General features: G+C 34.4%; 2 protein-coding genes across 5 annotated transcripts; one reads left to right on the top strand and one right to left on the bottom strand.

Moving 5' to 3' along the window:
• Positions 1-30,849: 30,849 nt before the first annotated feature.
• On the top strand, positions 30,850-36,739 carry LOC132171155 (RING/U-box superfamily protein). 3 transcript variants are annotated; one of them, XM_059582395.2, is made up of 4 exons: positions 30,850-30,977; positions 31,297-31,912; positions 33,640-34,400; positions 36,003-36,739. In XM_059582395.2, exons 2-4 carry the CDS (start codon positions 31,505-31,507, stop codon positions 36,379-36,381), a joined length of 1,548 nt encoding a protein of 515 aa, XP_059438378.1. In that variant the 5' UTR covers positions 30,850-30,977; positions 31,297-31,504; the 3' UTR covers positions 36,382-36,739. The 3 variants fall into 3 exon arrangements, with proteins under 3 accessions (XP_059438378.1, XP_059438380.1, XP_059438379.1); XM_059582397.2 differs by having other exon boundaries at positions 30,851-30,957; XM_059582396.2 differs by lacking the exon at positions 30,850-30,977 and adding an exon at positions 31,008-31,185.
• A 4,048-nt stretch (positions 36,740-40,787) lies between these two features.
• Positions 40,788-43,420, bottom strand: LOC132170863 (O-fucosyltransferase family protein). Of its 2 annotated transcripts, none has more exons than XM_059581994.2 (2): positions 42,654-43,420; positions 40,788-42,569 (listed from the first exon to the last, which is right to left on the bottom strand). In XM_059581994.2, exon 2 carries the CDS (start codon positions 42,355-42,357, stop codon positions 41,017-41,019), a length of 1,341 nt encoding a protein of 446 aa, XP_059437977.1. In that variant the 5' UTR covers positions 42,358-42,569; positions 42,654-43,420; the 3' UTR covers positions 40,788-41,016. The 2 variants fall into 2 exon arrangements, with proteins under 2 accessions (XP_059437977.1, XP_059437978.1); XM_059581995.2 differs by having other exon boundaries at positions 40,788-42,534.
• Between the last annotated feature and the right edge of the window lie 28,669 nt (positions 43,421-72,089).

The raw sequence follows: 72,089 nt of genomic DNA, 5'->3' as shown, positions 1-72,089 counted from the left end.
CCCCAAACACTGCGATCGATCACAGGTTCCCTACGATAGAGCGCAGTACCAGAGAAGACAAAGCACAAATTAGGCCATGAGCGATCGAGCGCACAACAAAAGAGGCTCAATCGCAGACCTGTGATCGAGCACACACGGGTTGCGATCGATCGCCCCTGTGCGCAAGAGACACATCAAGCTGCGGCCATGATACTAATATTTCCATATTAAGGTTTTTCAACTCCCACTTGTAAAAGGTTTTGAAACCCTATGAAATTCCTAGGTTTACTAGTTTGTCAAGGACTTCTAAAGCCCATAAATAGACCTCTAAGCCTCACAATTCAAGACATCCTTAGAAGAGGCACAACTTGGGGAGAGGAATTTGGAGGCTACTTCTAGGAGCGGTTTTCGGTTCTTTCTTTCTCTTCTCTTTTCTTTTTATTTTAATTATATATAACTAACTCTTAAGGAGGGCTAGATTGAAACCCTAATTATGTTTATGTAATATTTCAATATTGGCGCCTTTGTGATAATCATGTTGTGATATTTAACTTGATTAATTCCTGTTTTCATGAATTCCTCATATGTATGTGACTGGCCATTATATGCATGTGGTATGGAATAGTTAGTTAAATCAATTTGGATGACCGAGTCCTGGGTTTAACATAAGTAACAAAAGTAATCCACACCGGGTTCTTGGGTTAATCAACATGGGGAACCGGGAGTATACACCTATGCCCTAGGCCTCAAGTGTTTGTCGATTTCCACAGAATATATGTTTCCCTAAAGAACAACTTAGTATACACACATACTAAATCCTTTAGGAAAGAAAAGAGTTAGAGTATACACTCATGCCTAACTTGTTGCTTAGGGAAATCTATAGCTTAAGGAGTATACACCCATGCCCTTAGGTTGACAAACATTACATAGATATAACATGATCAAAGCATTGGCATATTGTTATATTATCTAAGTATGATTAGTGGTGGATATCAAAGCCCTACCTTTAGCTTTTCATTTATCTTTATTATCTTTATATTTCTTTTTCACAATATCAATTCAGTGACAAGTTGATATTTTTAATTAATTCTAAATAAAATCACAATCCTCGTGGTAACGATCTCGCACTTGCTGCACTATACTATTGTTTTAATCTTGTGCACTTGGGAGTTAAAATGTACTAAATATTATCTATTAATTTAGGTAGTATTTGGCACAACACGCTCTGCCATGCAAATGGAATTTAATGCTTTCCTAAGCAACCGAACATGGACTCTAGTCCATTCTAATGCCGCCAAGAACGTCGTTGGATGTAAATGGGTGTTCAGATTGAAACAAAAAGCATATGGAACACTGGAAAGACACAAAGCAAGGCTAGTTGCTAAGGGATTTCATCAACAGGCAAGAGTTGATTTTGGTGAAACATTTAGCCCAGTTGTAAAACCCACCACAATTCAAACAGTCCTCTCAGTGGCTTACTCAAGTGGCTAGCCCATGCAACAAATCGACATCCAAAATGCTTTTCTCCATGGGCTCTTAACCAAAAAGGTCTACATGTCTCAACCCCCAGGGTTCATGCATCCCTCTTATCCTCAGCACATTTGCAAGCTTAACAAAGCTATCTATGGACTAAAGTAGGCCCCTCGGGTCATGGTTCTCACGACTCACCAACAAGTTGCTCTCTATTGGGTTTACAGCTTCAAAGGCAGATTCTTCTCTTTTTTTGTTCAAGTCTATCATTGTGAATGTTTTCATTCTCATCTATGTAGATGATATAATTATCACAGCATCTAAACCTTCAGCAATTTCAGAATTACTACAGCTCCTTCGCATGAACTTCGCAGTGAAGGATCTCGGCAATCTTCATTATTTTCTTGGGGAAGAAATTCAACATCTTGATTCAGGCCTCCTTCTCTCCCAACGTAGGTATATAGTAGACTTATTGAAACGAATAAATATGCATGAAGGCTAGTCTATTTCATCTCCCATGTCCTCTTCGATTGCACTGTTGGCATTCATAGGTGATCCAATGGAAGATCCTTCCCTCTACCACAGTACAGTTGGATCGCTTCAATACTTATCTCTAACACGACCAAATCTGGCCTTCTCTGTCAATTGTGTATGCCAATTTATGCATCGCCCTACAAAGCTGCATTGGCAAGCCGTGAAGCGGATCTTAAGGTATCTCGAGCACACCATAACACATGGTCTCTTGCTGAAACGCACCCCATCTTCCACCATTCAAGCCTACTCAGATGAGGATTGGGCAAGTTGTCCGGATGATCGCAAGTCTACTGGTGCTTATTGTGTATTCATTGGTTCGAATCTTGTCTTATGGAGCTCACGAAAACAACCCACTGTCTCTAGGTCTAGCACGGAAGCGGAGGTCTTATGGCTTAAGGTTCTCCTACGTGATCTTGGAGTCCCAATTACAGCCACACCTATCCTATGGTATGATAATATTAGTGCAACCTACCTCTTGGTCAATCCCGTGTTTCATGCTCGCACAAAGCACGTAGAAATTGATTTTCACTTTGTATGTGATCGAGTAGCTGACAAGACACTTCAAATTCGTTTTATTCCCAGCAAAGACCAGCTTGTTGACGTCCTCACAATACCTATTGTGGCCACACGGTTTCAGTATTTTATTACCAAGCTCAACGTTGCTTCACCCCCGTTGAGCTTGCGGGGGATGTTAAAGCACCTAATCTATCGGTAATTCAAACCCTTCAAGATAAGAGTGATCAAGAACAAATACAAGAGGAGAGGTGTGATAAGGACTCTACAGTACAAGATGAGAACAAACACAAAAATAAGAGATAAGAGTTCTCATGCAATGTATATCCAAGTATATAACTTACAATAGGTTTCTACTTGTAAATGATTATCCTTTTGTACATGATTATCTAGACTACTTGTAATTCTATATATATACAATGAAAGCCAGGTTAAGTGGTACTTGAGCATTATCAATTTTAGCCAATAGTTTTATAGATCTTATACAAACGGTCTTTTCCCATCGCAAAAAGGACTCAAGTTGGGATTGTCACATGCAAAAGAAGGCGTATTAGTTAATGTTTGGGATTATTGAGATGACGCAATTTAGTGAAAGTAAAAATAAATTGGAGAGAAAATAGGAAACAAAAAAAATTTATGTGATTTGAACTAGTGACCTTCGTTTCATGAGGCATGGTCTCCAACCAATTGAGTTACCCATTAGGGACCAATGTGCATACAGTTTAAAGAAATAGTAATGCTTAATTATCAGCACCTATATTTTGTTAGAAGTTATATTATTTATATAGTAGATGAATGTTTCCTATAAGTAACAATTTATTGAACTATGGCATACGTAGGCTTTGTTTTTTTTTGTTTTTTTTTTTTTTTTAACAAATGTAAAATCAATTTGGAGTAAAATGCTCCATCATTCAATGCCAAAGATACAGGTTGAAAACTCTACAGCCCCAACACTATCTATGATATGCCCAATAACCAATTGGGTTATTACAAAACAACACCTTAAAAATGTCATCATCACAATCAGTATATAGATCTACAACATAAACCAACAAATCACGTCTCTAGTCTCTAGTCGCTGTCTCTTTCATTAGTGACAATTCTTCCATAAACTTGATAACTCCTCCATTATCCGTCAATAGTTTGCTCCCAGAAAAGAACTAGAAAAAACAAAAGACCTACCAAAAACCATTATATTATTCTTAAGCAAAACCTGAGAAAACAACAAATCCAAGACTTGCAGCAACCAGAGCAACATCAGACTTGTCTTATTCAAAAGCAAAAACGAAAATACAGAATAAAAAAAAAAACAATAATTAACACCCCACTCCCAGTAGCGGCATAGCTAACACGCGGGTACGTGGCCAATAGATTGATGCATGAAGGTTGGCGGCTAGAAAGAAGGTGGTCGGTGAGCACGGTGAGCGGTAGTGTGAATGACCGGAACTGGTGTACAAAGCCAGATCTGATTCTGAAGAAAATAGATCTATAAATCCCATCAAATCAGATGGAATGGCGGTGCGTAGAACATGACATGCAGGTAAAGAGTCTAGACAACGGATCTAAGCATAGCAGGAAAGAAGAGAGGGGAGAAGAGAAAGGAAGAGGGGCGCAGGAGGAGTGTTTCCCTCCTTCCCTGTCGTCTAGGTCTTTGTTAGTTACCTATATTGATAGATTTTTGTCTATGAATTTTAATTGTTTAGAATTTTTCATTATCTTATTAACTAGTTATAATTATAAAACCCCTATATGTATATTATTCGATTACGTTTATAAATTGTTGTCAAACATCATAAAAATTCTCACATAAATTAAATCCCCTTGGTTGTAGAAAGTGAAATGCTAGGTGCTTTTCTAGCGTTCTTTAGTGTCGTCCTAGTCCTAGATGAATATTATTTTTTAAAAATTAAGTGAGAGAAATAAATACTACTTTCTTTTTTGTTTTTTTCTTTTTAAAAATATATATATATATATATATATATATATATATATATATATATATATATATACTTAGGACTAGGATAACAGCAGGAGAGCACCAAGTATTCTCTTTGTAGAAATGATCTCTTATCTTTTTTCAATTTTCCTTATTTTCGTATGAGCACTGAAAATTAATACTTTGATATTCTTATGCTTATTTTCATTTTTCAACAATCTCAAAGAGATACAAAATTCTGTTAAAACAGTGTTGTCTTTTTTTGTTCTTTAATGCAATTTTAATGATACAATGTATGTTTTAATATATCAAATTAAATATTTTTAATTTGATGTTAGTCTAATATGGAAAAAGTGGTTTCTCACAGGATTGATTGGCCAACTGATAAAGGGATCTGACTTCCATGCGGTAGAAAAATAATCACACCATCTGCTGTTATTTTAATTTACAGTCAAGATTAAAACTCCCTTATTTTCAACTTAAACCACATAGCTTTAAAAAGAATTAACTGAAGTTTTCTAAACACCGTTTTTGCTTGTCCCCCTCTTCCTTCTCCACCCACTGTCACACTCTCTCTCTCTCTCTCTGTGCAAACTCTTCATAACCATGTTCAGCAAAACAACAACAAATGACTCCAAATTAATAAAACAAATGAGTTCGAGCTTCTTCATGAGTTACTCAAATGTCGGAATGTTTAATTTTTTTTAATAAATTCATACTAGTTATTAGTTATTTAATTATTGTTATGATTTATTATTTGAATAATTAGATAAATTAACTATAATCTTAAACTCATGTTTATATATTTATCTTATAATATGTATATACATTTATACACATGTAAATACGTACACATAAACCCACGTATTTATGTACAAATACACATATATCTATATCAAGGCTCACAAGTAAAACTTGCAACAACGAAAAAAAAAAAAAAAAAAAAAGGGCTCACAAGTACAATAATTTAAGTTAAATCTATTACATTACGAATAAAATTATGGGATAAATGCAAAATTGGTCCCTATAATTGGCCTAAATTACAAATTATTCCCTGTGGTATAAAAAAATAATTTATAAGTATCTGTAATTGGCCTAAATTGCAAATCATTCTCTATGGTATAAAATATAATTTATAGGTCTTTAGGGTATTCCAAAATGACAGTTTACTTCCTAAAATCAATTTTCGCTAAGTAACTTAATAAAATCTATTATTGTGCTACGTCATACCCAATTAAAAATGCGACATGTGTTATTATTAATTTTCGACTTTAAAAAATGATAACTAGGGTTTTTCGCATAATTTTAGGATGCTAGTTAAGATTATATATTAGTCATCACTCCACGTCATACTGTTACAGTAAATTAACCTAATGTACTCAGCCAATTCACAGAATGCGACTGTCAAATTCTCGCAAAATGCTCTCGAATCGGGGCCAAGAAGATAAAAATGAAAGAGGGTTACGCACAGAGTAAAATTTTGAGAATAGAAGATAATAGGTTAATTTACTGTAGCAGTATGACGTGGAGTGATGGCTGATATGTAATCTTAGTTAATGTCTTAAAAGAGATATGTTATTGTGCAATAAAAAGACCATTTTTTGCCCATAAAAGTCTTAAGTGGCAAGAAGGCCCATCAGTGAGTGGGGCCACAGCAACTACAGATGGAGCCCATGGCCTCTTGCCACCTAAGACTTTTACGAGCCAAAAAATGGTCTTTTATTGCACTATAGCATTTCTCGTCCTAAAATGATATAGAAAATACTAGTTGTCATTTTTTAAAGTTAGAAATTCATAAGAACACGTGTCGCTTTTTAGTGGGTATGATGTGACAAAATAATGAATTTTGTTATGTTATTTAATGAAAATTGATTTCAGGTAGTAAATTGTTATTTTTGCCTACCCTAAGGACCTATAAATTATTTTTTATACCACAGATAGTGATTTGTCATTTAGGCCAACTACAGGGACCTATAAATTATTTGTTATACTACAGAGAGTCATTTGTAGTTTAGGCCAACCACAATGACTAATTTTATATTTATCCCTAAAATTATTTTTTATCTTTTTAATTCTCATTACAAAGTTAAAATAAATTAAAGTTATACAAGCGGAATGGAGTTTATACAAGTTCGACTCACTTACTAAAGAACATAATTTTTTCTTCAAGCTAGGCTTGTTTAATAAATAAACCAATCTCAAACCAAACACAAACTTATCTAAACATCATCCCCATGTCAAAGATGCATCATTTGTACAAATTTAAAATAAACATTATAAAAATAATAAAAATGAAATTATATGAACTTATACATAAATTTTTCTTCCAACCACGCTTCTTTAATAAATAAATCAATCTCAAACCGAACACAAACTTGTTAGCTATTTATTTATCTACCTTTGCAAATCACTCACCCTATTGCAAACATCACCACAATGTCAAAGTAGTGTATTTTTTTTTTTCAAAAAAAAAAAAAAAAAAGTAATATTATATTAATGATATAATAAGTAAACGAATTGATGTTTGGTGGCCGGCTGCTATATAATATAATATCACTTCTTGTGCCCTGTGAACCCAAAGAGGGATGAATTTTGCTCGTGTGTTGTGTTTCCATGTGTTTAGAATGCTTTTGAAGTTGGTGGCTTGTGGAGTGTCAATAACAGGTTGCCAAAGGGTTGGAGACTTTTTTTTTCTTCTTCTTAATAATATGGTTTTGTAATGCCTTTTAGAAAAGGATTTTACTTTTTAACAAAAAAATAAAAAATAAATAAATTAACAAACAACTCAACTTAATTTTTTTACTCTTTATTGACATTGGTGCTGCATAAAATTAATAGTGATTACACATATCAGGTCTCGATTCAAGATTCTTGAAAGACAACTAAACGTTAGAGTGGCGCGTCGCAAAGGAGAGAGGGGGCGCCGGCACCATCTCTTATACTTAAGTCAATAAATGTGTGGGATAAAAATGAAAAAAATAGATAAAAATTAGAGGACGATAGCCTACCTAAATCTAGCCTTCTATTGACCTTATATTAGCTAAGTACCATTTATGTTGTGTGCCTTCACAAGGAAATTGTTATCAAGTAGCCATTAATTTAGCATTCAGTTGTGCGTGTGATTTTGATCCACATTCCTTTAGTGAATTACCTTTCTTAAACAGGTACATTCATTGCTTTTCATAAATGATAATTTCCTGATATAGTGTTTCCCTCTTGGACATGTGCTTCAAGCAATGTTAGGTTTTAGTGAGCTCGCCGAGCCGTGTTTAGGCTAGCCATAGTGTGGGTTTGGTAAGTTGTCATATAGGCCTATCGTGTACGTACATTCTCTGATTCTCATTAGGATATAGTAAAGACTATTAGCTGTAAAGAAATTATGAAGTGATTTCAAAATATAAGGACTTATTGAGAAAATTGAATAACTTAATGTTAGGTACATTTATATATTTAAATAATTATTATTATTATTTTTTAATCAAGACCTCTTCAAACCAGAATCATGTGTACTGCATGAAAGTTATTATCTATTATTCGATTTGACTAACTCTTGTACTTATCTTTTTGGTTCTCTATTACTATCTCAATCTGCCGTCAACTGTTCTAAGAACAATATAATAAAAGATGAATGTTAAACTTATAAACTAATTTTATTAAAAAAGAAAATTATAAACTGTTGTGACATAACATAATTAAAAAATAGATCAATTTAAATTTTAAAAAATCTAATCATATTGTGCTATATCAATTTATTAAAAAAATAATTATAAAATTAGTTTACAAACGTAGCATTATTCGTAATAAAAAAAGCCATTTATAGTATCACTTGTACGTTACATTGTACTGCATTTAGGTACGGACCTGATGTAAAGTATTTAAATATTTAAATTAGCATAAGTAGGACATAACATTCGTAGCTGACATATTAGACCAAGTCAAATAATCTTCCCCCATCAGTGACATCACCAATCCTATACAATAAGATCTAATATTGTTTATTGTAAATGATTTTTTTAACAAAATATTCACTTCTTTCAAGAGGAGTTTAAAATCATGATTCAAAGATCTGTTAAAGACTTTTTTTTTTCCTTTTTTTTTTTTTTTAATTTCAAACAACCCAAAATATAATGCAATTAACAAATAAAAGCCCACTAAACTAGATTTTCATTGGGCCAATACCATAACACAAGGGAATAGCATATTACTAGAATGAATCTTAGACAGGCCCACTAAACCAAGCCGAACCAGTGGTATTGGATCCACAAGTAGTAGCCCAAAGTAGGGGTGTCAAAAAATACAAGGAAACCGGGACCAAAATCGAGAAACTGGAAAATCGAGGGACCTGTTCCAGTTCCGGTTGGAAAAAACCAAAAACCGGGGACTTTAGTTCCGATTCCCCTTTTTGACACCTAGTTATAACCAGGTGCATATATATATATATATATATAGTTTACCTTCTTTACCTGATATAGTTAATAAAGAAGAATATAACATTCTTAAAATAAATGTAGATTCACATGATTGGAACATACCCAAGGTCCCAACTAAAAAAATTTATAAATCAAGCTTTTCACCCCTATCTTTTAGCAATAATTACAGCGTAAAAACAGTTGAACAAGTTTATGCTTTAAATAAACATCATGATACATGTCAATTACTTTCTAAAGAAGTAATTAAAAAACTTAGAGAAAAGAAAATGAATTTCCTTCACGTAGGATTAATCCAAGTTGCGGTAAAACCCCTAGTCCGTCTAGGAATTAATGTCTCTGTACTTTTGTGTTTAAGAGATGCAAAACATAAAGATTACAGCACTAGCATGTTAGGAGTCGTTGAATCTAGTCTACATAAAGGACTAATTCATTTCGACTATTTCCCTAACTTCACTTTAAGTTTAAGTGATCCACAGATCTTAAAAGCTTTAACTTTGAACATTAAAACAGCAAGTTATGATATGTTAGAAGGAAGCCAACCTTTAGCATTAATTTACAGATTTTATTATAAATCAATGAAAACAAATCTTAATGTGCATGCTCTTGTTAAAAGTCTCAAAGATAAAACATTACTTATACAGACACATTCTTGTGATGCAAATGTTAGAGTACCAAATTCAGTAGTTTGGTCTGAAGTAGAACTTCCATCAGAATGGTTATTAGAAAATGAAAAGATTCCAACAAAAACAGAAAATACAGCATTTGATCTAAATTGTTTACAACAATACTTAGATGTTACTGTTAGGTTAAGTTTTGATAGACCAAGACTCAGCAAACCACCATTCATGATAAAAGAAACAGTTTTCCAAGATACACCAACAAGCCATAGAAATTCACAAGATACACCAACAAGGCATAGAAATTCACAAGATACAAGCCGTAGAAATTCTGCCTCTTCCTCTGTTAATATTGAACCTTTAAGAAGAGATAAAAATTTAAAGTTAAAAGGTATAAAAGTAGAATCTGTAATAAGCTCCCCATGTTATACAGCTAATCAAGAAAATTTTGAAGAAGAATGACCAAATTCCCCAACACAAACAGATATAGAAGAACTTCCTTTACACCCACAATTAATGATTATAAGTAAACCATTTACTTCTTTAAACCTCCAACCCTTAATAAAAAAACTATAATTCTACCAAGAATACAGAAAAAAAAAAAAAAAAAAAAAAAAAAAAAAAAAGAGAGAAATATAAGTTAAAATATACAAAAGAACAAAAAATAAAAATCTTTGCAGAATGGGAAAAATTTATGAATGAACATAAGTTACATATAAAATTTTTTGACTTTATAAAAATTTATGAAAATCAAAAATTAAACATGTTAACCCAGTGGGAAAAAGAAGATAAAACAATAATAGAAGCAAGTCACCCTCCAAAAGAACCGATCTTTGTAAACTTTAAAGGATCAAAAATTTTAGCCTCCCCTTCTAAAACTTTCAAAGATGACGAAAACATAAAAAAGCTAATGGAACAAAACAATTACACAAACCAAAGCCTCATAACCATAGGAAAACAATTAGACCGAATAGAAAATAGAATTACACCCCAAACTAAAACTCAAACTGAAAAGAAAAAATCCCATTATGAACAACCCCTCTTAAAAATTTCACAACCCAAGATGTTATACTTAAAAGATAAAGACGAAACCTGTCCTGAAAAGGTCAATAATATGCTAAAACAACTTGAAAATGCCAAAAGTGAAGCCTCCCCCTCTAAAACTGTCCAAGTCATTAAAAAGGGCAAACAAATAATTACATATGAAACAACAAGTGAAACACAAAGTTCAAAATCTGAACAAACTACAGATCAAGAAATACAACAAATTGAACAACAATTCAGTGAATTCCAAATTAATAGAATGATTAGACCAACTCCTAACGCCCTCACTTGGTACACTAGACCTACACCACCAGATATTCAATATGAATAACGAAATGTTTTTAACCAATTTTCAGTCTCTACTAACAAGATTTATGAATGGAATATTGATGGTTTATCTGAACAAGAAATTTTAAAGAAATTACAGCACATGTCAATGGTTACTAATAATTATCTTACAAATTCAGATAAAACTAATGCAGAAATTGTACACATTTTAACATCAAGATTTACGGGAACATTAAAAGCATGGTGGGAAAAATACCTAACTGAAGCAGATCGTACTGAAATAGAATATGCAATTCAAAAAGATGAAGAAGGAATCCCAATTTACGATGAAGCACATAACAGAGGAATCCCAGACGGAATTAATGTTTTAATTTACACCATAATGAAACACTTTGCAGGAATCCCTAGTAATGTTACATCCAGAATTCATGACCAACTAAGTAACCTTAGGTGTCCAACCTTAAGTGATTTTAGATAGTATAAAGATGTTTTTATATCAAGAGTAATGTTAAGAGATGACTGTAAAAATGTCTTCTGGAAAAAAAAATTTATCAATGGTTTACCCAATCTATTTGCCCATAAAATCTGTGAAGAATTAAGTAATAAAACTGGAATTATAGAATATGATAAGCTTACCTACAGAGACATCATAAGTACAATAAGTAAAATAGGATTAAAAATGTGTATAGATATGAAGATAAATAAAAACTTGAAAAAAGAAAAAAGAGAAGCAAAATATGAAATGGGAAATTTTTGTGAACAATATGGCTTACCTCCTATACCACCCTCTAGAAGAAAACATAAGGATAAATACGCAAAAACTAGAAAGCCTTACAAAAAAGGTTATAGAAACAACAAAAATTTTGAACCAAATCAATATTACAAGAAAAATAACCCAAAAAACACAAAATATGACAAAAAGAAAGTAAAATGCTTCAACTGTGGAAAATCAGGCCATTACAAAAATGAGTGTAAAGTAAAAGATAAAATCAATCAATTAAAAATTTTCAACAAAGAAAAAGAAGATTTGTATAAAATCTTAGAACACAGAAATTCAGATTCTAGTAACAATGAAGATGAAATCTTTAACACCTCAATAGATTATGAATCAAGTTAAAATTCTAGTAATTCAGAGGTAGAACTAGGTTGTAAAGATTCATGTTATAAAACAAAACTTAAGATAAATGTACTAACTAAATATGAAGAAATGCTAATTGATTTGATAAAATGAATAGAAGACCCAGAAACTAAAGCCAAATACCTTAAAAAATTCAAGAGTAATTTAATAAAGAATGAAACAAAAAATGGACCAACAAAAATTACAGAACCACAAATTAGTATTGATAAAATCCTCAACAGATTTAAATCAAAACAAATGAAAGTAACCCTCCAAGACTTACAGCATGAAGTTAATCAAATCAAAATAGAAATAAAAGATTTAAAAGCCAAAAACAAAGAATTAGAACAAGAAGTAATGATTTTAAAGATTGATAAAAAATTTTCTGAACAAAGTCAATCTGAGAGTGAACAAGAATCAGAAGACGAAAAATCTACAAGATCTTCAACCAAAAGTTTAATCTTCAAAGGCAATACAGATGAAAAATACTTAAACATAATTAATAGAATCATTTTCCAAAAATGGCACTCTAGAGTAACAATAATTATTAATGGTGAATTCGAATTTGAAGTTATAGCTTTGATAGATTCAGGTGCAGATTTAAACTGTATTCAGGAAGGAATGATACCTACCAAATACTATTTAAAAACTATAAAACATTTATCATCAGCTAATGGCAGTGAAATGCAGATAGATTACAAGTTGCCTAAAGCACATGTTTGTCAAGATGATGTTTGTTTCAAAACTTCATTTGTCTTAATAAAAAACATGTATGATTCAAAAGTCATATTAGGAAATCCCTTTTATGTCTTTTGTATCCCTTTACTGCAGATCACAAAGGAATTACCACAGAAGTCCTAGGAGAGAAAGTAAAATTTAAATTCTTCAAAAGGCCACATATTAAAGATCTCAATATATTAAAAGAAATTTCAATTTCTAAAACAATTAACATTTTACAAAATAAGAGTAAGCATTTGAACTCCCTAAAAGAAGAAATTAAACATAAAAGAATAGAAGAACAACTATCAAGTGACATTCTTTTACAGAAAATTGAAAGATTCAAAGAGAAAATACAAAATGAAGTTTGTTCTGATCTCCTCAATGCCTTTTGACATAGGAAAAAGCATATTGTAAAACTCTCTTATGTAAAAGATTTCAGAGAAAGAAATATCCCTACTAAAGCTAGACCCATCCAAATGAATCAAGATTTAATGGAACTTTGTAAAATTGAAATTAAAGAATTGCTTAACAAGGGAATAATTAGAAAAAGCAAGTCCCCCTCGTCCTGTTCAGCCTTTTATGTACAAAAAAATGCAGTATTAGAAAGAGGAGCTCCAAGATTAGTAATAAACTACAAACCTCTTAATAAAGTCTTACAATGGATAAGATATCCAATTCCAAACAAAAAGGACCTAATAAACAGAATAGGTCAAGCCAATGTTTTTTCAAAATTTGATATGAAGAGTGGATTCTAGCAGATCCAAATCCATGAACAAGATAGATATAAAACAGCATTTGTTACACCATTTGGCCACTATGAATGGAATGTCATGCCCTTTGGGTTAAAAAATGCTCCAAGTGAATTTCAAAACATCATGAATGAAATCTTTGACCCTATAGCACATTTCTCAATTGTTTATATAGATGATGTCCTTCTATTTTCAAAATCAATTGATGAACACTGGAAACATCTTCATTCATTTCTCAGTATCATCAAAGTTAGTGGTTTCGTTGTTTCAGCTACAAAAATCAATTTGTTTCAAACAAAAATCAGATTTCTAGGATTCAACATTAGTCAAGGAATGGTTAAACCTATTGATCGGGCCATTCAATTTGCAAACAAATTTCCTAATATCATCCTTGATAAAAACCAGCTTCAAAGGTTCCTAGGATCTTTAAATTATGTTGCTGAATTTTATCAAAATTTTAGAAAGCATTGTAAACCATTGTATGGTCGTCTTAAAAGCAACCCTCTACCTTGGACAGATCTTCATACTTCAATTGTCCAAGAAGTCAAAAAATATGTCAAGACTTTGCCCTGTCTTGGCATTCCTGACGTAAAAGCTTTCAAAATTGTAGAAACAGACGCCTCCAACATTGGATATGGGGGTATTCTCAAATAGAAAATCTCTCCAAATTCTCCTGAACAAATTGTTTATTTCCATTCAGGAATTTGGAATTCAGCACAAAGTAATTATAGTTCTATTAAAAAAGAGATTTTATCTATAGTATTATGCATCTCAAAGTTTCAAAGTGATTTGTTAAACCAAAAATTTTTAATTCGAGTCGATTGCAAAAGTCCAAAACATGTTTTAGAAAAAATTGTTCAAAATATAGCAAGTAAACAGATTTTTGCAAGATGGCAATCAATTTTAAGCATCTTTGATTTTGATATTGAATACATCAAAGGAGATCAAAATTCTATACCTGATTTCCTCACTCGTGAATTTTTACAGGGAAAAGATGGCTGAAAAGCCACAATCCAGTAAAAACAAAAATAAAACACCTTCCATCAAGTCACAACCCAGTCACCATATAGTCCTGAGCTCAGGAAACGTAAACCCTTATGACACATGTTCTCCCATTAACATGCTAAACAAGTTTCAAGTTCTTGGTTCCCCAAGACCTACTTTTTCATCCACTTTAGCATCCCCAAGTCATCCGGACCTTACCAATTGGTAGAATGTCCTACAGCAACCGTTATCCCTACCCAATAAAACTCTTCAAAAAACATACAGCAACAAATATTCTATACTAACTAGCCCATTACCTATACCAATAGATCTAAGTTTGTCCAAAAAACCTATATAGAAAACCTGTTTTTGTAGAACAGCATCATCTCAAGGATCCTTTGGATCTTGTAAAGAATTATTTCCCTCCTAAATGGAATTTCATTCCATTTCACCCATCTAAATCCATCAATTTCTACAGAGATATTTTACTCCAAACAGCATCAATTACCAAAGACTCTGTCCCAGACAAATATGATCTAGAACATAAAAGAATAATCTTTGATAAAATGTATATCACAAAGATCATTTCAGCAAAAGAATGGGGTCACCCAGCTAATCTCAAAGTCCTACGAGGCCACCAAGTTCAATACAGCTACTATGATTACATTGAAGCATGGTCAAAAGTATTTCTTTATCAAAACAATAATAACAGTCATTCCTGGTATCTTTGTTTTGATAACAATTTTAGCTAGGGCTGGTAAAACGGATCCGCGGGTTGACCCGTTTACGACCCGCGGGTAGCCACAACCCGTTTAACCAAAACCCAAACACGACCCGTTTATTAAACGGGTCGGACCTCACCCCCCCCCCCCCGTGACACGACCCGTGAGACCCATTTAAAATAACGGGTCAGGTCACCATGACCCGTTTACCCGTTTAACTTTAAAAAAAAAAATGATTTTTTTTTTTTTTAAATAAAATAATAATAGTTTTATAATAATAGTGATAAGTCTGATTCGTCTGAAGAAGAAATACACTTCAAAATCAATATGAAAAGAGATGGATTAAGAAGAAAAGGGGAAAAGGAAAAAGAAGAGAAGATTACAAGAAGATTATAGGGCTTGGGGAGCTTAGGCTCCAAATCAGCTCGGACCCCCCTTTCTGCAGTAATGGGTGCCTTCTCAGCCATCGTTGCCATGGCTTCCTTTGATGCTTGATCTGTTACGTCGGCGGCGAGAGAGAGAGAGAGAGTGGAAGTGGAGAAAGTGAGAAACAAAGGAAAAATGGAGCGGTGAGAGGCCGAGAGGTCTGGCTCGTGAGCAATGAGCGTGAGGACTGAGGACTAGGACTAGACGTGGCGTGAGCGGTGGCCGATGAGAGGCCGAGAGGTCTGGGCCATCTGGATCCGCCGATCTAGAGAGTGGAGTGGAGGAGACTGCAAGTTTGCAACACGGGTCTGGATCGTCTAGTGCGTTTTTCACTTTTTCGGGGGAAGAAAGAGAACGGCAGTGGAAGAGGCGAGGAGTGGCGGTGGTGTGGCGTGGCATGGGCCGGGGCTGCATGAGGACTGAGGAGTGGACGAGCGGCGAGAGAGAGAGACCGGCAGTGGAGGAGCGGCGGTGGCGTGGCCGTGGCATGGGCGTGGGCGGTGGCGTGGCGTGAGGAGTGAGGTCGAGAGGGTCTCTAGGTTTGGAGGATTTTGATTTTTGGAGCTGGAGGAGTGAGGAGACGAGTGTCCTGTATGCGTTTTTCACTTTTTCTTTTTTTTTAAAAAAAAACAAAAAACAAAAAAAGAACAAACGGGTCTGGCGGGTCACCCGTGGGTCGACCCACGACATGACCCGCCAGACACTCATAAACGGGTTGACCCGTTTATAACCCAAACCCGTTTAAGGTAAACCCAAACTCGCTAATTTCGTGTCGTGTTGTTGAGTTGTCGGGTCGTATCAAAATTGCCAGCCCTAATTTCAGCAGTCAGCTCCCTATTTGGTTCAACAGATGGTGGCAAAGTCATGGGATGATTCCCGAGATTTTACCCCCAGAACTTGCAGATGCATTACAACAGTTCTCTACAGCCTACAGAGTTAATGAAGCAGAAAGTCAATTTCCTTCCTTGCTCCATATGGCAAAGAAATATAAAATCCCATGGCTCTTCAAATGGGATTATGTCATTGATTAAGGAATTTGCAGAAGAAACAGATATGTCCGCTGGTGGGACAAATACAACATTCAAAAAATCCTTTCATCAATACAGAGAGAATTTCCTTCATTCACCACTCAAAGCCAATTCTTGGCAAGCAAATCACATCTACAGACAGAAATTACAGTAGCCATGGCTCAGGTCCAATGTAAAGAAGACCTCAAGGACCTTTGCAGAAGCTTTCTCCTTAAAGCAGAAGGCATTGAAGAACAAGGAGAACAAAGCCCAGCTTCGTCCTCATCTTCGACAAATCAAGTACAGCCCATTTACCAGGATGCCCAAGACCCCTATGATCTTGGTGAAGATTAAGACTTAGAGAATCCCAAATATAGCAATCATTGTTTCAAAATACAGCAATCACTGTTCCAAAATACAGCAAACATTGTTCCCAATTACATCACTGTTCATGTCACTGTTTTGGCGGTCATTATTGTTTGGCGGCCATTACTATTCACGTACTGTTCATGTCGGCAGCTACTGTTCATAGCACTATTCACCAGACAAATCACTGTTCATCTACAGTGTTCAGCTTTTAATTTTTTATTTAAAGCCCCTTCAGCTCTTGTAAACGTGGATTGGATTCTTCCAAACTTTGAACCACTCTTTTCTCTTCTCCCTCTCTGATCATTAGTGAAATCTCACAATATGTATGTCAAAGATTCATCTATGTACTACAGAATGTTTTCAATGAAAGCTTCTTCAAGCTAATTTTACAGCATCATATTTTCGTAAGTCTTTATTTTCATATATCTTATTTTCATTATGTATATTCTTGAATATATGTTTCCAATTGAAGTAGATTCAACATTTCATATTCATATTTATGTTTATATCTTTGTGTATCCTTCTAGATATTCTATTCATATTCAGCCTACAATCTTATCTACAGTCTCTGTTTAAATTTATCATTATGTCTTCAATTCTTCCGCTTATATATATATATATATATTGCTTTTATTTTTACTTTTTAGTGTTTAGTTTAGTTTTTAGTTTAGGTTTCATTGTGTATGTAATATGTTTATGAACTATTTTTATTGTAAGGGGTATTTTCTTTTGGTTTGTAGTTTATTTAAATACTTGTTTTATTTTATTTTTGGGAGGGAGGGTTTAAATTGTTGTAGTAAAGGGGTATTTCTTGTGGTTGTTGGTTTGTTTAAATACTTGTTTTTATTGTTTTCTTTAGGTTTGTAGTTGTGAGGAGATATCTCTTTTTGTTGTTGGCTTATTTACATATATCATGTATTAGCCTATTAGGTAAGCTTTTTTTTTCTTTTTTTTTATTATTTTTTTTTTTTTTTGAGGAAATATTAGGTAAGCTTTTAAAATGACTTTTAAGGCATTTTAAAAAATTGGATTTTTATTTTTAAGGCCCATATAGGCAAAAACATTGATTTTTTTAGGATTTTTGGGCTTTTTAAGGCTTTTATTATTATTATTATTATTATTATTTGGAACAACCACAACAAAGCCCAATTTAATAGGACAAAAAGGCTAATCATTTTTTTAAAAAAAAAAAATTAAAAGAAAAAATGGGCCAATTGTGTGCGAAAAATGGGCTTATTTTAGGCTCAATACCTAAAATACGCCCAAAATACAAATTTTTTTAAAAACCGATTACTCGGTCTGGATAACCGGGTACAAACCAGAACCGGCCGATTAATTGGGAACCAGTTATCTGGTTCCGATTTACCAAAACCAATAACCGGGATACCCCAATTCCGGTTCCCGTTTTTTGCCAATAACCGAGAACCGAGACCGGATTGACACCCCTAGCCCAAAGTCACGCGAATCAACTCCAGCTGAACCCAGGCTCACGAAGTGAGAACTAGGCGTGGTATCTCTCCCAGCTAGGCAAATTCTGCGAAGTGAGAAGCAAGTATTCTCCCAAAGGCAACCCAAGTGTCAAACATCCCTTAGCTAGGAAGATTTCACAAAGTAAGGAGCAAGTATTTTTCCCGCCCAACTAGCTCTCCAAAGAAATATCTCCCAAAGGCAACCCAGCGCAGGATTCTCCCCAAACATGAAAATATCTCATCCCAAAGAAGAAAAGTCAGAGAACCCCGAAAACAAGGAACACATGCCATCTCTAGGACAAGACCTTTCCATCCTAGTCACCCTCCTCACAGAGTAAGGAGGAGCCCTCCTCAAACCTGCTCTATAACACCAACTTTCAATGACACACAATATTGTTCATTTTTTACTCTCCCGAACCAAACTTTCCAGGAGGTCACACATCTTGATATTACTTTCGCATAAACTCGCTTAATTGTGGAGTTCTGATGGGATCATGACCATCACCACTTTAAAGCACATTGTTATCATGAAGGGTGTAAGAAATTTCACCATTCATTCTTTTTTTTCTTTTGGTTTTAGGGTAACTATTTATATAAGTATAACTATATATAAAAGATTCATGTAAGTAACGAGGTGGGATGGGGTTCTTACATTTAAAAAAAAAAAAAAAAATGGAATAGTGGGAGAGGTACAAGTAACAGAAAAATAAATAGAAAAAAATAAATAAAAAATAAAAAAGAATAAAATCTTATAAACAAATGCCGTGTTTTTTAATTATCATACTCCATTATAGTCTCCCCGAATCAATAAATTCAAAGAGAGAATTTTGTTTCCAATGATGCCCCTGGTCAAAAGGCCCGTTTATACATATAAGGACAATAATAAAATAATAATAATAATTGGGTAAAGTCTACTTAACCCCCTCAAACTACCACCCCAATGACAATCTACCCCCCAAACTATTAATTGCGACAATTTACCTCCCAAACTACCAAAACAATAACAATGTACCCCAAATTTTAACAAATGACGAAATTACCCTTACTAAAATAAAAATAAAAATACTAAAATTTAATTTTTTTTTTTATCAAAATTTTAAGGGTATTTTTGTCTTATTGAAAATTTTATAGGGGTAATTTCATCATTTTGTTAGCATTGAGGGATACATTGTCATTATTTTGATAGTTTGAGAAGTAAATTGTCGTAATTGATAGTTTGGAAGGTAGATTATCAATTGAGCGATAATTTAAGGGGATTAAGTGGACTTTACCCAAAATAAATTGTCCTAAACTTTTCCACCCTTATGGAGAATAAATCAAGAGAAATGCTATATATACTTCTAGTTATTCATTGTTTGAAGTAACAATGAAAATTTTCATTTGTTATTTTATCTAGTAGTAATTTTTGGAAGTGAGCACTTGAAATGGAACACTTAATAGTATATGTAGCACTCCTCATAAATCAATGCCACCACCAGACCTAGCATTAGGTTTATATCAAGCACTATGGCTACAACATCCCAAGAAAAGTTCATAGGCTCCTTGGAGAGAAAAAGTGGAATTCATCTTCGATGGGCAAATTATTTAAAGTTCAAATGTAGGAACTTCAAATGTAAAGTCATTTGTAGCTTGGTAAATTAATCGAGACAATAAATTTTTGTAAGGATTTTTTTCTCTTTTTTCCTTCAATTAATCAATGCATCTCGCAACTTTAGACTTGACTTCTAAATATAATTTTTGAGATTTGTCCTTGTCTCTTAATTCTTGCTTACTCCCTTCAAAACATAATCAAATATTAAGATTAAATACCCTGTTTTTAAAAGAATTGTAAGAGATTTCACCCATCATTCTTTTTCTTTTTTTTTTCTTTTGGTTTTAGTGAAAATGTGAAAGTCAAGGCTCATGGTCACGTGAAAAAAATGAAAAGAGAGGAAAGGAGTGTTGGTCATTTGCTTAGGTGAGAAAAGTCAAAAATAATGGAACCTAATCATGTCCTTTAGTCCCACTTGAAACATGAAAAATATGAGAGAAAATGAATTGGCTTCTATAAATTCATGTGGAAGATGAGGGAAAGATGGGCCTTACAATGTCATTTTCTTTTTTCTCTCTTTTTTTTATTTTTTATTTTCATGATCAAGCCACACATACAAGCCCATTGCGTAATGGGCATGAGAGAGTCCAAGAGATCATTAAAGCCCACAATCTCACATGTTATTTGTATAAGGATTGTTAGGCTTACAAACAAATTTTACAAAAAAAACTTTTTCAAATTTTGAGAAATTCAATCATGTTCTGCCACATCAGTTTGTAAAAGTTTTTTTGTAAAATGTGTTTGTAAGCCTAGCATTTTCCTATCTGTATTGCCTACGGTCCGAATTCTTCAGAGTCGTTAGCGGTAGTCTCGAGAATCCGGTACTGAGAATCTTTAATGACTGTTCAATGTTGATACACAGATCTTTAATATAATGCCCAAATTCCAGGATTCTCGAGATTATTTCAATCTTAAGAATCAAGAGATCTTATTCGATATCAACTGCTATATCCTTTTATAAAAATGAGGCATTTATCCATGTAAAATGGGACGACTCATAAATATTATTAACTTAAGCATAGAGAGCTATCACATTGCCGGCACCTTCCAACAAGCTTTTTTGTCTAATCTTTTTGTGTGTTTGCAAGTACCAATTTGTATCACTCTATTCAAAAACTATTCTAACATATCACACTATTTGAGCAGTTTTCCAAATGATGACGTGGAATGGGCCCCGTGTAACTGAGGGATCAACTGAGGAATTAACAAAGGAAAAGGATCAAAGCTGCCGGCGTTTTCCGGCCGGGGAAAGCTCCGATGCCTAAGTTAGTCACAGTGTTTAAGAAGAAAAATAATTTTGAAGATTATGGGTGAGATAAAATATATGCAAGATATTCAGCTTTGGAGGGTAAAAAGAAGTTACCGAAAATAGAAAGAGGGGACCCTCCTTTTATAGGCATCGGGTTGTACCTGTTCATCTAACACTGTGGACTTACCGAGGGTCCATGTGTCAACAATATATTGAAGAGCAATAAATAAGATATTTATTCAGATATGTCTAACATTCCTGAGGGTAACATTCGGTATCTACCTCAGACTCGGCTAACCGAGCCTGTTAACCGAGTGTAAACAATATAGATTTAGATAAAATTGTTTGCCGAACTTAAGTTTATTTTGAACAGTAAAAACGATCGAGCTTTGGGAATGGGCCGGCAGACTTTGTACTGGGCCCAACCCAGCTGATTCATGACCCAACACACACTAACCCATAATATTTCATCTAATCATGATAAGCTTAATAGACATTTTTTTACTAAATTTTCAGTTGTGATTTTATCTCATTAATCCAACTTATTTTTATTTAATCGTTACAAACCTATTAAATATTTTCTTGGGCATAACAGTATTCACACAAGCTCTCTTTCTTTCTAGTTTTATGAGGATGTGAGGCACATATACTATGGGTGTAGTAAGTACCGTTAAAGTAGCATGCTCCGTCACGAGAGAAGAAGAAGCTGACGATTTGATTCAAGAGCCAAACACGTGGAATTAGCAACTTCATCGGATCCCGTTTTTCATCCTTCATTCATCTTCATCCATATTTTAAAAAAATTAAAATAAAAGGAGGTACCTTGTAAGTTTAGGTATTCGTCAACAATTAATTAATGGCAATAAAGAAATGGTCCTCCAATGTTGCTATCATGGTTTTGTTGTCTTGTTAGACGAATAAACTTGTGGTGTGTGAATGCACAAAACGACACCATTTTGTTTACACAGTTAATTAAAAGTGCACAAAAATAAATTGGACCAAAATACACTAGATTTTAGGGTGATAAAATTCTTAAAGAGTTAACCTTTCACCTCTAAGTTTTAGTTTTGAATCCAAAAACGAGTTTTTAGGCATTAGAAACAGGTTTTGAGGCATTAGAAACAGGTTTTGGAGCATTAGAAACGGGTTTTGAGGCATTAGAAACGAGTTTTGAGGCGGGTCACGGCCAGCGGGGTTTGAGGCGTTCACTGCCGGCCAGACCCGTGGGTCTTGCCGGCTACGGGTTTTTTTTTCTCTGATTTCATGTGATTGTTCTCACTTTTATTTTTTGCATTTTTCTTAAATTAATGATGTGTCATATAGTAATTGAAGGCTACAAAATGGGTGTTATCAGAATATACTTGATAGTAGGGGCTCTCTTTCAAAATATAAAGACTTATTGAAGAAAATTGAATAACTTAATGTTAGGTGTGAAACAATAAATTTTAAGTTACATTTATATATCTTAAATAATAATAATAATAATATTTTAATCAAGACCTCTTCAAACCACAATCATGTGTACTACTTGAAAGCTATTATCTACCAATTCGATTTGACAAACCCTTGTACTTATCTTTTTGGTTCTCTATTACTATCTCAATTCGCCATCAACTATTTTAACAAACAATATAATAAAAGATGAATATTAGATTTATAAACAAATTTTATAAAATAGAATAAAATAAAATAGAAATTACAAACTGATGTGGCATAATATAATTGAAAAAGAGATAAATTTAAATTTTGAAAAATCTAATCATATTGTGCCACATTAATTTATTAAAAAAAATAATTATAAAATTTATTTATAAGCATAGTATTTTTATTATGACATTTAGTTACGGATTTGATGTAAAGTGTTTAAATATTTAACTTAGCATAAGTAGGACATTACATTCGTAACTCACATATTAGACCAAGTCAAATAATCTTCCCACATCACCAATCCTATAAAATAAGATCCAATATATATATATATATTTTTTGTAATTGATTTTTTTAACAAAATATTCACTTCTTTCAAGATGAGTTTAAAATCATGATTCAAAGATCTATTAAATGTTATGAATGCATTTATGTATTTGGTGGATGACCATTTAGTTTTATTTTAGGGAATTCTACACATTCATGTCATCTTTTAGAATTCTTATAACATTCATGTAATATATTAATGTAGCCTTTTGATTCATGTACTACCCTTTCATATTTCTTAACCTCCCATTATGATTCTATGTCTATAAATGAGAGTATTGAATAGTATGTAAAAATGTAAAATACACAATAATAGAGAAGAATCATACATAGTTCCTAAAGAACTAGTTTCACATATTGCAATCTTTCTATCTTGTCTTGTTATTTTCTTTGATTTTACCAAATTAAAGACCCTTTTTTTTTTTAATGTTCAAACAACCCAAAACATTAGGGGTGTCAACCCGGTCCAATTTCCTGGTTTTTGGCCAAAATCAGAACAAGAACCGGGGTACCCCGGTTCACGGTTTTGGGAAACCGGGACCCCGGTTTTCGGTTTTACCCGGTCCGGTAACCGGTTTTTGAAGAAAATTAGTTTTTGGGCTTATTTTAGGTGTTGGGCCTGAAATAAGCCCTTTTTTTTTTTTCTTTTTTTTTCATAAGTTGGCTCATTTTTTAAAAAAAATTATTAGTCTTTTTGTCTAAATTAAAGAGATTTTGTTGTGATTGTTCCAAATAATTAAAAAAATAAACATAAAAAAGCCCAAAAATCCTAAAAAATTATATATATATATAAACCCGGTTCTGGTATCCCCGGTAAAAACCAGGTACCAAAAACCGGGTACCAGAACTAGGGTACCCGGTTTTTGGATTTTTCAAACTGGAACCGGAACCGGGTCCCCGGTTTTTCGGTTCCGGTTCCGATTTCCCGGTAATTTTTGACACCCCTACAAAACATAATGGAACTAACAAAATAAGCCCACTAAACTGGACTTTCATTTGGGCCAATACTGTAATATAAAGGAATAGTGGACTACTGGAGTGAATCTTAGACAGGCCCACTAAACGAAGCCGAACCAATGGTATTGGATCCACGAAGAGAAGCCCAAAGTCACGCGAATCAGCCTCAGCTGAACCCAGGCCCATGAAGTGAGAACCAGGCGTGGTATCTCTCACAGCTAGGCAAATTCTGCGAAGTGAGAAGCAAGTATTCTCCCAAATGCAACTCAAGTGTCGAACATTCCCCAACTAGGAAGATTTCGCAAAGTAAGGAGCAAGTATTTTTCCCGCCCAACTAGCTCTCCCAAGAAATATCTCCCAAAGGCAACCCAGCGCAGGATTCTCCCCAAACATGAAAAATATCTCATCCCAAAGAAGAAAAGTCAGAGAACCCCAAAAACAAGGACCACACGCCATCTCTAGGACAAGACCTTTCCATCCCAGTCACCCTCCTCACAGAGCAAGGAGTAGCCCTCCTCAAACATCTTCTGTAACGCCCACCTCCAATGACACACAATATTGTCCGCTTTTAGCTCTCCCGAACTAAATTTCTTGCGAGGTCATTCATCATGGTACTACTCTCGCATAAGCTCGCTTAATTGTAGAGTTATGATGGGATCATGACCATCACTGCTTTAAAATGCGTTGTTGTCATAAAGGGTACAAGTATACATATAACCACATCTCCATCTCCATACCCAGGTGATGTGAGACGCCATGTCCTCAAACCCTAACCCTAGGACAAGGTGATATCTCTCTATTTTTATTGTGTTATTAGGTTAATGTTCTCGTGATTATTGTTATTTTATCATATGATATTTGACTTAGGCATCAAAGATGGAGCAACCGCCATCCCCCCACTTTGTGGCCCTCCGTAACTGATTCTTTCTTATTCCTTGGAGAACCTAGGATTGAAAGACTACCAGGAGTGACAACTGGTCTAACATTTGTTAACCTTCTCAATAACATTTTTCTTTTTTTTCATTTTTTAAATTAAATAAAATAAAAACAAAAAACAACAACTTTTTAAACATTTAACAAACGTTTCACTTTTCAAAACACAAAACACACACCAAAAAAAAATTACACCTTATAAAAATCTTTTGAGAAAACATGTTCTTATTTTTTTCTCAAGTATGAAGACTGATTTATTACTCCCAAAATGAAAAAGAAAGATTATTTTATTTTATTACTATGTATCAAATTGTCTATGACATGGTTTACCATTTAGCTATACATTTATTAAAACTGCTTTGTGAAAAAACATGCATAAGCGGGTGGCTAGTAAACACTTGTAATGAAATAGATTTTCTAAACAAGAGAAGGCTTGGATTATAAATGGTAAGTTTGCTTGAACTTACTAAATTGTAGACTTGCCCTTCCACCATTAAAATTGTAATAGTTTTATAGAGGTGGTTGAGGATGATGAAGTGGATGCGAACCGGTACAACAACTTTATTGTAAAATATTCTATAGATATACTAAGACCCCATGGATCAATTCTAGTGTCTTCTTATAGTTTCAACGTTGATTTGAAAATGGTGTTTCTTTTTTTAAAAAAAGGAGTGTTGGTCATTTGCTTAGGTGAGAAAAGTCAAATAATGGAACCTAATCATGTCCTTTAGCCCCACTTGAAACATGAAAAATATGAGAGAAAATTAAATGGCTTCTATAAATTCATGTGAAAGATGAGGGGAAGATGGGCCTTACAATGTCATTTTTTTTTTTCATGATCAAGCCATACATACAAGCCCATAGTGTAATGGGCCAAAGCCCACAATCTCACCTGTTATCTATATTGCCTACGGTCTGAATTCTTTAGAGCCGGTAGTCTCAAGAATCCAACTGTGCAATGCTGATACACAGATCTTTAATATAATGCCTAAATTACAGGATTCTCGAGATTATTCAAATCTTAAGAATCAAGGAATCTTATTCGATAGCAACTGCTATATCCTTCTATAAAAATGAGGCATTTATCCAAGGAAAATGGGTCGACTCAAAAATATTATTAATTTAAGCATAGAGAGCTATCACACTGCCGACTCCTACGAACAAGCTTTTTTGTCTAATCTTTTTGTGTGTTTGCAAGTACCAATTTGTATCACTCTATTCAGAAACTATTCTAATATATCACGCTAACCCATAATATTTCATCTAATCATGATAAGCTTAATTAATAGACATTTTTTTACTAAATTTTCAGTTGTGATTTTATCTCATTTATCCAACTTATTTTTATTTAATCGTTACAAACCCATTAAATATTTTCTTGGGCATTACAGTATTCACTCAAGCTCTCTTTCTTTCTAGTTTTATGAGGATGTGAGGCACCTATACTATGGGTGTAGTGAGTACCGATAAAGTAGCGTGCTCCGTCACGAGAGAAGAAAAAGCTGGTAATTTAATTCAAGAGCCAAACATGTGGAATTAACAACTTCATCGGATCCTGTTTTTCATCGTTCATTCATCTTCATCCATATTTAAAATTTTTTTAAAAAAAAATATTTAAAAATAAAGGGTACCTTGTAAGTTTAGGTATACGTCAACAATTAATTAATGCCAGTAAAGAAATGGTCCTCCTATGTTGCTATCATGGTTTTGTTGTCTTGTTAGACGATAAACTTGTGGTGTGTGAGTGTGAATGCACAAAACGACACCATTTTGTTTACACAATTAATTAATTAAGTAATAGGAGGAGGAGACTTAGGAAGGATGGATGGGTAATCATTTGTCTCATTTTCCGAGCTCTGTGACAGTAATTTGTTTCAATTAAAAATAATTAATTAATTAGAGCGTTGAAAAAGTCAAGATAAACTCATTTTTCGACGACCTTTTTTGACAGTTTATTTTCCAATTTTTATAAATAAAAAAAATAAAAAAAAAAAAAAAAAAAAAAAACTCAGAGAGCGTTGAAAAAGTCCCCCATCTAACCGACAAGGACCCATGTGCCCAGCTTATCTTATCTTAAACCAAGCTTTCTGGCTCAGAATCTTATATTATTACTTTAATTCCTTTTATTATTCCTCCAATTTTTATTGGTGCGGGGAATAATTTGGTAGGGGCGTTGCATTTATGTAGCTCAATCTGTACCAGCCTAGAAGAAAATAAATAAATAAAACTCAACATCCTCTGCTGTTTCTTTCAAACGGTTCAACTTGTACAGTTCAGGACCCAGTACACAAATAAAATTCTATTGAGGTTTTTTTTTTTTTTTTTAATATAAAGACTAAAAATTATTATTATTATTATTGATATGGACAAGGTTTATATAAACTAAAACAAACTTAGTATTGTTTTTCTTTTTCCTATATTAATTCTGTTTTCTCTTACAAGTTACAACTCTACGTTATACTGTTATGCATCAAAATTAGTAGAGTTTGGCTATGTAAATTTTAGTCCTGCTATTCAAATTATGGTAATTCTAAATGGATTCTAGTACACACACGGTCTATTTGGAATTGAATTGAGAAATAGAACTTTTGTTTATAAAAAAAAAAATTGAAATAGTTTTTTTTTTTTTTTTTTCTTTTAAAGAAGTTTTCTTTTCAAGCATGTTCTAAAATGCAGTTTTGAACTTTTTTAAAACAAAATAGTCAAAAAAAATGAAAATTTGTCTTTTAAATTTTTTTTGTCAGACCAACCTATTTGTCCATACAATATTTTATGTATTAAAAACACTTTTTAAACCCCTTAATACACTCCCCCTCACAATATATCCTCGCAAGTGAATGAGATGCTCATATCTTTGAGTAAGCTCAATGGAGATCTACTTTTATTAAAAAAAACAAAAAACAAAAAAAAAAACAAAACTCAATTGGAGATAAAGGGTGGCAAAATGAGTTGGTGGGTCAACCCGAACACGAACCCAGTTGGCTTGCTACCCGATTAGTCTCAACTTGGACACGACCCGTTTATATAAACAGGTAGAAATCTAAAACACGGACACGACACAATAAATTACCATGTAACTCGACACGACCCATTTGACTCGTTTAAAATAATGGGTCATGTCAGGCTGACATGACCCAATACATTTGAAGGAAAAGTGATGTAATAATAATATCATTAGCATTCAATAGCATTCACAAATTACAATGCGATAAAAACATAATAGATTTAATTGTTTATTAGATTAGTAAATTAGCAAAATTTCACAATAAAAATATTCACAATGTAATAAAAACTGAATATGTTTAATTGTCTATTAGATTAACAAATTGGCATTGAATAAAAATATTCACAAAGATTAGTAATTTTTAACTCCATCATAGCAAATAGCAAATTTCAAACTATAAAGTTTACATGGTAATTGATTTGGGAATTATCTCCAATAGTTTTAATTGTTACTGCTATAGGTTTATGGTTTTTTTTTATTATATTATTTTAAACGGATGAGGCAGGTCAAGCGGGTTGACCCATCGAAAACAAAAATTAACAGGTGATAACACAGGTTGACCTAAACCCGTTTAGGGTAAACCCAAATCTTGCAACTACGTATCATGTTCATGTAGAGTTTATAGGTCGTGTCAAAATTGTCAGCCCAACAGATCTCACAACTAGAGTGGCTAGTTGCTTTAACTTGTATTTATGAAAAGAAAATATGAGTCAAGTATCAAAACACCAGGATAGGGAATGTCCTTCTAGGGAATAAACCCATATGTAGGTGACTATTCTTGTTAACAAAATAGTAGGGTTGGCAATTATTGTTTTTATGGTTAGTTTCGACGAGGGATGGGTATAAAATTATACATGTTAATTATTAATTCAATTTATTTAATTAAATAGGTTGAATTCTTCAATCTTAACTCACTAATTTTGTATTGGTTTGTATTAAGTTCTCATGTTGTATTAAAAATTAGGGTTAAATATTTTTTTGTCTCATGTGGTTTAACAACTTTATTTTTTGCCCCATTGATTTCATTGTGTATCATAAATGGTACTTCAATAATGGCTAAAAAATGAAATGTCTAAATTCTGTCCAAAATTTGATAAAAATCCACGTCAACACTCTTAAAAAATCAACATGTATCTATATACTTAATTAAAAAAAAAAAAAAAAAAATTAAAATTTAAAATGAAAATTATTCAAAAATTAAAAAATAAAAATAAAAGGGAAATGGGTGGCTCTAGCAACCCCTTTGGACAACATGGGGTGGCTAGCCACCCCCATTTTGCCCTAAGGGATGGCCAACCAAATCCCCTCCCCACCCATGGGGTGGCTAGAGCCACCCCTAGTCGTTTATGGGTGGCCAAACCAAAACCAAGGCTATTGGGGGTGGTTCAGCCACCCCCTTTTGCCCTGGGGTGGTTCAAGGGCCAACCCTAAGATTTTGTTTTTCCTTAATTAGGCTTTTGGGGGTGGCCGAACCACCGTCTAGGATGGCCGAAGCCACCCTAAGCCAAACGAAGGTGGCTCAACAGCCTTGGGAGGTGGTTTCAGCCACCCCCATTTTGCAAATTGGGGGTGGCCGAACCACACCCAAGGGCCCTTGGGGGTGGTTCGGCCACCCCCAAACTGACCATCCTTTAGGGCAAAATGTTACCCTTATCTTGTCTAAAGGGGTGGCTCGATTTTTTTTTTTTTAGAAAAATTCTAATTTTTTATTTTTAATTACTATATGGACACGTGTCAATTTTTTAAGGGTGCTAACATAGATTTTCGTCAAATTTAGAACATAATTTAGACAAAGGTACCATCTTCGTTTTTAGCCATTACCGAAGTACTATTTGTGATACAAAATAAAACAAAGGGGGAAAAAAATAAACTTCTTAAACCACAAGGGGCAAAAAAGTATTTAGCCCTGAAAATTATTAGTCTTAAATGTCGTATGTCGGATTTGGGTCGTGTCGAAACATAAATATAAAACTATATAGGTCAACCCTAACCCGACTCATTTAATTATACGTGTCATACTCCTCAACCCTAACCTAATTTCATGTTTGGTATTGGGTTTGCGAGTCTTCTTAAAAATTGTTAGCCTTAAATATTACATTTCGGGTTTGAGTCATTTCAATAGATGAATAAAAGATTATATAAGACTATCTTAACCCAATCTATTTAATTAAAAGAGTCGGACCCAACAACCTTAACTTGTTAAAGGTCATATTAGGTTCTAATTAGATTTGTAAATTTATAAAAATGTGTCAAACTCAAATACTATACTCATAAGTCTTGCAACATAAGTAAACTCAGGATAATTTATCAATGATTGCCCTTAATTAAGTCACTAAATTACTTTCAGCATTCAATATATAAGTCTTACATATGACTATTAAGGGTGATGGTTCAATGCTCCAAGAAAGTTTTCAAATGGTCAGGATATGTACTAGGGCGTGGGTTCGAATCTCTGCAATGAAGAATCTCCACATGTCTGATTAGTATTAGCCACTTTAGATTCTCATTGATGCCTTGGTGAGGTTGGGTCAGATTTGCTACTTCCCGCGAGTATGTACTACTATGGTTACGCCCAGCTAGAATAGCCACAATTAGTTTCTCGGCAATGTAAATAAAGTGTAAAAAGATTATTAATTTTTTAAAAATTTTGGTTTGAAGAATTTTCTCACCCATTTTGTTGGAAATTTCCTAGTTATCTTCTTGGGCGAGAGAGGCATTAATTAACTTGGAATCTATAGAATTGTACAAACTTAACAGTAGTGACGAGAGTCACAGAAGAATGCCAGCAAAGCAGAGAGACCTTGACCTTGCTTTCCCCTTAGCCTTCAACAACAATAGTTGCCCCAAAAAGAATCAGATTAAATTTCCCTTCTAGGTTCGGAGAAAACCATAATGGTGTGGAAGCTTCACTTCTTTTGTTTCAATTAAATACACCTTGTCTTTTTGTACATTTTTATTTTTTTATTTTTTTATTTTTTTTATAGTTTATTATGATCTATGTGGAAGACCTTAAATCATATATATGTTTCGTTTTAGACCATTTTTTTTTCTAAGATTTTCGGCGTGAGTAGGCTTAGATATGGAATTTCGGAACGATCCCTTGGTGGGTTTTTTTTTTTTTTTTTACTATTTTTTTTTTTCAGATGTTGATTTCTATAAGACGCTGAGAGATCACTGTTTTGATATCATTCTTCCTTTGTGATTTTTGGTGCAGTTTTGGATGGGTTTTCCTCGTATTGCGGTCTAGCAATAGGAGCTGAAAGATCACTGTTTGACACGGAGTTTTCTTTGTGATTTTGGGAAATATAGTTGCTGAAACACTGATTTCCAGATGGGTCATGCTTAGATTTTGATATTAATCACATCTAGGAGTATTGGAGTTGCAGAGCTATTGTGGGATATTTGAGAAACTGGAATTGGAAATGGAGGATCAGGCAGTTCTTGGTGGTATATCTCCTGTGAATATATTCAGGGAAGAAGATGAGGAAGATTTTCGGAGTTGTTGCGAGGATGAGGAAGTGTGGAAGGAGACTGAAGAATCCGTGAAGGAAGAGTCAAAAGACGATCTCGATGAATTTTCAGTGAAGATGTTCTTCAAGGGCATCTCTATTGCTGACGTTGGGGACTCTGGTTCTGGGATGTCTGGAATTGGAGTTGTCATGGAAAGATCAGCTAATGTTCCTGTTATTCAGGTGCAGAAAAAGCTTGATTTTTACGTTGAGGAATCTGTGGCTGATTACTTAGCTCTAATGGATGGTCTGTTGGAGGCTGCGCAAAATAACATCCGTCGTGTATATGCTTTCACTGATTCTGAGTTGTTGTATGATCAGGTAAATCCTTCACTCTAAAAGATTTGGTATCTCTTCACCTATTATTATCAATTTCAAATGATAAGGTTCATGTAATCAGACAAATTCGAAAACTATTGCCATCATGATGTAAGTTTTGATTAGGGTTTTAAATATCATTCGCCTTCCCCTAATGAATAAACTCTACCTTAGTATTTAACCATGTCATAGGATTTGGTATTCTTCTATGAATAGCTTGCAATTGTTTCATCATCTTTATAGTATTTTTTTTTTTTTTTACACTTTTCCAGATGCAAAATAGAAAATTTTCACATCTCCTTTTTCAATTCTTTGTTGACTTGGAAATTTAGTTTTGTGTTTCTTTTTAATTAATCTTGATTCACTTTCATGTATTACAAACCAATAAACTTTAGCTCAAATGGTACTTCCTCCCTTTGTAGCAAGGTGGAGGGTGAAGTCGTAGGTTCAAGTCCCAACAGGTGCGTGTGTAACTTACCAATCAAAAAAAAAAAAAAAAAATCATGTATTACACAAGGGTTGCTGTGTGGAAAGAACATAGGTGGATAAAAGGCATTTTGGCTGTATAATCATTCATATTGATTCTCTGCTTTAGCATGAAAATGGACATTTCAAGAAGGAATCCTTTGGCCTAATCTCTAGTTTATTCCAAAAGGAAAGCCAAGGTTTAATAGGGGAATTGTTTTTCTCCTTCTCTTCATGAAGAAAAGGGGAACTTTCTTCTTTCTTTCTTTCTTTCTTTCCAAAAGGTTGAGTCTACAAGAGAGATCAGCCTCAGCAAAGTTGTTCCTTTGTTTTGCAACTCCTGATCCTCTTGTGGAAGCTGAGAGCAAGGATATCTGGTAAACATGATTCCTGAGGAAACTCAGAATTAGCTTTGTAATTAAAAGACAATAGAAGAAGGGCCTTGGAATTTGGTGACAAGGTTTGGAATAGAAAGTATCAAATATGCTTCCGGCTTAATAATTGAATCAATCATTAAATTTGATTAGAACAATCATTGTCTAGTTAAACAAAGGCAAAAAATGAACCTTCAGAACTAAGTATGATGAGAGATAATTATCAAGAAAAACAAGAACTTCTTTGATTTTGCTCCAGCTATAAAGTTGTTGGGAGGGGGGGACAGTGTTCTACCCCCTCGAAGTTGATGAGGGAGAAAATCTCTGCACAAACAATTTTATGGTACTTTTAATTTACAAGATTAAAAGCCCATTTTTTTCACCCCAATGATAATGGTATTTGGGTTTACACTTTGATCTAGTTTGAGATTCAGCTGGATGTAAAACCCTAAGACCTCGTTTTATTGAAAGATAGTACTGTCACTAGCTCATAAATGGTTGAACAGGCACTGAACTTCTTTTCAAATTTGAACCAAAAAAAGAAACTGGTAAAGATCATTTGACGCTTTTCTGGTGTAGCACTTCCTACATTAATGTTAATGGTAGTCACCAATGTAAGAGAAAATATGAGACAAGGAGCAAAGAGGGAACATTAATGAGATTGAAAATTCAGGGAGATTGACTCGAGAGTAATGTCTAAGGAGGTAAAATGTAAAACCTCCCTAGTTTTCTTCCTTCATTTATTTATTTTTTTCATGGGTTTAACTGCAATCATGCATTTTTCAGCATGATTTTTATTGTATGTCGCTGATCCATAACACCACAAATAATGTAGATTTTTGTTGTTTTGAGGTTTCAAGCATGTAGTGATGTCATTTGAATCTCTTGCAGATGACACACGAGGAAAGGCTCAAGATTCCAATTCAGATAGCACTTAGGGAAAGGATTCTAGAACATGCCAGTACTCTTGAAGCTTTTGTTTTGAAACTTGTTCCCAGTTTTGATCTTGAGCGGCCTTTGCAATTAGCCCAAGTGGCAATGGGTGTTGTCTCTTGTCCCTTCCAGGGTGATAAATCACTTGAAAACTGTTCTATCTGTTGTGAAGACAAGCTCTCACTGATGATGGTTACAATGAAATGTTCTCACAAGTTCTGCTCAAATTGTATGAGAACGTATGTTGATGGAAAAGTGCAGTCCTGTCAAGTCCCAATAAGGTGCCCTCAGTTGAGATGCAAATATTACATCTCCACCACTGAGTGCAGATCTTTTCTTCCACTCGCCTCCTATGAATCTTTAGAGAGAGCACTTGCAGAAGCAAATGTTCTCCACTCAGATAGAATCTACTGTCCATATCCAAATTGTTCTGTCCTGCTTGATCCTCATGAATGTTTGTCAGCTAGAGCAAGTTCATCAAGTCAATCTGATAATAGCTGTGTTGAGTGCCCAGTTTGCCAGAGGTTTATCTGTGTGGAGTGTGGTGTTCCTTGGCATTCTTCAATAAGTTGTGAAGAGTACCAGAACCTCCCATTGGAGGAGAGAGATGCAGCAGACATTACCTTGCATCAGTTGGCACAAAATAAACGGTGGAGACGTTGTCAGCAGTGCCGTAGGATGATCGAGCTTACTCAAGGTTGCTACCACATGACCTGCTGGTAAGGGACTTGCTTTCTTCGTATTGCTGAGGTTTTTCTTTAAGAGAAATTCATTAATTGGATGGTGAAAAGCAGAGCATGCCATGATTTATTCTTGGCACTAACAAAGTAATTTTAGATATATCATGATGTCTGTTTTAGGAAGTAATCTTATAAAATTATATGCATCTGTAGTCTTACAAACGTACCTTTAGTGATAACAACATGATCTAGTGCCCATATCTGACACAAATTAGAAGTGCTGTGATTACACTCAATCACAATGTTTTTGCTTGCTACTGTAAGTATCTTGCTCCACCACTGTCTATAGATATAGATCATGTCATGTTACTTGTAAAAGAAAAAAAGATATAGATCATGTCATGTTGTATACTTTAGGTTCTAATTTTGCCAAAATGCTGAACTGCTAGTGAGATTTTTTTCTTGAGAATGGTTGCACTCTATGACAAGTTAACTGTAAATATAACATAAAATAAGTAGTCGGCTACTGATGCAATGAATACATTTTTGTTTCTTTATTTTGGGAGTTTGGGGAGGAAAGAAGTGAGGATAATGATCATCATCATCTTTTGATAATAATAATAATAAGTTAAATACTACGAGTGAATTCAAAACTCTCAAAGCTCATGCAGCCAAAATCTTAAAATTAGGGTTTTCTTTGGTGATCTCTGACACTCTATGAGATTTTAAAGTTTCCAGTGCAGCTGATCAAACTATCTGTCCAGCCAATTTAAAATGTTAAAAAAATAAAATGAGTGCTTTCTTGAAGTTAGACTTCTATTCTAAGTTCTGCAACATTGGCTCTTTTTCGCAAATCATTTTTAAATTATGGGATTGGTGTTCCATTTACAATAATAAGAAAGCCAGTGTGCTTTTCCTATAGAGCTACTCCATTTTATTTTGGATTATATTTGAACAATTACTTTTCTTAGCTTTAATGTTGATTTTCAATTTTATGCTTCATTTATTTTCAGTGTAATGAACACCAAGGCTTTGCTTATTTCGATGTAAAATTTTTTCTCGAAAATATTTTTCGTATTTTCTAGTGTTTGGTGCTGGTGAAAAACATTATTCAGTGGGAATTGTTTCTAATGATTTTCGAAGTCAACAGAAAATAAGGTATTCAAAGCGGAAAATGACTCAACACTAATGTGCTATTACTTTCTCATAAGAAATTTCCTAGAGCTCATCTTGTTTAGAAGGCATCCATCCATTCCAGAAAGATATGTACATAACAAACGTTACATTGACACACATATACATACATGTATATATACATATATGCGTACACGCGCACCTGCGCATATTAACAAGCCACTAAATTTTTTAATTTCCATCGGGAAAAATCAATTCATCCAGTTATAAATTGATCTTTTAGTTGAGAAATAGAACCATATGATTTGATTCATTCTCAATAGCCATGAGGTCAAATAAAATATTAACCAACCCTTTTGATTCTGGTGCAAAGGAGAGATTCACCTTTGCTATTTATTTCACTTCTTGCCTAGTGTTATTGTATCCTGCTCTTGTATGTACACATGTAGAATCCAGTGGTTCATATTCAACAAGATTTTGCTTACATGATGACTCTCTGATATCCAGGTGTGGGCATGAGTTTTGTTATTCATGTGGTGCGGAATATAGGGATGGGCAACAGAGCTGTCAGTGTGCCTTTTGGGATGAAGAAAACTCTGAAGATTTCACTCACTCAATGCAAGAATCAGAACAATGGGCATGGGAGACTTTTAATTCCATCCCTATGATTATGGATGCATACTCAGACCAAGAAAGATCACAGCTGGCACTGATCCAAAGGTTCCTTGCTGGAGGTTTTGGTCTGAGTGACCATCAGCCTTACCAATCCCCACCCCGCTGTACAGACTCCTATGTAGATGCCATGAAGGATCTCCACCAGCTCCCATGGCTCGAGAGATTTGTTTCTGTGATAAGTGACAACTACTATGAAGAATATACCCAATGAAGCAATTGTATGATTCCTCCTGAAATCAGGAAATAAGCTGCTTAGCTTCCCAACAATGAATGCTGCAAGGGGTGAAAATTGGAAAGAGTTTCTTGCTCTCTTCACTCCATGTTCATTTACACCCACATGCAGAAATTAGCTCTTTTGTATGTAGTTTTCTTAGCCATTACATGCTGGAGAATTGTGATCCTGATGGCCCTTGCATAAGGATTGAGGGGAAGAATTTATGCTTTATCAATTGCTTTCTTCTCGAAAGGAAACAAAATAGAATAGAAAACATTTCTTATATCAGTGAATTGAAGGGACATTTACCATGGCACTCAACTATAGCCAATAAAACATATCTTTCCGTTTTAAAGATCCTCTCTCTCTCTCTCTCTCCAAACTGGTGGTTTTCTCCCTCATTTTTTAGCAGAGTTGCTGAAATTTGCTGTAATGTGCTTCATATTGCCATGTTCTGGAGCAAATGGCATCTCACTTCCCCATACTTGAGGATTGCATGAGTTGTATTTACCAGTCAGTTCATCGTGCTTTTCATCATGACAATCTGTTTTGTCAATGGAGATTAGATATAGTGATGTGTGATGATGATTCTTATGGTGGCATGTGGAATCATATATTATAAAATAAAATAAAATACAAGAGAAAAGAAGCGGCCGTCCTAACATCAATAATCCCAAAACAGTTCATACATAAAATAATAATAATAATAATAAAATTAAAAAAAAAAAAAAAAAAAAAAACCGAGAGTAAATTGACATGTACTAAAAAATTAGTTAAGTCCAATGACTTCTTAGTCTGAGCGATAAGAAGAGGACCGCTAGGAGTAACGGTTTTTTAAGCAAGGTGACGCTTGCAGCAATAGCAATAAATCTTGAACGTCAAGAAAGATTGCATTGAAATTAATTGAACTGAAACCACTGAAAAGGAGCTTCACTTTGATGTGAGATGTTTGATGAATGATGCGAAATAGACATTGGTTCTTGCAACTCCGTGATAAGAGAAGGAATACTTGCAATAGGAAAGGAAAACTCATACTTAAATCAACTTAACAAAAACTATTGAAAATGAGCTTCACTCTGACGTCCGACAAATGATGCACAATAGACATCGGTTCTTGCAACTCCACGATAAAATGAGGATTATTTGGGAAGGAAAACCCATACTTAGCGTTGGTTAAATCTTATATTAGAAGGAAAACCTCCATTAAACTCTAGAAGACCATTGACGGGAACAAAATCAGAATTTTTCATTAGGATGTCAAAGCATGAAGGGGTGAAGCGTTAAAGTCCCAAAATATATATATAAAGTAGACATCTTTTTTTTATTAGAATTTAAATATTTGGTTGAGAAATCATTTGTCCCTCTTGTAAAATAGAAATTTGATTGATATGGATGATTAAGAGGAATCCATAATAGGGTTTGTATAGAGTACAATGACGTCCACCTTAATGTATAGTAATGATAGTATCTTAATAATTTTATTCTCTCCCCACCCCTGGAACTAATTATTTGAAGGGGTTGCTTTGCAATGGGATTATATATATATATTCACTGACATACTTATTAATTATTAATGACGAATAGAGCATACCATCTCAACAAAATGTACATAAAATCCACCATTGAATATGTGAAACCACATGTAGATTTTATAAATTAGCGTCAATTTTGTGTACATCTCTGCCACATTTATACCAGCATCAATTTTATAAGAGAAATGATAAAATTCATTTACTTTTCAATCATCTTTTAACTATCTCCATAATGAATAGATGAATCTACCGTTAAATTTGTGTGAGGTCCACATGAGTTCACAAATTTAATGATTGATCTATTGAATTTGTAGGATGAGATAAGAAAAGATGAGAGAAATATTGACGTAAATCACTTCTCATGTTATAATTCCATGTGATTTCATTTCAATGGGATGTACTAAAAGCTCCCACATATGGTTTCACTAAGGCCTCGTTTGATTCGCAGAATGTCTAGTCCATTGGAAAAATGATTAGCTACTACTGAGAATAGAAGAGTGTGGAATAAATTAATTATTCCTATTCTTTTATTTGGTTGTAACGCTGGATAGACTAGTTAATCATATTCTTTTGTTTGGTACAATGCAATATGTTGGTGAATTGAATCATATTGTGATCAAATTTCCTAAAATATCCTTATAATACAAATACAATTTATATTATTAAGGACTTTCATTCCTTTTTTTTTTAAACATAAACAACTTTACTATAACTTTTTTTTCTTTTTTGTTTTTAATTATGTAAGGTATGTCGCCTTCTTCTTTTTTTTTTTCTTTTTTTTTTTTCAATTATGCTACAAAATTATCTATATAAAAAAAATATAGTTAGAGAAAATAGAATCAAACTCAATCTTGAAATCAAAAAAATATATTTGGAGAATGTACAGAGAGTAAAAAGAAATCAAAAAACAAATTATATATTTGTATTTTATAAAAATCTTGCAGATTTTGTTTCTCTGTAAAAAAAAAAAAAAAAAAAAAAAAAAAAAAAAAATTAAGAAAAAAAGAGATACGGAGAAACAGAATAAATAAAAAAAAGGTACATAAATAAAAAGACAGAGAAACAAAGAGAAGAAAGTCAGAGAGAAACGGTACAAAGAATCAAAAGAAATCAAAAAATAGAATTAAAAAAAAAAAATAAAATCATTTGCACTTGCAGGAAAACTATACCAGAAGAATCAGAGAGAAAATAGAAAGAGAGATAGAAAAATAGAGAAAACGAAATATAGAGACGGAGAAAAGAGAAACGGAGAATATATATATATATAGAGAGAGAGAGAGAGAGAGAGAGAGAGAGAGAAAACGAAATTTAATCCCACAAGTGGGGTTTTTTGTGACAATTTACATAATTAATTTAATCCCACAGGAAATGATTAGCTAAACCACTCATTTTTTAGTGACTTAACTAACTCTGTGTGTATGAGATTAGTAGTCCCATAGGAATAGACTATTCCCAAGAATAGAGTGTTACCAAACAAAGGACTAGCTATACCTAGTGTTAGCTAGTCCAATCCAAGAGTCTATTCCACAAACCAAACGGAGCCTAATTGCTTCATCAAATATATTACACAAATGAGTATATTACACAAATGAGCAACTTCTAAGGCTTAAAAATATGCCAAGAACCCAAAGCCAGCATGCAATTGTTGTCACTCCTTTAATGAAGCAGCCAGCAGGACATGAAATTACATTCAAAGAGAAGGAATCGCCTTTAACTTACATGGATGAGAACAATAATGAGTTTTTCACGTAAAAAAAGTAGGAAAGGAATATATCCTCTTGCAATGTCAATAAGGAATCTCTCTTCACTTCTGTATTAAACACTTCATTCAATGTTTCTTACAATCTCTGTTCTCTTTTATATTAAATACTTTAAAAAAAAATAATAAAATCTGAGAGCATTTAAATAGACATTTACAATAAAATAAGATAAATAATGATAAATCTAATTTTGAGAAGCTTTAGTTTAATAAATTCACAATAAAAATCAGATGATCATGTAACAGCAAGCAACCTCAACTAATTGTCTCCTCCTATTAACTTCATCTCAACACTTTTGCAATAGTACAAAATATCATTAAGGGTATGTTTGGTATGTGAAATGGTTATTCCATTAAAACAAAAAAGAATAGCCTTTATTAAAGAACCAAGGAATGTGGAATAAAATAGCCTTAGTGTTAAAGTATCCATATACTCGAACACTTACGGTCATTCCCATGGCCCATGAGGGAATGGCTATTCCACGGTTATTTCATTCCACTTTCTTCCGTTCTTAATAAAGGCTATTCATTTTTTTTTAATGAAATAGTCATTTGGCGTACCAAACATAACCTAAGCCCTTTATTAAAGATAAGGATGTGCATAAATGCAGCATTTAAAAACTCTTACCACATTTAATAAGAGAGAATCAGGCATAACAGGTGTACTTTATTTGCTAGGAAAGAACACTCTAGAATTGAAATTAATAAATAAATAAAGGGAAAATAAAAAATAAATAAATAGAAAAGAAAGAAACCCTGTATTTGAGTTCTGAGAAGATCAACAAAAAGAGATACAACTAGCATACTGGTGCAACTTATTTCAAATTTTCACTTTTTCTTTTTGTCGCCCACAAACAGAGAATCAAGACATTTTTTTCTCTAACTAGCAGCCCGCACAAAAATTTATGCCCATTCCTAGATCAGTATAAACTAATAGGATCCAAAATTTCAAAGAGGGGAACATATTTATCTTCATCAACTGAGAAAATTCAACAAGTAAAGAAGAAATTGAAGGGATCTCTATTACTTGACTGGTAAATGGAACAATGATACATTATATGCTGTAGGAAAATTTACTTAAAAGTATGCCACTGAGATGAAAAGAATAAAAATAAAAGCAATTCACAAAATTATATATAAGCAAAATGTACCGAATCGGGTATCAAACTGCTCTCTGGACATTATCTATTACTGCCTTTTGTCTACAAAAAAAGAATTCTGTGATTCTAACTATACCAACCACTTCTGCCAGTGTGACAATCTAAATATTGCAAAAAGGAGAGAAGCCTCATTATCTACACCAATGAGAAAGATTGTAGCACAAGTCACATACCATAAGCATCAACAAGAGATGTCATTGGAGCCATAGCTAATCGCTTGAAGGCTTGAATCAGACATAGTAGTCATCCATCTATGAGGGCCCTTTGATTCCCCTAGTATATTATACGCATAAGACGGCCACCTTACATCCACCCGGCACGAGCTTGTAACCCCGGTTTTGATCATCTTCTGTGTTCTCTCAAGAGCTATAAGACTTGAAAATGTAGAAAAGCTGTTTCCAACAAAGACATCAGCCCTTAAGCACACTTCATAATCAATTGCTGACTGCATGAGATATGGATACTTCTTGTAAATCCCATCAACACCCAGTTTCTTCTTCTCCACAGGAAGCAATCCTTCCTTCCAACCATTCAATATAGTAGAATCATCAAGAAGACTATCAGCCACAGCAAGGTAAACCACAGTTGGAGTCTTCAGGCCCATAATGTTCCCCACTCTTTCCATAATCTCCCCCTTGCTGCTACAAATTTGGCTTATGTTTAATCTCTGCTCTAATTTCTTACAGTGAATCATCCAGTCTATCTCTATCCTCATGTGGACGGCTACATAAGGCACTGGCTGCAATGAAGAACTCTCAGAACTAATGCCATTTTGTACAGACTCAATCTTGCTTCTTACCTCCATTCCTTTCTCTCTAATCTTGGATACAACTATATCGGCTTCTTTCGCTATCTCATCAACCAAAACTAAGCACTCAAAGACCCTGGCATAGTCCTTAATAGGCCAATGATCATGCCATAAAAAAGGGTTCTTCCCAACTATTCGAATTACCTCATACTCATCAAAGGGGTCCTTGCTATGCTGTCTCAATTGATCTAAATCTCTCTCAATCGTCCACTTCCTTCCACTACCTTTATGAAGCTCAAAGACTCCCGTCCGATTCAAACGATCCGAGTAGCGGCCCAATCGGACAAATTCCTTGCAGAGTGAATTGAACTTCTTGAATTGGAACACCTTATCGAAGGAAATGGGTTGCAAGAGATCAATTTCTTTGTAGAACAGGGACGCACTTAAGCTAGGCATCAAAAGAGTTCGGTTCAGCATTCTAGCTGTTAGACAAGCTCTTGCAAATGCAATTTTTTGATTGTTTAAACCCCATACAATTTGAGGAACCTCCAGGAATTTATCATTCCGGATTCCAAATTCAGAATTGAATGACAGAGAACGACTGTGGATGAACACCAAGTCCTGCTGCTCAATCCCACCAAAGGCAGAGAATCTAGGAACCAGAACAGCTCTAGTAACCAGAGCAAAAACAACCAAAACAACACATTTGCATGCTATGGAATTCAAATTCCGGCCAAAGAATTTGGAATGCTTACAATTGGCCGATAAGTCCATTTGAGGTTCACTCACAAAATCATTCCATCTTAAAAAACAGTTGGAGCTCCCTCACAAATAGCATAAAATGCTAGAGCAATCACAAGGAATCCACATCAATGCAGAGAAAAGTTGAATATAGCCCAGTTATATAACCAGTCCAACCAAGAAAACTCACAGGTCTGCGATCCAGAATTTCTGCGGAAGCAACCAGAAAAAACACCCATGAAAATCTGTTAAGACCCAAAGAAACAGTCAAAAATCATCAGATTTAACTAAAACAGGATTTAGTACAGCATAGTGGCATGAAAACTTACAGATTTTGCACCAAAATTCAATCGTCAAATTGAAAGCAAGAAAAGCAGATGCCAAATTCAATCCAGAGAGTGCCGAAAGATACCCATGTGATACTCATCCAACTGTGATCAGGAAGGGATTAAAAACCAAGAAACGCCGTCTCTTTGAGACCCCACCAATGCTGAAGAAAGCAAGAACAAGTACAACCGAAGGAACCCACAATCCCAAAGAAGTATAATTTTGTCACAGAAGAAAGAGAGATTGGCAAAGACGAAAAACCAAAAACTTGATGATATCTCTCTCCTTTCGAGATTTGAGATTCCGTCAGAACCCAAAATTGTCTTACGCTAAAAGGATTCTGAATTTCTGAATTCTGAGCAAAACCCAGAAAGCAAAAGAAACAAGGAAGGATGATGATCATGCATGTGCAAAAGGAATCCTGAAAAGCCTGGATTCACGCAAACAAAAAGGAACAAAACCCCCCATCAATATCATGACAACCAATGACAAACATGATAAAGAGCAACAACAATAAATTACAAAAACCCGGAGAAAAGGGGAAGGAATCTGGTGTGGATGAGAGTTGAGAGGAGAAATGATTTATCGGGGATCGCGAAAGGAACCAAGGGACAGGTGAAAAAGGAGGCGGAGATGAATGATGTATAGGGCAGAGATTGTCAGATTGATGGGTGAGAAGTGTCAAATCAGGAAGAGGCAAAAGGACATTTTCAGATTTCATCCACAGAGGAATGAAATGAATACCGGCTGGTTCAGGTTGTACCAAACCAAACACTGCCGAGCTTCGTATATTACACTTTTTATATATTATTATTGACTCCTCATATGAAAAAGGTACATACCATTTCCATTGCCACCGCTGGCACGTCTTCTTGGGTAGGCTACAGGTGGGGAGGCCGATGTCCCTCGTGAGCAGTGGGCCCAACATATATTGTTTATTTATTTATTTGAAATCAAATCTAATAATATAATTTTCGAAAGTTACAATATCACAAAGAAACACCCGAACACCAACGATAATTTTGTCGTCTAAGGTTTCTCTGCTATTTTTTTTTTTTTATGAATGATAACGAGGGAAAGACAAGATTCGAATTAATAACTTTTATTTTATGAAGTATGGTCTCTAATTGATTGAGTTATCTTTGGAAACTTCTAGACAGTATGTTGAAAAGCCTCTTTTGTTAAAAAATTGGGCAGTCATGTTTGCTTCTCTTATAATCTAATGTTATTTAATAAATTGTTATACAATTATCATATAATTAGAATAACGTGACAGTTGAAATTAAATCTTAAATTTGCAGTTGTTTTTATTTTTATTTTTAATAAGTGATGATTCAATGGTTGTTTTTAACTATCACGTCATTCAATTATGTGACAAGTGTATACGAATCTGCTAAATAACATTACATATAAATTATTATATAGAAAAGTATGCATATCCATTAAGGGGTGTACAAGCAGTTGCGGTTAGTGGTTATTGGCTAAAATCACAACAGCCGTTATTGAATTTTAATAACCGCAACCACTCCGCTTAAGTGGTTAATGGTTATTTTATAATAAAAATTTCCTTATAAAAAATTCAGAAAAAAAAAATTTGCCACCCACCCATAGTTATCATGGGTCACAAGAGCAATGGCACCGCTGTTTTTCGAGAAGATATTGCAAATAGAATTATAGTCGGAGGAAAGTATATGTACTTTTTTCCATTATAATTCCCAATAATGTGCCCATATTTGAAAGAGAAATGCTAGATTTTTCAAGATTTTTTTTTAAAAAATTAATGTGTCACCATCTCATCACTTTATATTTGTATTTACTAAAACAAATTAACAATAGATTACATTTTTGAAATCAAATTTTTGAAAAATAGCATTTTTCTGAAATCGAGAATATTTGTTTTAGATCAAAATTTAAAGTTGGTAAATCTAATGATATATTATTTTAAAATTTTTTTAAACATGTGTCAATATTAATATTATATGGGAATTTTTTTTTTTTTTTTGGTAATATTATATCAACTTTACTCTACTTTTCGGATCCGAATCCCCTGAAATTTTTAAGGGGATTTTAGTTTCTGAAATTTCAGATTCAAACAATCAATTTTCATCCAAAAATTATTGTCCTACCACGTATCGCACTACTAATAAAATAATGATGATTATTAATATCATTACAAATTTATTATTATTTTATTAGTAGTGAGACACGTAATAGGATAATAACTTTTAAATAAAAATAAATGGCTTAAATTTAAAATTTCAGAAACTAAAAAAAAATTCTAGGAACCGAATCCCTACTTTTCAAATGAATGGCAGCTAATATTTTATCTAAATAATTCCCACCCACGTTGTCCGACAGCTACCCTCCAGCAGGCTGTTGGTAATCTATTAATTATATTAAATTATTAGCCGCTTTGCAGGCGGGAATAGTTTTTATTTTTTAAATAAATACAGGTGGGAATAGTTAAGAAAACAACCAACTTGACTTAATATTTTTAATTTTTAATTTATTTGTAAAGCGAATATCTCTTTTCAAATGAAATGGAAAACATTTTTATTTCTAGGAAGGTAGTTGCCATGTGGAAATAGGACCTTCCAAATAAAATTAAGTTTAGATAGAAAACCAAGTTTGCATGACTTTAATTTTTTTTTAAAAATTTAATATTTATTGAAATTATTGGGTAAGATAACTAGTACTTTTCTATGAATAGTGATGATTACTCAATTATTTTTATTTAACTAATTCATCAATAAGGGGAGTTAAAGTATGAATAAAAAATATAAAAAAATATATATTAAATTAAGATATAAAAAAATAAAATAAGTATGTGTTAAGAAAAGTTAAACAAAAGAAAAGACACATAATAATTATTTCTTAAATATATTTTAATTTTCAACTCAACCAGCTATAAAAATAGAATCCGGTGTTTTTTTAGATTGTTCTGTACTAATTAATTCCGCAACAATTTCTTTTTTTTTTTAAAGTAAAACATCAAAGAATCAATCACAAACTCATTTTCAACTTTGTTGTAAAACTTGATTTTGATAGCGTTCATGACTGAAAATGCTCGTTTTGTAACTATGATAATATGATACATCTTCATGTGCCCACGCATGATTTTCTTGGCCCTGATATGTTTTGGAGTATAAAATCAATAAACAAACAAATTAAATAAATAAAGATATACATTTGTACAATTTATAACATAGAATAAGAATTTGAAATAAAAAAGGCAGGGTCCTCTTAGATCCATTTCATGTCTTCTCTATCTTCTTCTTATTTTGTTTGTTTTTTCTTTTGATATACATGACTGTAGGCTTAAGCAAAGGGACTTTTATTTTTATTTTTATTCAGATAAGGGAAAAGCCAAAAAAAATAAATTACAAAGAATGTCTTTGCCTTTGCCTCTCCTAAGGGAATTAGTGTTATTAAGTAATTTTTAAGATCGGGATTGACACTTTCCTATAATTTTAAAGACACCTAGACCATTGATGAAATTAGGATGTTTATTTAGGGAAGTTGGATATAATTCTCAAATAAATCATAAAAATATATATTTTCTAACTGTAGATATATAACTATGTTAAAGTATTGATCAAATGATTAATTTACTTATTTCTATCAGAATTACTTCGTCATTTACCCTATTTCAATATTAAATATTTCATACCTATTAAAATGAGGGAGTGTTAAAGTATTAAGTTCACACATAAAGGGAAGTATTAAATGATTAAATTTACCTCTTCCTAATTGTATAAAAATAAGTTTTATGTAGATGGTGTGTACAGAATAAATTGGGATGCAATACTTGACAAAACCAGAAAATTGATGGGTGCTGGTGTAATTTTTAGGGATGCAATGGGGACCCTACAATGATGGAGGCTTATGTGGCTTGGAAGGCAATGCTATTTGGTAGAAATCTAAGTATAAGAAAGGTTAGCCTGACAGGTGATGTTCTAGAGATGGTCCATGCTTTTTGAAGTAAAGATCCATTGTGGCAAAGATATGGTAAGTTGATTGAGGATACTAAGATTGTTTTGCACAGTTACTAGGCTTGGATTGTAGAGCATACTAGAAGGGAATCAAAACATCTACAGAGAAAAATTAGATGAATGAGTACCCTAGATTTCTTCATGACTTGTAACATCGGATAATTGTAATCTTTGATTTATTTTGAATGAATGAGATTCCACTTAAAAAAATATATATATACAAGACAATTAAGGAGATAAATTATTAAAAAAAATTAAAAAAAAACTATGAATTTTGGAGCACTTTTATTTTATTTTATTTTATGAATAAGATTCTTTTATACCAACAAAACACTTTAACAAATCTCTAAGTTAATGTAGGTCAAATATAAAAAATAAAAAATAATAATAATAAAAAAAACATTGACTTCTATCATTTCTAAAATATCTGGCTTCTGCTCTCAACTTCAGGAGCTTTCACCAACGCCAGGAACAAGACAATTTTGGACCACTTTCTTTTTCTATGAGATAGCAGAGAATCTTATTGCAATTTCATAAATGTTTAACTATCCATAAATTCTTCAAAAATTTAATGGCATTTAGGCCAAGAAATAGACCACATCCATAAAATTAGTGTTAATGAACAAAATTGAGGAACAAAAGTTACAAATTATATGCCGTCTGTGGCATATTGTAGTGATCTTCTATAATTATTAAATTTTAAGTTTTCGAATAACTCTATATTATGAAATCAAAGCTCTGATTGTTGTAAAATCAAAGAGAATGACAAGACAAGATAAAGAGATTACAATATGTGAAACTAGTTCTTCAAGAACTATGTATGATTCTTTTATATTATTGTGTGTTTTTTATACAACTCAATACTCCATTTTATAGGCATGGAATCATAATGGGAAGTTAAGGAATATGAAAATGGGGAATATGAAACAAAAGGGTTAATCAATGTATTACATGGATGTTATAGGAATTCTAAAAAATGATATGAATGTGTAGAATTCCAAGAGATGGAACTAAATGGTCATCCACCAAATGCATGAATGCATTCATAACATTCCCCCTTGGATGACCATACACTAAGAATATGCCTCGTTAAAACCTTGCCAAGAAAAACCCAGTGGGAAAAAAAAAACTGTGGTGAAGGAAAAATAGTACAATATTCTTGTGCGTCTTCGTATACTTTAGGACTGTCTCATTAAAACCTTGCAAAGGAAAACCCAGTGGGAAAAACTTTAGCGAAGGAAAAAGAGTACAATCAACATAATTATTTTACTCCCCCTCATTAGTATGAAGAGCTTCAATTGTTTATGATGAAAAATCCTTCACTCGGCGCATTCCAATGTTATTCACCAACTTCTTAAATATTGCAGTTAATAATGCTTTGGTAAATAAATCTGCCAAATTATCATTTGATCGTATCTGTTTGACATCAATATTACCACTCTTCTGGAGCTCATGTGTATAAAAGAACTTTGGTAAAATATGTTTGGTTCTATCACTCTTAATATATCCTCCTCTGATCTGTGTGATACAAGTATCATTATCTTCATATAATATTGTCAGGCTATCTTTGATTGTGGATAAACTACACTTTTCTCGAATGTGTTGAATTACTGATCTTAGCCATATGCATTCCCGACTTGCTTCATGAATTGCAATAATCTCCGAGTGATTTGAAGAAGTAGCAACAAGTGTTTGCTTGACAGATCTCCATAAAATAGTAGTACTTCCACATGTAAATAGATATCTTGTTTGAGATCTACCTTTATGCGGATCAGAAAGAAAACCTGCATCTGCATATCCAACTAATTGTGAATTTGAACTTTTTGAATAAAATAATCCCATGTCAGTTGTTCTACGAAGATAACGTAGAACATGTTTGACCCCATTCCAATGCCTTCGAATTGGTGCATAGTTGTATCTTGCTAATAAATTAACTAAAAATGCTATATCAGGTCGTGTGCAATTTGCAAAATACATCAGAGTACTAATTGCACTAAGATATGGTACTGCAGGACCAAGTATTTCTTCGTCATCTTCTCGAGGGCGAAAATGATCTTTTTTTCACATCAAGTGATCGAACAACTATTGGAGTGCTCAAAGGATGAGCTTTCTCCATGTAAAAGTGCTTCAAGATTTTTTCTGTGTGTGTTGACTAATAAACAAGAATTCTATTTGGAAAATATTCAATTTGTAAGCCAAGACAAAATTTTGTCTTTCCAAGATCTTTAATCTCAAACTCTTTTTTTAAATAAGTGGCAGATTTCATGAACTCTTCTAGAGTCCCAATAGGATTTAAATCATCTACATAAACTGCAATGATAGCAAATCCAGATTCTGATTTCTTAATGAAAACGCACGGACAAATTGGATTATTCTCAAATCCTTCTTTCAATAGATATTCACTAAGACGATTGTACCACATGCGTCCGGATTGCTTTAACCTATATAAAGATCTTTGTAGCTTGATAGAATAAATACTTCAGGATTTAGAATTATATGCTTTAGGCATTTTGTGTCCTTCAGCGATTTTCATATATATATCATTATCAAGTGATCCATATAAATATGCTGTAACCACATCCATTAAATGCATATCCAAACTTTCTGTAACTACCAAGCTAATAAAAAATCTAAATGTAATTACATCCACTACAGGAGAATATGTTTTTTCATAATCAATACCTGGTTTATGCAGGAAAACTTGTGCAACAAGTCTTGCTTTGTATCTCACAATTTCATTTTTCTCATTACGTTTTCGTACAAACACCCACTTGTATCCAACAGGCGATACACCTTCAGGTGTTTGGACTACAGGTCCAAATACTTCACATTTTGCTAATGAGTTCAATTCTGCTTGAATTGCTTCCTTCCACACTGGCCAATCATTTCTACGTCGACATTCTTCGACGGTTTGTGGTTCAATATCATCATTACTTCTGGTAATGTCAAATGCAACTTTAAATGAAAATATATTGTCGACAATAATTTTGTTTCTATCCAATATTTCTCCTGTACTTACATAATTTATTGAGATCTCATTATTTTCAGGTATCTGTTCCTCCTCAGGGGGTAACTCTTCAGGAGATTCCTCTTCAAGAGGTTCCTCTTCGGTGGATTCATTTCCAGGAGAATTTTGTACAGAAAGTTTGGATGGATCAATTTTCGTTGCCTATTTTGTGGGTAAGGCCTCTTCAGGAGGGCCGATTTCATTTCCTTGTGCTTTTCTCTTCCGGAGAATCTTATCCTTTGCACCAATAGGTCTTCCACGCTTCAGGCGTGCCTTAGACTCATTCGCTGTTGTATTAATTGATTGTCCTACAGGGACTTCTATCTTCGTTGGAGTATTAGCAGCTGGAATGTGAGACTTAATTATTTTCTTATTGTCAGTAAATGCATCCGGCAATTGATTTGCAATACTCTGCAAATGAATGATCCTCTGAACTTCTAGTTCACATTGATTTGTACGAAGATCAAAATGAGATAACGTTGAATTATTCCAAGTGATTTCTTGTCGTGCTTCTGGCAACGACTTTTCTCTCCCTAGTGATGTGAATATTTTTCATCAAAATGATAATCTTCAAAACGTGCTTTAAAAATATCATCAATTAAAGGCTCAAGGTATCTAATGATAGAAGGAGAATCAAAACCAACATAGATTCAAAGTCTACGTTGAGGTCCTATCTTAGTGCGTTGAGGTGGTGCAATTGGAACATAGACAACACAACCAAAAATACGAAAATAAAATCAAAGAGAATAACAAGACAAGATAAAGAGATTGCAATATGTGAAACCAGTTCTTCAAGAACTACGTATGATTCTTCTATATTATTGACCATTTAATTCCAAGAGATGGAACTAAATGGTCATCCACCAAATGCATGAATGCATTCATAACACTGATATGTTTTATAATTTTATTGATGAGTTTATAAGGTTAAATATTGTAAAGCAAAAAAATTTAGGGGTAACTTCACTAAAGATCCCTAAACTTCCACTCAATTTGACAAACTCCCTTTAAACTTTAAAATCTCTCAATTTAGTCCCTTGAACTTTCAATTGCAATCAATTTAGTCCCCTCTGTCAAATTTTAAATGTTAAATGACGTTTACCCTGACTTTTTTATAAAATTTCAACTTTACCCTTAATTTCAAAACGTTTTTTTTTAAAAAAAAAAATGAAAATCAGAGATATTTTGGTATTTTTTGGTATTTCTAATTGCTAAATTTGACCGAGATGTTGAAATTGAGAGCAATTGAAAGTTTAGGGGACTAAATTGAGAGATTTTGAAGTTTATGGGGAATTTGTCAAATCGAGTGAAAGTTCAGGGGTTTTCAGTGAAGTTACCCCAAAAATTTACTACTATTTTTCTGCTGCATTGTTTAAGTAATAATATTACGTATGAAATTAGATATTTTCACTTACACCTTGATTAGAAAAGTGGGGCGTTATAACTTCGGCCTGTATCCCCTTGTGGGCCATGAGCCCAAAAATACGTTATGGGCGTCAAACCCAAAAATATATGAGTATTGTTGATGGAAACCTTGTGTGTAGCGTCCCAAATTTTTAAAGTCTTATTTTAAAAATATTTATTTGATGATATATTATTTAGTAATGATATTTATTTTTGAGGTGGAGATATTTATGGATGATATTAGGTAATAATATTTATTCTTGAGGAATTTATTATATCTTATGAATATTATTGGAATGAATATTGATTTGAGGTTATTATATGATGATGATGATTTTACATGAGAGATTATATCTTGATTATTTTATGGGGAGATTTAAGCGATATGATAATTGATGATTGATTGATATAATTTGGAGTATGATTGTACGTAATAATTAGTGATTGATTGAGTGAGGAATTTGTGGGATTCAGATTATTAAGGGAAATTAGGCGAAAATAGTATTGGAGATTTTATTGGATTTGTTTTTAATAAGAGTAAAGTCTACATACCCCCCTCAAACTACCACCAAATTGACAATGTCCTCCCCAAACTTTCAATTGTAACAATATACAAACTACCAAAACATTGTCAATGTCCCCCCCCCCCCCCCCCAAGACTAGCAATAAGACAAAAATGCCCCTATAAATTTCTCAATAAGACAAAAATACCCCTATAAATTCAAAAAAAAAAAAAAATGATTTTTTTTTAAAAAAAAAGCAATTTTTTTTAAACAAAAAAATTTAATTTTTTTTTAAAAACGGAAATTTTTATTTAAAAAAAAAAACTATTTTTTTTATTTAGTTTTAATTTTTTTTTTTTCATTTTATTAAACGAAAATTTTATTTTTTTTAAACGTAAATTTTTATTTAAATAAAATTATAAAACAAAAATAAAAAGAAAATTAAAAAAAAAAAAAACGAAAATTTTCAATTTTTATATAAAAAAAAATTGAATTTTTTTTTAAATTTTTTTCTTATAAAATTGATTTAAAAAAAAAAAAAAAAAAAAATTGGCCAACGTTTGGATTTTTTTTTTTTTTTTTGGTTAGTTTTAGGTTTTTTCTAGAAGTTTTAGTTTTTTTTTTTAAAAAATTTTACTAAGGGTAATTTCGTCATTGGGGGGAACATTGATAATTTTTGGTAGTTTGAGGGGGACATTGTCAATTAAGTGGTAGTTTGAGGGGGCTATGTGGACTTTCCCCTTTTAATAAATTGGAGTGAGTGAAATTTTTCCCACACGCCTACTTTTCCCCCACCCCACTATTGCTGACAGCCTACTTCATCGTATTATTTTCTTTCTTTTCTTTTCTTTTCTTACTTGCTGCCTACTCCCACAACCCCATTATTTTTCTTTAGTCTCTCAATCCCATATCATATACACAAAGTCTCAATATAATGCTAAGTTAATTATCGACATTATCACCTCGTAAATCCGCACAAATAATAAGCATCAACATTCTGCAATTTATATCTAAAATATCACTACCTCATAATACCTCAAAAGTGATATCATAAATCGATTCATCTTAAATACAAAACTGTTTATATTTCCTTATCTCAAGTCTTGTATCAGTGCTGCAATCTCAACGGAAATCTTCTGTACTACAACATCTATACTTGATAAATCATAAATGGCCAAAATAGACTCGCAAATATTATTCAAACTCAATTAAAATACATTATTACAGAAGATAAGATTCTCATAAGCTGGTTATTGGTACATCCTCATATTGTTTTATCCAGAAAGCACAGATTTAATAAACATGCAAGAAAGCCCATGGATAAGTTTCCAAGCTAGAAGTCCAAAGATACCCATGTTAGATGTCTCTCTTAGGTCTTGCAAGGTCGAGAAAAAGAAAAAGAAAGACAGATAGTCCTGGAAAACACTTCAGGACATGATATGTATGTGACTTCTTTCCGAGGCTTTCGAGACATACATATTGTGTGCTCTCTATCTTTTGTCATGTAAAGTCACTAAGAAAAGAGGGAGATATTTAGCCTAAGAAGCATGATCAAGGATAATCTTGCTTCACAAGGATATAATCGAGAATAATCTTGCTTTAATGGTTTTCTGTTGAGGATATAAAAATTGGGTTTCATGAGTCAAGCCGTGATGCTGCATCTTTCTCTTTGGTAACTGAGAATAACTCCGACTATGATAAAAGGTTGAGTTTTACGTGTATAGAAGGCCATTGCTAAAAAAAAAATCGTAAGTGAAGGAAGATGAACAGAAGGTATGCGTTGCAAATGGGAAGAGGTACGAATTTATAGGATGGGTTCTAGAAGATGAACATGTGCGTGTGGTGTGCATTGGCCTGACAAATCATTCGGCCGCACGTGTGGATTTCAAAGTCGTTGATTGAACAGTAAATTTGACAAACGAGGGCTGCGAAAGTCAAAAGCAATGTCGGCCGTCATTATGAGGGGAGACAAGATCTGAAAATCACGAAAACTTTTGGACTAAAATCGTTTGTCGCCTGAGGTCTTCTGTCGTACGCTCTTTCACTGTAGCTTTAACCGAAGTGAAAAAAAATTTCTTTAAAAGCTACACGGCTATTGCTTCCAGAAACACAGAAATTCCTTCGCCTTCTGATGTCCAGTCTCTCTGCACACTTATTCCCAACACTTCTCCTCCCAAAGTTTTCCTTAAACCTCCACAAATGGTTGCATCATCATCCTCTGTCAACAATATCGACTTAAACGTTGCTCCTGCAGTACAACCCAACGTACCAACTGTATTCCCCGACGTGCTTGCTGCACAATCCGACATGCTTGACATACATCTTGACGTATGACAGCCAACCTTGACCTTCGATAACCGTCCTATCACTACCCATGATTCTATCATGCTCCATGACTCGACTCCCATGGCAATGGCTAAAGGTCTCGTAACTCCACGGGATCAGTCCTTGTTGGTGGGTAGGTCTGACACTGACGCCATTAATGATTCCTTGGCGTTCAGTATCCAAGGTACTGCTTCTGATTTTGATCTGGCACGACATCTAAATGTCAGAAATGAGGAAATGAAAATCATAAGAAACCAAGTGGGGTCTTACAGTTGCTGCTTAAACACTACAAAAAGAAACATGTGGATTTGAAGCAAGAAAATACTAAGCTGAAGAAGCTAGTGGTGTCGTACGTAGAAGACCTTGGAATAAAAGTGCTAGAAATGGAGGAAACTACCGAACGTCTCCAACGACAACAAAACTCTGGGTCGATGTCCAGAACTGTCGCACGTCTCTCTTCCCAAGCTCTAGCCAAGTACCTCATTCGAAATAATTATTCTTTTCAATAACTCAAATATATGCAATATTTGCAATTCTACTCATGCTAAATTCTCTCTTTGCAGAAGTGATCTCTTGGAGCAGCTCTGTGAAAGCATCCGCTCGTCATTACTACAAGTCTCTTCATGCAACTCTTTTTTGCTTTGAAATTATAGCATATTCATGGTAGCATATATACTCTCTGATTATTAGGCAAATCATACTAGTAGATTCCTAACACTCACAAAACATCAAGGTACACCCAATCACATATTAACAACCTCTAAAACACCTCAATATCATCAAACATATATCTTGTAAGGAGATTTAGATCCTATCACTATTTTGAAATGTCTTCCAACTTTTAACTCTATGCTTCAAATTATCTCAAGAATAATAATCAATCATTATTACCTAGTGAATGAAAATTATACCTAAGGCTTTGGCATGTAACTGAAATTCTCATGATTTATTATCTACTAGTGTCTCAGTACTTTAAGTATTATTCACAACCTAAGTGCACCAATTTATCCTCAAAACTTTAACCATCACTTCAATATAGTTTTCCTCAATTACAAAAAACCTAACACATCAATTTCTAAGAATTACTTCAAGGATTTTATGAATTGTACCTTAAAGTCATCACGACCATCCGAAAATATCAAATTAACAATTCTGTGATCTCTAGTCCATACTTCAAAATATCATAATCCTCTTAGCAAGATCAAAGTGGTTTCCTCGATCTTATTAATCAGTCTTATCAAAAGAGGGTAAAATCATATCTACATATATTTCCTTTCTATGTTACATATATTTCCTTTATTAACCATTTGTAACACCCACCTCAATGACACACAATATTGTCCGCTTTTGGCTTCCCCAAACCAGACTTCACAGGAGGTCACCCATCCTGGTACTACTCCAACAGAAGCATACTTAACTGCAGAGTTCTGATGGGATCATGACCATCATGGCTTTAAAACGCGTTGCTGTTATTAAGGGTATAAGTATACATTTAAGTACATCCCTATCTCCTTACCCAGGCGATGTGGGATGTCACAATCACCCTCTCTTAGGACCCAGCATCCCCACTGGTGACCCTCATGGGATTAGCCCATTCTTGGCATCCGTCCCAGCTAGTGCCCGCTAGCGACCTTCATGGGCTTGTGCACGCTCCCTCCCCATCTTAGGTTAGGCAATGTCTCTGATCTCATTTGTAACATCCCGATATTTCTCTTATTTTCTTTGTAAATAAAATCAAGTGTTACGCTGAAATAATCTCACACAGCAGAAAAACTGAAATTATCAATACAAAATAATACTATTAAAAATACTTTTCTTTATACAAAATACTCACAACTATGCCAAACAAGGCACTTATACAAATCTATCCAACTGTCTAAACTCTAGACAAACTCCACCAACGTGGAGTTTCTGTACATCTCAAATATGAATCTTTAATCACAACTACATAATTACCTTGACTTTCCATTCCTGCATGCACTACAAAAAACTGTAGAGTAATGAGTCAATTGATTCACAATAATATAAATCATAGTTGAAGCAATTATATTAAAATGTCAGATATTTAATAAAACTACAAAGATCTGTATTATTGAATATCAATATCATACTCAGCAAGTTAGAATAATTACAGTGGGTTACAGGAATGAATCAGGTGATTACTTGTTGAAACTCATTCTGCTGCAATTAATCCTTAATCAAAATTTCCCAATCATTGACTCTCTCTCTTGCCCAAACTCTCTTTCTTTCTTCCTCTCAATCTTCTTTCTCTGACTTATCTCAATCTCTCACTCTCCCTCTTCTCTGGTTCGGTTGAGGCAAGAAAGAGTGAATTAAATAGGCAAGAGGGAGTAAAGAAAAACAAAGGAAAAGAAAAATAATGGGGTTGCGGGAGTAGGCAGCAAGTAAGAAAAGAAAAGAAAGAAAATAATACAATGAAGTAGGCTGTCTGCAATAGTGGGGTGGGGGAAAAGTAGGCGTGTGGGAAAAATTTCACTCACTCCAATTTATTAAAAACAAATCCAATAAAATCTCCAATACTATTTTCGCCTAATTTCCCTTAATAATCTGAATCCCACAAATTCCTCACTCAATCAATCACCAATTATTACGTACAATCATATTCCAAATTATATCAATCAATCATCAATTATCATATCGCTTAAATCTCCCCATAAAATAATCAAGATATAATCTCTCATATAAAATCATCATCATCATATAATAACCTCAAATCAATATTCATTCCAATAATATTCATAAGATATAATAAATTCCTCAAGAATAAATATTATTACCTAATATCATCCATAAATATCTCCACCTCAGAAATAAATATCATTACTAAATAATATATCATCAAATAAATATCTCTAAAATAAGACTTTAAAAATCTGGGATGCTACAATTAAAGGAAAATTGTGGGTGGAGTTTGTCTAGAGTTTAGACAATTGGATAGATTTGTATAAGGGCCTTGTTTGGCATAGTTGTGAGTATTTTGTATAAAGAAAAGTATTTTTAATGGTATTATTTTGTATTGATAATTTTAGTTTTTCCGCTATGTGAGATTATTTCAGCGTGACACTTGATTTTATTTACAAAGAAAATAAGAGAAATATCGGGATATTACAAATGGTATCAGAGCCATTGCCCAGCTTAAGATGAGGAGAAGCGTGCACAGGCCCATGAAAGTCGCTAGCGAGCACTCGCTGGGACGGACGCCAAGAATGAGCTAATCCCATGAGAGTTGCCAACGGGGACGTTGGGTCCTAAGAGGGGGTGATTGTAATGTCCCACATCGCTTGGGTATAGAGATAGGGATGTACTTAAATGTATACTTACACCCTCAATAACAACAACGCGTTTTAAAGCCGTAATGCTTATGATTCTATCAGAACTCCGCAGTTAAGCGTGCTTGTGCTGGAGTAGTACCAGGATGGGTGACCTCCTAAGAAATCTGGTTTGGGGGAGCCAAAAGCGGACAATATTGTATGTCATTGAAGTGGGGTGTTACATTGTAGACCATTTTTAATGAAAGTTTAGTTCAAAATCTTGATTTAGGCCTTCTTTGGGATTGTGTTGGAGAGTTTAAAAAGTACTTTTAGTACTTTAAAAGCTGTGTTGAATAAAAATTGATATGTTTAGTAAAAAATTTAAAAAGTATTTTTTTGGACTTTTTTATTGTAAAAATGGTCAAAACGCACTTTTGGCAAAAACTTCATTTTTAAACTTTTGCTAAAAAAACGATTTTTGATTTAAAAGCTCTATTTCTCAAATATAATTTCAAACAGGCTCTAAGTTTGAGTTGACTTCTAAAAGCGTGCCATGTGAACTGAGAGGAAAGTAGGCTATGTTTGGCAATGGCCAAAAAATGGCTCCATATTAAAATTTAACTTTCAACATTCGTATTTTTTACATTATATCAATTACTTTTTACTATTATTTAAATAAAAAAAATTATTACAAAACAAAATTTTTTTACTTTTCTATACCAAATATTCTTACTTTTTTTTTTTTTTTTTTTTTTTCACATCAATCAAATCTTACTTAAAAAAAAAAAGAAAAAAGAAAAAAAAAAAAGGCAACCAAAGGCAAAAGGCCAATACCAAACAGAGCCACAAAATCAACCCTCAACAATTAGAATCTGTTTGGGATTGCGTTTGAGAAATAGAACTTTTAAGTCAAAACGCTTTTTGGAAAGTTTCATTTTTGAGCTTACCAAAAGTGTGTTTTGGCAATTTTTAGAGCCTGTTTGAGATTGCGTTAGAAAAATAGAGCTCTTAAGTCAAAAAGTGTTTTTTGACAAAAGCTTCATTTTTAAGTTCTTGCCATAAGTGCGTTTTGACAATTTTTAAACTTTTTTAACCATTACAAGCACTTTTAATTTTTTTTTACCCAATGGACTTTTTGAATGTTAAAAACTTTTTTAGGTCCCTCAAACACAATCTCAAACAGGCACTTAGGCTTTTTAGACCCTTAAAAGCGCTATTATTTTTTTACCAAACAAATATTTTTTTTTTAAACAAACTTTTTAAGTATTATACACACTTTTAAATCTCTTAAATACAATTTCAAACATGCTTTTAGTCTTCAAGACAAATGTGAGATGATAGTGGTTAATGGTTATGCGTGGCGAGTGGGGTTGAGTGTATTTCGATCTCCAAGTAATCTATTGCGGGGGATATTATTTCAATATTATTTTTGAAATAATATTCTTCCATTGCAATACACTTTTCACTACTACTATTTCTGACAATTAAGTAGCGGGAAACATGCTAAAAATATTTTTTATTTTTATTTTTCCTTTTTGAAACCAAAACTCACCTATTTAAAAACACCATAGCACTAAGGAAACATGGTTCTCATTCGAAATATAACTTGATTAAAACTTAGTTCATTGTACATAACTCATTATTGTTCATGAATTTAAACTATATATATATATATATATATATATATATATATATATATATATATAAAACCCAAACTTACGAGTGAGGATGTCAACTTTCGTCATCGATAATAACATATCAACGACAACATATAAGTCATCGCTAGTATGTTTCAGCGATGAGCATTGACTTTATCAGTAACAACATGGGTTATTATCAAGAATGATATGTCAATTTGTTAAATTACTAGTTATCCCAAAAGTTTAAGCTTATAGGAAGAGATAAATTTAATTACTTAATCAATGTGAAATATTAAATTTAAATGGTGGGTGATTTGACGGAGTCAAGGTTCGAACCATGACCTTTGGCTCTGATATCATGTTAAATTACTAGTTATCCCAAAAGCTTAAACTGATTGGAAGAGATAAAATTTAATTACTTAATTATTACTTTAACACTTTCCCTCACGTGTGGGCTCAAACTCCCTTGATAAATTTAATTAACGGAGTCAAGGCTCGATCGCAGAACCTTTGGCTCTGATACCATGTTAAATTACCAGTTATCTCAAAAGCTTAAGCTAATAAGAAGAAGTAAATTTAATTACTTAATCATTATTTTAACATTCCCCTTCACGTGTGGGCTCAAACTTCCTTTTAAATAAGTGAGACCCAATACGTGGAAGATTTATTTAAAATGTGGGTGAATTAACAGAGTCAAGGTTCCCATGATCTTTGGATTTTTTTTTTTTTTTTGACATGTCTACACAAGTAAAGGGGGAGGGGGGATTCGAACTAGTGATCTCCGCTTCACGAGACGTGGTCCACAGGCGATTAAGCTATCCCTTAGGGACAGGATCTTTGGATCTGATAACATGTTAAATTACCAATTATCCGAAAAGCTTATGCTGGTAGGAAGATGTAAATTTAATTACTTAATCATTACTTTAACACTCATGTTAAATTACCAGTTATCCCAAAAGTTTAAGCTTATAAGAAGATGTAAATTTAATCACTTAATCATTAGTTTAACACTCTTCCTCAAGTGTTTGGCTCAAACTCCCTTTTAGTAGGTGAAGTCCAACACGTAAAATATTTAATTTAAATGGTGGGTGATTTGACGGAGTTAAGGTTTGAATATAGGTAAAGGTAAATATAATTACTTAATCATTACTTTAACTAGCCAATAACATTAAAAATCATTGCTAATAACGTTTTCTCGACAGTATAATTGTGACGTATGACTATTGTCATTGGCGACAACCTTGTTGTCGCTAATAGCATCAACGATGACCAAATCATGTTTATTTTTGTTGGTAGTGGAGAGAAATGTAAAGTATTAAACAAAAAAAATTAAAGAAGAAGAAAATAGCCATGATTGCATGGTTTATGAGTAAATGTTGAAAGTCTTGATCTTACTAGAGATAGTTTTTATCATAACTAACTCTTGAATTTACACGAACAGAATTTTATTTTTTATTTTATTTTTTATTTTTTTTTTATTTTTTATGTTGGTATGCAGATACCAATAATATAATAAGAATATCTCAATCTTCTTCTATAAGAACAACCAAAGAACCAGACAATTATTTGGACAAAATGTTTCTATTTTTGGATTGGGTCAAATTTCAACACTCGAGTTCGCCTTTGACGTGGCTTGGTTCCATTTATAGGCCATTTTGGGCCATACGTATGATATGTACTCAATTTGGGAACATCTTAGTTTAAGAACTTCGTGTTTTGATATATGTGCATGTCTGTATTTGGTATATTCATATTTATTTTTTGCAGTAACATATACTAAAACGCATGCACTTAAAAATATTTCTCTAAAAGTGCTATGTTGCTTCTAAATTTCTGCTTAATTTTAGCATTCGATCTTGTCCAAAATCTGTTTAGGGACCTAATAATGCGTTGAAAGCATATGAATCCGCTATCTAAAGTGGTGGTTTAATGGCGCAAGAAAATTTTCAAAATAGTTAGATATATACTATCCATGATATGAGTTTCAATCCTGTAATGACAATTTTCATGCCTAATTAATGTAAATCGTCTTGACTCATATTGATATCCTGTTAGAACTAACTTTTAGCTTTGGCTTAATCAGACTTGAGATAAGATTTGCGATTCTTATTATCTAATCCTTTACTGTGCAGCTGCCGACAAATGAATGTTAGTACATGACATCTCCCTATTTTTTTTTTAAAAAAAAGAACCCAACAGGGGGACAAAGTCACTAAGGAGCCCTAAGATTGCGAAAAAGTAAAGTAAGATGAAAAGTCAAAACTCTTTTGACGTGGCCCAAAAGTGTATGCATGTGCGCTTATGGATTGGACAATGAAACATTTTATTTTAATTATATTAAAGTAAGATGATTTTTATATATTTACTAATGTTTGTATGGTTGAGATACTTGCCCAAACCAAGTATCCTTGTGTTTCAGAAATTAAAAGGAAAAAATTAAGGGGTAGATGTAATTTTGGTTCTTGATTAGGCCTAAAATCAAATAGACTTCTTGGTTTCAAAAAATGTTACAAGTGGTACTTGTGATTATTAAAAATACACACTTGGTGCTTCTGTTCAAATATTTAATGGATCTCCACGTTAGCATGCGTAAAATGATGACACATGTCTCGAATGCCACATATTGATGCCAAATCAGCAGATTGAATGACATGTCATTATATCATAGTTGGTACCTATGCTTTTGGTGCCACATATGCTGCAAAAAATAATGGTAACTAAAATAAATAAAATAAAATAATAATAAAAAAAGAGTAGAAAATTGGGAGTACCCCCATTTTGGCCATGAGGTGGCTGGTCATCCCCATTTTAGCTAGTGGTCAGTATGGCATATGGGGTGATTCAGTCACTCCCAACTTAAAAATTGGGAGTGGCCGAATCACCCTCAAGAGCCTTAGGGGTGACTCTGCCAACTCCGTTTGACCTGAAGGTGAGTTCGGCCACCCTAAGAGGGTCAACCCTAAAAATTTTATATTTGAATATAAAAAATATATATATATGTTTGGTTTGGCCACAGGGGATGGTTCCCCCCCCCCCCCCCCCCCCACACAAAGGGGTCCACCCTAAAAATTTTAGATTTGAATATAAAAGTTAAAAAAAAAAAAAAAACAAAATTCAAAAATATTTGGTTTGAAAGTTAAAAGTTGCAACCTCCTCCATACAAAAGCAACCAAGTGGGTGGGAGGTATGATTATTTATGGCATATTGGAATTTGGAAGGAAACAAAACGAAAATCAAGTCCTTTTTTATTTTGTCCTACAAAAATGATGCCAAATGTGGGGACTCACAGTACTCTAATCCCCGCCGCATCAGCATCACGACCACACAGTTGTAGGTGCGGATGAAACTGACACAACAAATTTGTTTGTTTCTTTTTTGAGCTTTGTTAGGCTCAAAAACCTATGCCAATTGCCAATGGATATGCGTGCGTGCGTGCGTGCTCGTGTCATACGTGGGACCCACTCACCTGGTAATATCCGCTTCTCCCGCCACTCTAGTCTACCAATTTGTTAACCCTTCTGGCCTCTGCCTACTTTAAATAAATAAATAAATGAAACAAAGAAAGAAGACGACGATGGAAAAAAGTTGAGAGTATAAAAAATAAAAATATGAGCATCTTCTCATCTTTGTCTTTCCAAATTTTCATCCAATCTATTTCAATTTTGTCCTAATTAAAACTAATAAAAGTATGTAATTATTTTCATTTTAAAATAAATAATATCAAAATTTCACATAAGACGCACATGAGATGATTTTTATCTAATTATTTGGCTCAAAAACCTATGCCAATTGCCAATGGATATGCGTGCGCGTGTCATACGTGGGACCCACTCACCTGTCAATATCCGCTTCTCCCGCCACTCTACTCTACCAATTTGTTAACCCTTCTATCCTCTGCCTACTTTAAATAAATAAATAAATAAATGAAACAAAGAAAGAAGACGACGATGGAAAAAAGTTGAGAGTATAAAAAATAAAAATATGAGCATCTTCTCATCTCTCTTTCCAAATTTTCATGTCATCTATTTCAATTTTGTCCTAATTAAAACTTATGAAATTAGTAATTACCTTCATTTTAAAATAAATGACATCAAAATTTCACATAGGACGCACGTAGGATGATTTTCGTCTAATTAGACGGAAATTAGTAATGAAGGGTCTGAATTGAAAATTTTTAAAATATTATGGGAGTACATTGCCAATTTTTAAACATTGGGGTTCGAATTGCTGAAACTTCAAGGGGGTAAAGTGAATTTAATCCTAAATTTCAATTATTTGTTGTCCTCACTTCGTATTTAATTTGGCTGTCCAGGAACAAATTGATTCATGAGGCTACCCAACCTGATTCGGATAAGGTTACTCAGCAACTTCTTTCTACTTTGGGCTTCCATCTCTCGGCCTGGAAAAATGCCTATCTCCCCTCCTTAATGGCTTCCCCCTCGTGTAGGCGGTATCAAGGGGAATTTTGATGTTACCATAAGAGGCAATTTTGCAGTTGCAGTAGCAGTGCTTAGTGACTCTTCTAGGGAGATTTTTGCTGCGGCTACCTTGAAGCTTCTCTCCTCTGATGTCCTTTTGGGAGAAGCCACGGCTGCTCTTCTTACTACTCGGTTGGCCCGGTCTTCTAGCATGGATGTTTTCTCCTTTGAAGGGGATGCGCTTCTGGTGATTCTTGCATTGAACCAGCCTTCCACTAGAAAAACAAATTTTTTGTTGACATGGGTTTTCTGACGTGTCAGGTGGTCTGACACGTCAAAAAATTTTCATGTCAGGGCATTTTTGACGTGTCAGATGTAACACGTCAGAATTTTCTGACATGTCAAAATTGGCATGTCAGAAATTTTTTTTTACGTGTCACTTTTTGACACGTCAGTAATTTAAAAATTATTAAAAAAATAATTTTTCTTTTTTTAAATTTTTTATGGATTTTTTTAAATTAAAATAATATATATATAATTCTGGAATACAACCGTACGTTTCTCCCCTACGGTTCTTTTCTTTCCTCTATTTTCAAAAATCCAAACCCAAAAAATCTTCAAAAAATAAAAAACCCAAATCAAAAAATAAACCTTATGCTTCCTCGATCTTCTTCTCTTCAAATCAAAAATAAAAAATCTTTAAAATTAAATCAAAATAAACCAAATTAGAGCTTCTTCAAATCAAAAATCTCTATTCTTCGATCTTCTTCTCTTTTTTTTTTTTTTTGCTTCTCTTCTTCGATCTTCTCTTCTCCTTTTCTTTTTCTTCTTCTTCTTGATCTGCTTTTCTTCTAGCTCTGCTGCCTTACAGAGAGATTGAGAGAGAAGAGGGAGATTCAGATAGATTGAGAGAGAAGATGGAGCTTTTGCTGCATGCGTGTAGAGAGAAGAGGGAGAATGAGAGAGGGAAAGAAGATCTGGAATTAAATAAGAAAAGAAGATATGGGGAGAGAATAAATAATAAAAGAGGGAAAGAAGATGAAAAATTAAAGTTGAATGTTCTGCTAGTTTTTTTTTTTTTTTTGGATGTGCTAGGTTAGCACGTCAAAAATATATATATATATAAATAAACTTGATATTTAAAAATAAAAAATAAAGAAATATTGACGTGTCTAATTTTAGCACGTCAATAAATATTTAAATATTAAATTTTTTAAATAAATTTTTAAAAAATTAAATTGAATTTAAATTTCCTGACGTGTTGATTGTAACACGTCAGTAAATATTGACGTGTCATATTCAACACATCAAAAAAAAATTTGTTGACGTGCCACTTTTGGCACGTCAATAATTACTAACATGGCAAAATTTGATTACTGTTTGCTACGTCAGTAACCATCCTTTTTTTGTAGTGTTCTCTTTTTGCTTCTTGGCATTTTGCTTCTGTAATTTCCGACATATGTGTTGATCTTTCCTCCTTTCGAAGCTGGAATGCTTCGAAAGTGTCTAGATGTACCAATTTTCATGCACATGCGTTAACTAATTGGGCTGCTACCCATCTTGTGTTTGGTAGCATTCTCTTAGGTTCTCCCATTCTCTCTTTCATCCGGATTAAGAGTGGGAAGGACTCTCTCTTGTAGTCTCTTTCTCCCCCTTTTAATTAGACTAGGGGGGGGGGGGGGGGGACATTTTTATGCCCTATTATAAATACCTAAATTTCATTTAAAAACTCATAAAAAGACCCAATCTTAACTCTTTTAGTAACGTGTCAATTTTGTTATTTACATATTGATGTAGGATAATTGCATAGTTCTTTTTTTTTTTTTTTTTTAAAAAAAAAAAATTAAATTTTTATGTTTTTGTTTATGACATGAAAAACTTAATAGCCTCAAGGAATTCTAATTATATTAAAGTGTTAATGAATATCACATGCTGAAATTTTATAATCTCCAATAAACATATCATATTGAGATAGATCTAGAAAAGCATAAACGTTTACATTTTACGCCCAAATTTTTTTCTAATTAAATTTTTTTTTCTACGTAAATAAAATGGGGTCTTAAGTCCATTGATGATTCTACAATGCGAAATACATTATCATATGGGTGTCAACTAAGTTAAGGCACCAAAACAACTAAAATAAAAAGCTCAAACTAAACAACAAAAAATTAAACTGTCTTAAGTTAGTTGATTGCATATACAATATATCTAATTGTTATTTAATAACTATAATAGTTTTTAGTTCCTAATGAACAATAACAAAAAATAAATTAAACAGACAAAAATTATGAAAAGAAAATTCAGACAACCGAGAAACACCCAAAAAAACATACTAGAATAGATCTAATTGTACTACTACAAGACTGTAGGTTACAAAGTTATTGTCTTAATGTTTAGGCCCCCCTCTATAAAAATTTCTGATTCCGTCCTTGCCTATAGTGGAGTTTGCTTTAAGCGCTAAGAGTCCAAACTACTTATTAACAAAACATACTAAGACATCTATTACTAGACGTCTTGTTGTTCACAAGTCTACATCTAACTCCTCCTTACATGTAACATGTTGCATGAGTTTTTTTTTTTTTTTTTTTTTTAATTGAATAAGGAAAGGGCTACACAGGGGTTCTTGCCATTCTTGATTCTAATGGAAGAGAGAATGAAAGAACTAGTGGGAATGCTACCAAACACAAAGTGGGTAGTGGCTCATTTTGCTAAAGTGTGCGTGATAATTGGCACATTTAGAAACTTTCATAGCATTCAAGCTATGAAAGGAAGATATATCTAGTCTAATGTCAAAAACAAAAGAAGAAAACTGTCAAGAAGAAAAAATGAGGTTCTGATTCACTGCTCCCTGTAAGAAGAAAATGCCCAACACGTGCAGAGGCTGCCAACAGGGTAGAGAGGAGAGCTGTAGCAGCTTCACCCATAAGCACATCAGTAGAAGAAAGTCTTTGAGTAGCAGCTATAATAACTTCACTAGAAGAGTCACTGATCACTGCGGCTGCCACTGCAAAATTATCACGAATGGCAACATCAAAGTTCCCTTTAAAACTCCCAGAGCTAGGGGGAAGCCAAAGAGAGGGAAGGACAACAGTCTTCCATGCCGAGTAGTGATGTTCCAAAGTGACTTTGAGTTGTTGGATGGCCTTCACTGGATTAGGTTATCCCATTAGACTCTGAGTTGCATGTGCTTTTGTGTGGACTTTCAAGTGCACCGATGCTATCCCGTTTAAAAAAAAAAAAAGAAGAAGAAAGACAAAATGGCCCGATCATTTAGTCTCAACCATTAAGATGGTAATTAGAAAATTTTCTAATTAGATAATGATCTACTTTTTATTTTTATTTTTTATTTTATATTTTTATTCAAAAATGGTAGGCCGGGGAGAGCAATTGTGGCTATCATACCTGGGCGTGACCATAGTAGCACCTATCCGCTGGGAACTGCACAGGAAGAGCTTAGACGGTGGGAACCGCAAGTGCCCCCTCAAGTCCGATTGAGCTAGGCTATAGATAATGATCTACTTGAATCTACTTTGACATGAGTTCGTTTAAATTTGATCAAGACTTAATAGAATCATTGTTCTACAATATCCCTTTTTATAATGCCCAGCTCAGCATCAATGCGGGATGAAAACCCTTTGATATCATCCTACATAGATTCGATCTCTTCTCCCATACCTTCCAAACGGTGAGCTTTAAGGGCGGCATGCTCTTCAGCTCTATCTTCCAACTGTTGCAAGGTCTCTGCAATATGGGCATCAAGGGACGATTGCAAGTCTGAAATGGCCTTCTAAGCAGTAGCCAACTGCTCAACAATAGTAGTGGAGGTCACGGCCAAGCTGAAAGTGCCGAAACCTAAGCCATTTGTGGGTGCTAGAAGTGCTAAGGAGTTGGAAAACTTCCTATGGGATATGGAGTGGTATTTTCAAGTTGCTTGTGTTCCAGAAACAAAACGAGTCACCATCACCACCATGTATTTGGATGGCAATGCAAAGTTATGGTGGCATACCAGGGAGGATGATGATTCTGGTAGGCCAAAGATCACAACTAGGAAGCACTTCGAAAGGAGTTGAAAGATCAATTCCTTCGCAACACCGTATAGGTTGCAAGGGACTCACTCAAGAAATTGAAGCATACCACCTCAGTAAGAGAGTATGTGAAGCGATTTCGTTCTTTGATGTTGGATATCAAAGAGATGTCGGAGGCTGACAAACTGTACAATTTCATATTAGGATTACAAGTGTAGGCTCAACTTGAGCTACGAAGATAGGGGGTGCGTGATCTCCCTTCTGCCATGGCTACTGCTGATGGGCTAGTTGATTTTTGACAGAGCAAAGAAGATGGGGAGAAACCTAAACCCAAGTTGAAAGATAAGGGTAAGAAAAAGGTGGGCAACGAAAAGCCTAAGTTCAAAGGGAAAGCTGATAAGGCCAAGGGCAAGGTTGTTGACAAACAGCAGACCAACAAAAACAATCTCGGCTGCTTCATGTGTAATGGTCCTCACAGGGCAAGGGAGTGCCCAAAGAAGGAGAAACTGAATGCTCTGGTCACTAAAGAAGATCAAGAAGCTGATGGTGGAGAAGCTTAGGCTCATGTGAACCCTCTCCAAATGCGGTTGAATGCCCTAAAGGCAGAGCCATCTACTGACTTGATGCATGTTCCTATGGAGGCCAACTCTTCAAAGACCACGGGCATGCTGGACACAGGGGTTACGCACAACTTTGTGGCAGCTCGCATGATAACAGAGTCGGGGTTGAAGCTAAGCAAGTGCCCAAGTAAGTTGAAGGCAGTGAACTCAGAAGCCCAACCTGTGGTGGGTATTGCTTTTGCAGTCTCCTTGAAAGTAGGAGAGTGGACAGGGAAGGTAAACTTTCTTGTGGTTTCCTTGGAAGATTTTGATGTCATTCTTGGAAATGATTTCTTTGTGTTAGCTAAAGCAATACTCATGCCCTTCTTGGGGGGGAATGTTGATCATGGACAAGACACACTCCTGCTTTGTGAAGGCCATCAAAGGGGCACCACCTCCTCATGGCAATAGCAAGGATGGTGTCCTCCCAGTCGTGGAACTCAAACATGGCTTGAGAAAAGGGGATGTTACTTACTTGGCTGCTTTGAGAGAAGTTAAGGAGGAGACAAGTATGGATGCTCCAGAATAGGTGCTGAGTTTATTGGAAGAGTTTGAGGATGTTATGCCTCCTCAGTTGCCCGGAACTCTTCCGCCTAGACGCAATGTTGACCACATAATTGAGTTGTTGTCGGGTTCAACACCACATGCTCGTGCACCATACAGAATGTCGCCAAAAGAGTTGGCAGAATTGCATAGGCAACTTACTGAATTGCTGGAAACAGGTTTCATCCAACCTTCCAAAGCTCCTTATGGTGCTCCAATGCTCTCCCAGAAGAAGAAGGATGGATTGCTTCGAATGTGTTTGGATTATAGGGCTTTGAACAAGGTTACAATGAAGAATAAGTACCCTGTGCCCTTGATCCAAGACCTCTTCGATCGATTGAGCAGAGTATCCTACTACACCAAGCTGGACTTGCGCTCTGGTTATTGGCAAGTACGAATTGTAGAGGGGGATGAGCCCAAGTCAACCTGTGTAACTCGGTATAGTTCTTTCAAATTTTTGGTGATGCAGTTTGGCCTCACCAATGCCCCTGCTACCTTTTGCAACCTTATAAATGATGTCTTTTATGATTACATAGATAAATTTGACGTTGTTTATCTAGATGACATTGTGGTATACAGTAAGTCTTTGTTGATCATTTAAGCTATCTAAGGTTGGTTCTAACTCGGTTGAGAGAGAACTCTCTTTATGTAAAGAAAGAGAAGTGCGAGTTTGCTCGCAGGGAGATTCTGTTTTTAGGCCACAAAATTAGTACAGGAAAGATATTGAGGGATGAAGGCAAGGTGAAGGCCATCCAAGATTGGTCACCACCCAAGACAGTGTTGGGATTGCTGCCTACTCTAAGAAGGCAGTTCCCATCATTGACCTACTGAAGAAAGATGGGAAGTGGCTTTGGACAGATCAGTGCCAAGCCGCCTTTGACAAGCTGAAAGCTGCTGTTGCAAGTGAACCTGTCTTGCACCTGCCTAACTTTGAACTACCATTTGAAGTACACACTGATGCCTTAGACAGAGCCATTGGGGGTGTGTTGGTGCAAGAAGGGCATCAAGTTGCCTATGAGAGCAGAAAGTTGAAGGAGGCAGAGCAGAGATATTTTGCTCATGAGAAAAAAATTCTGGCTGTTGTTCATTGTTTGCTGGTATGGAGAGTATACTTACTGGGGGCTAAGTTTGTGGTTCGCACTGACAATGTTGCCAACACTTTCTTTCAAACTCAGAAAAAATTGTCACCAAAATAGGCTCAATGGTAGGAGTTTTTACAAGAGTACAACTTTGTGTGGGTACACAAACCTGGCAAACACAACCAGGTTGCTAATGCATTGAGCCGCAAGCATGCTGATGAGGTAGTTGCTACTCTGTCCAGAATTGAGTCCAACTTCATGGATAGAATCAGATATTGTTCATCGGTATTGACTGAAAGATGGCTTGTTGAATGCTAAAGGCCATCGATTATATGTTCCTACTGGTGAAATACGACGTGAACTGTTGAAGGAGTACCAAATGGACATGACATCCTGGGAAGGAAAGGACATTTGCCCTTCTGTCCAGATCTTATTATTGGCCTCGCCTGATGGATGAAGTGGAGTTGTATGTAAGGACTTGTTTGGTGTGCTAACAAGACAAAAAGGAGCAAAGGAAGAAAGCTGGTTTGCCGCAACCACTTCTTGTTCCAGATAGACCTTGGGCCTCAGTTTCCATGGATTTTCTTGGGGGTTTCCCTACTGTGGAAGGGATGAATGCTGTGATGGTGGTTGTGGACAAATTTTTGAAATATGCAGTCTTTATTGCAGTGCCAGGAAGTTGCCCTGCTGAATTGGCTGCCAAGCTGTTCTTTGCCTATGTAGTCAAGATTTTTGGGCTGCCTGAAGACATTGTGAGTGATAGAGATCTTAGGTTTACTAGGTAGTTTTGGATTGCCTTGTTCAATATGATGCGATCAGAATTGAAGTTCTCTACTAGCTATCACCCTCAAACAAATGGGCAGATAGAAAGGGTTAATGCTTTGCTTGAAGTCTACTTGAGCATTATACTTCAACAAATCAGAAGAATTGGCTGAAGTTGTTGGAAGTTGCCCAGTTTGCATACAACTTGCACAAGTCCTCTACAACTGGGATGAGTCCATCTAAGCTTGTTTTTGGTGATCAACCCTTGGCCCCTTATGAAGTTGCAACACAGAAAATTGGAGGAAGATGCCCTGCTACCTTCAGATTTGTTAGAGAAAAGCAGGAGTTGTTGCAACAGGCCAGGGACAGTTTGGCCAAAGCTCAGAAACGTATGAAGAAGTTTGCCGATGAGAAGCGGCGATCCTTGGAGTTTTCTGTTGGAGATAAGGTAATGCTGAAGTTACCCCACAAAATTCTGAGAAAATTTCGAAGGGGAGTGATCCATAAGGGGCTGATGCCCAAGTATGATGGCCCCTTTGAAGTAGTAAAGCGGGTAGGCAATGTAGCCTATCGTTTGAAGTTGCCAAAAAGATTGAAGGTACACCCTACCTTCCATGTGAGTTTCCTCAAGCCATACCATGAAGATGTTGAGGAGCCAAGTCGTGGTAAATGAAAGAGGGCACCAACTAATGTTCAGAAGGTATTTGAGCAGAAAGTGGATAAGATTTTGGACCACAAGAGGGAAGGCCAACACAAGAAGAATTGGAGAATATATTATTCGGTTCAGTGGCGAGGCTCACCCATGTCAGAAGCAACATGGGAGAGGGACATTACCCTATGGCAGTTTGAGGACAAGGTCCTGGAGTATTTAGCTACCCAGTCGACGAGGGCGTCAACTTCATCTGGTGGGGGTGGTTTGTCACAGCCGTGACATGGCTGTTATGGTGGCTACATGGGTTTGCCAAACACCCTTACTGACCACCATGCTCTGGCATGAGGGAGGCATGCTTTGGGCTAAGATGAAGGGTGGACTTGTTCCAGCCTTGATGGTTGTTTGGTTGGACATTGGCCCATGCACTGTTAATGTGCCTGGCCTTGGTAGCATGGTTGCTGTATGGGCTTGGGCATGGCCTAGCCCTTTGAAGATCCTGTTGAAAGCTTGTTGCTGGATGGACATGCTGTGGCTTGCTGCACTAGCCACGTGGTGCCTTTGCCTTGCTGAAGAGGACCTGCTGTGTCAAAGTTCCATGATTGCCTTGCAGGCCCTTGCATGAAGTTAGGAAGCTAGAAGGACCTTGAGTATGGCAGTGGTTTTGTGTGGGGCGCTTGCCAAGCCTCTTGGCTAATGATTGCCTGCTACAGTGGGTAGAGTGATGCTTTGCCATGCCTGCAGGACTTGGACAAGTGGCAGGAAGCTGGTTGGGCCTCAATGGGGCAGTTGGATGCTTGCAGGAGAGCCTGCAAGGGCTGCCTTGTGGCAGCAAGCTAAACAAGGGCGTTGGCTGAATTCAAATGGACCAAGGAGCATGGTCGAAGTGGCAAGTTGCTTGTTGAAAGTTCCCATGTTTCCCCAGGCAGTGGGCTGGAGCTAGGTGACAGCCACTGTAGCAAAGCTCTCCTTCCTAATGGCTATAAATAGGCTGCTGGAACTCTCATTGAGGGGGGGAGGGGGGGAGTTGGAAGCTTCATTGAGAGTGAGTCTTGTGAAGGAGCTGCTGTGAGGGAAACACTGAATGCATGTGAGTGTGTATTCTGATTTCCTGTATTGTAAGCCTTGGTGGCTAGTTGCTTGTATTTAGGCTAAGGGTTCCAACGTATAAGGGCCCTAGCCATTGTCTTTGTACATTCGGTTTGGTTGAATGTAAAAGT

Source organism: Corylus avellana, chromosome 1 (genome assembly GCF_965113065.1).
Source record: "Corylus avellana chromosome 1, dhCorAvel1.hap1.2, whole genome shotgun sequence".
In the NCBI taxonomy this organism is placed as follows: Eukaryota; Viridiplantae; Streptophyta; class Magnoliopsida; order Fagales; family Betulaceae; genus Corylus; species Corylus avellana.
Note: the sequence above shows the minus strand (reverse complement) of the source record. Positions and strands in the feature narration are given on the sequence as shown.

Excerpts from the sequence above, each read along its gene's own strand:
- LOC132171155 (XM_059582395.2), top strand. The coding sequence starts at position 31,505 with ATGGAGGATCAGGCAGTTCTTGGTGGTATATCTCCTGTGAATATATTC. Across the intron at positions 31,913-33,639 it reads CTGAGTTGTTGTATGATCAG|ATGACACACGAGGAAAGGCT; the intron begins GTAAATCCTTCA and ends AATCTCTTGCAG. Across the intron at positions 34,401-36,002 it reads TGCTACCACATGACCTGCTG|GTGTGGGCATGAGTTTTGTT; the intron begins GTAAGGGACTTG and ends TCTGATATCCAG.
- LOC132170863 (XM_059581994.2), bottom strand. The coding sequence starts at position 42,357 with ATGGACTTATCGGCCAATTGTAAGCATTCCAAATTCTTTGGCCGGAAT.